This window comes from Triturus cristatus, chromosome 6 (genome assembly GCF_964204655.1).
Source record: "Triturus cristatus chromosome 6, aTriCri1.1, whole genome shotgun sequence".
NCBI lineage: Eukaryota > Metazoa > Chordata > Amphibia > Caudata > Salamandridae > Triturus > Triturus cristatus.
The window spans coordinates 1336272987-1336345075 of NC_140589.1; positions in this window are offsets into that span (position 1 = coordinate 1336272987).

Sequence of the window (72089 nt, forward strand, 5' to 3'; positions counted from 1 at the left end):
TCTACTATTCACTCTCTACTACTCACTCTATACTACTCACTCTCTACTACTCTCTACTACTCTCCCTCTACTACTCACACTCTACTACTCTCTAGTACTCACTCTCTACTACTCTCTCTCTACTACTCCCTCTCTACTACTCACTCTACTACTCACTCTCTACCACTCTCTCTCTACTACTCACTCTCTACTACTCACTCTCTACTATTCACTCTCTACTACTCACTCTCTACTACTCACTCTCTACTACTCTCTACTACTCACTCTCTACTACTCTACTACTCTCTACTACTCTCTCTACTACTCTCTATTACTCTTTACCACTCACTCTCTACTACTCTACTACTCACTCTCTACTACTCTCTCTCTACTACTCACTCTCTACTACTCACTCTACTACTCTCCACTACTCACTCTCTACTACTCTCTCTACTACTCACTCTCTAGTACTCACTCTCTACTACTCACTCTCTACTACTCGCTCTCTACTACTCTCTACTTCTCACTCTCCACTACTCACTCTCTACTACTCGCTCTCAACTACTCTCTACTACTCACTCTATTACTCACTCTCTACTACTCTACTACTCTCTCTACTTCTCACTCTCTACTACTCTCTCTATTACTCACTATCTACTACACACTCTCTACTACTTGCTCTCTACTACTCGCTCTCTACTACCCTCTACTACTCACTCTACTACTCTCTAATACTCACTCTACTACTCACTCTCTACTACTCTCTACTACTCACTCTCTACTACTCCGCTACTCTCTACTACTCACTCTCTGCTACTCACTCTCTACTACTCTACTACTCTCTACTACTCTCTCTCTACTACTCACTGTCTACTACTTACTCTCTACTACTTTCTACTACTCACTCTCTAGTACTCTCTCTACTACTACTCTCTACTATTCTCTACTACTCCCTCTCTACTACTCACTCTACTACTCACTCTACTACTCACTCTCTACTACTCCCTCTCTACTACTCTCTACTACTCACTCTCTACTACTCTCTCTCTACTACTCTCTACTACTCACTCTACTACTCACTCTCTACTATGCTCTACTACTCTCTCTCTGCTACTCGCTCTCTACTACTCACTCTCTCCTACTCTCTATTACTCTCTACTACTCACTAAACCACTCACACTCTACTATTCTCTACTACTCACTCTACTACTCTCTACTACTCACTCTCTGCTACTCTCTCTCAAACTCTCTACTACTCTCTACTACTCGCTCTCTACTCTCTATTACTCACTCTCCACTCTCTACCTTTCTACCTCACTCTACCTCTCTGTCTACTACTCTCTACCTCTCTACCTCTACCTCTCTACCTCTACCTCTCTACCTCTACACCTCTACCTCTACACCTCTACCTCTCTACCTCTCTCTACATGCACACATATGCACATATATATATGCATATATATGCATATGCATTTATATGTATGTGTGTGTATATATAACTACATACATATCTATAATCTACATATCTATATAAATACAAATATAAATGCATGCATACATATACATATACATATATGCATACATATGCATGTTATGTACATGAAAGTTTGAAAAACACTAATACAAGCAAAGCTAAAAAGCCACCTAATTACAAACAGAATTGCTTTAACTTAAACGAGGGCGAGACCTATTGCATTTTCAATGCTTGTCTACTTGATTCCATCAAGAAGGCATTCAGATGTATGACACATTTGCCATAAATTCTGAATGGTAGCACTCTAGTTGCTCATTAGATCACTGTAGTAAAGCTACTGCTCACCAGGGAAGTCTACTGCTGGTATTCAAATTGCATGTTTCAGTCTGCATGTCAGAATGTTTTAATGAAATAGAAGAGGATTTGAGAAGTCAAAATGTGCACTAATTTTTCTTTCTGCAGCATTATTCATAATTTCTATGGCAAAATGAACCTCCTCATTTTGTTCCTTTGCAAATTAAATGTTTTATGTGTTACCACTTTATTCCAATCAAGATGGCTTCAGGTGTGCCATACTTTTGTCAGAAGTAAGACTGTTAGAGCTCTAGTTGTTATTTAGAACCCTCTGGGACATTTTGTCATTGGGTTATACTTGGGCTACATCTGGGTGATATTTGTGCTACATTTGGGCTCTTTTGTCTCTGGTGGCCATCTTGGGAGACTTATTTGTTATGAAGTTTCCTAATTTCCTTATTTACTACAGTCTCCTCAGTAGGAAATACTTTCAGTTTTTTACTTTGATTCCATCAAGAAGGCATTCAGATGTGTCACACATTTGCCATAAATTCAGAATGTTAGCACTCTAGTTGCTTATTAGATCACTGTAGTAAAGCTACTGCTCACCAGGGAAGTCTGCTGCTGGTATTGAAAGTGCATGTTTCAGTCTGTATGTCAGAATTCTTTAATGAAATAGAAGAGGATCTGAGAAGTCAATCAAGATGTGCCCTAATTTATCTTTTTTCAGTTCTAATCATAATTTCCATGGCAAAATGAACCCCCTCATTGTGTTCCTTTTAAATTAAACTACTGACTCTCTACAACTCACTCACTACTACACTCTACTACTCACTCTCTACTTCTCACTCTCTACTACTCTCTACTACTCTCTACTACGACTCTCTACTACTCACTCTCTACTACTCACTCTATACTACTCTCTACTAATCACTCTACTACTCTCCACTACTCTCTACCACTCACTCTCTACTACTCTATTTCTCACTCTCTACTACTCTCTACTACTCTCTCTCTACTACTCCCTCTCTACTACTCACTCTAATACTCACTCTCTACTATTCTCTCTCTACTACTCACTCTCTACTATTCACTCTCTACTTCTCACTAGCTACTACTCACTCTCTACTACTCGCTCTCTACTATTCTCTACTACTCACTATCTACTTCTCACTCTCTACTACTCTACTACTCTCTTCTACTCTACTACTCACTCTCTACTACTCACTCTCTACTACTCTCTCTACTACTCACTCTCTACTACTGTCTACTACTCACTCTACTACTCTCTACTACTCTCTACCACTCACTCTCTACTACTCTACTACTCACTCTCTACTACTCTCTACTACTCTCTCCCTACTACTCACTCTCTACTACTCAGATGTGTCACACATTTGCCATAAATTCGGAATGTTAGCACTCTAGTTGCCTATTAGATCACTGTAGTAAAGCTACTGCTCACCAGGGAGGTCTGCTGCTGGTATTGAAAGTGCATGTTTCAGTCTGCATGTCAGAATTGTTTAATGAAATAGAAGAGGATCTGAGAAGTTGACACATCTGAATGCCTTCTTGATGGAATCAAAGTAAAAAACTGAAAGTATTTCCTACTGAGGAAACTGTAGTAAAGGAGGAAATTAGGAAACTTCATACCAAATAAGTCTCCCAAGATGGCCACCAGAGACAAAAGAGCCCAAATGTAGCATAAATATCATCCAGATGTAGCCCACGTACAGCCCAATGACAGAATGTCCCAGAGTGTTCTAAAGAACAACTAGAGCGCTAACAATCTTACTTATGACAAAAGTATGGCACACCTGAAGATATCTTGATTGGAATAAAGTAGTAACACTTAAAACATTTAATTTGCAAAGGAACAAAATGAGGGGGTTCATTTTGCCCAAGAAATTATGATTAGTGCTGCAGAGATAAAAATTAGGGCACAATTTGACTTCTCAAATCGTCTTCTATTTCTTTAAAAAATTCTGACATGCAGACTGAAACATGTACTCTGAATACCAGCAGCAGACTTCCCTTGTGAGCTTTACTACACTGATCTAATGAGCAACTAGAGTGCTAACATTCAGAATAAAAAATTTGCTAACATTCGTGACAAGAATTTTCAATTCTATTAAGGACACAGAGGCGAGGATTATGCTTCTCATTTCTTTGCTTTTATTACAGCCGCCAATAAAACACTTTATTCGTAAAAAACTACAAATCGCATGAGCACCAGGTGCCTATAACCATAGAGACTGTCTCTATATAAGGTATAACCGAGGTAACCACTTTCTCTTTCTTTTTTTTATAATTCTTTTTATTAACAAACATCGGCAAATCATACATTACAGAAGATCGGGCGAATCAGCTAGCACATTTCACATATTCAAAGGGTCAAGCATTCATTACAATATCAAGGAACGTTACGGGGAGTCAGGGTCTTCCTGATCATCATTACAGGGTGGTACACAAATCTCCCCTTTATAGTCATTCCACCGGCCACCGACTCGCGACCACTTCTTGGGACATCCCCTTGCCAGATACACCGTTTTTTCTCTGAACATGCACCAGTCAAGATTTCTTTCCCAGTCCTCTAAGGTGGGCGGGCGTGCTGCTCCCCATTGCTGAGCAATGTTACGTTTAGCTAACATAAATCCTAGAGTGGCCCACTGAGTCTGCAAGGTATTCAAATCTGTAGGCTCTGATATATTTAGAAGGCATCTCCGTGCCTCCGGTCGAAGAGTGATGTGTAACACCTTACTGATTATGTCGTGTATCTGAAGCCAATATGTGCTAATATATAAACATTCCCAGATATTGTGCATATAGGTGCCGATAAGTCCACATTGTCTCCTGCATTCTCCCATGTCAGCCCACCCCATGCTCACCAATCGGGGCCCCGATATATATATTCTGTGAAGGATTTTCAATTGAACTAGCCTTAAACGCGCTGGAATCGCCACTACTTTGGGAGAAGATATCGCCGATTGCCAGTCCTCATCATCCATTTCTATCCCATCTTGCACCCACTTTTCTCTCAGTGACTGAAGAGGATCCGCCATATGGTTGATCAACTTTTTGTATATTAGAGAAATCGTTCTCTCGGGGAGGAGACCATCCAGAACCCTGTCCTCTAGCGGAGAGGCCTCCGGGGGAACTGTCTTGTTAGGTAACGCGGACTGGAGTGAATGATGAACCTGCATATAGCGGAACCTTTCCGCGTCTGCCAGCTCGTATTCAGTTTGAAGTTCCCGGAAGGTCTTGATCTCACCCTTCCCCCACATATCTCTGATAGCAGAAATTCCAATAAGATCCCACCTGTCAAACCCTTTCATCTTCTCGAGATCGCCCAGCTTCTCTGAGTCCCACAGAGGGGTGGCTAAAGTTAACTTGTTTCTCCATCCCAGGGAGTTCGTGGCATCATGCCAAATTTGAACTGAATGTTTTGTTGGTCCTGATAATTGAAATCTCTTGGGACGGGAATAAAGAGCTCTATTGTAGTTCCCACCCGGTAGGATCCATTTATCCATGGCGTAACCCGGATCACCTATGCGGCCGAACATGCCATGGTTAATAGCTGCCAATTGGGAAGCCCAGTAGTACTTCCTGATATCCAGGAGACTAATGCCCCTATCATACCAGCTTAAAGTTAGCTTGTTTAGTGTGATTCGAGATCTTCCCCTCCACAGTAGGTCTCTTTGTAGGCCCTCGATTTCCCTGAAATAGGATGCTAGAACAACATCTAATGTATTTTGCGGGACGTATAGGAATCTGGGTAGGGCCATCCTTTTGAAAAAGACGGCCCTACCCAGGAGTGAGATGGGGAGCTTCCTCCAATTGGCAATGTCACTCTTGAGTTTTTGAAGGGTGGGGGAGCAGGTTGCGAGCATATCGAACTGAAGGGTCGAGGGAAACAAAGATCCCCAAATATTTAAACCCACTGTCATTAATTTGTATCTGACAACCTCGGGGAGGAGCAGGAGGGTTCCCACTAAGAGCAAAAAACAGGGATTTCCCCCAATTAATGGAGAGTCCCGAGAACCTCCCAAAGACTGCCAAAATATCAAGAACCACAATTAGAGATTTCTGCGGAGAGGCCAAATAGAGCAAGATGTCATCGGCATATAATGATATACGATCTTCCCACCCGGGGGACCACCTCAGTCCTCGTATCATTGGATCCCAATGAATCCACGCTGTGAAGGGTTCCAGGGCCAGAGCAAAAAGAAGGGGGGACAGCGGGCAGCCTCGACGCGTCCCATGACTAAGCAGGAATGAGGCTGACACCTTCTTGTTTACCACCACTTGTGCTAGAGGTGCGGAGTACAGCAGGCGTACCCACTGAATTAATTCCGGACCAAACCCAAACTTAGCCAGAACTGTCCACAGGTTGGGCCACTCCACTGGGGGTCAAACACCATAGTCGCGTCCAATGATACAATAACCGCTGGTTCTTGAATGGTGCGGGCACGATCAATTACCCCGTGAACTCTACGCAGGATAAGGGCGGTGTTTCTACGGGCATAAAGCCAGACTGATCAGGGTGTATTAGGGTTGTGATCACCTTTGTCAATTGATTAGCTAAAAGTTTAGACAAAATTTTGGGCTCTGCATTCAAAAGTGAAATGGGCATATATGAGGCACAATCCATCGCGACCTTTCCCTCTTTGTGGATGGTGACAATGGTGGCCAGCCTCTGTTCCCGGGGCAACACCCCTGCCTCTCTAGACTCCTCAAACATTGACTTTAAGTGGGGGGGCACATTTATCTGGCCGGAGTTTATAAAGTTCAATGGGGAGCCCATTTGGGCCTAGTGCTTTCCCAGAGTTTAAGGAGCGAATTGCCTGGGCGATCTCATCCTTTGTTAGGGGACTATCCATATATTTTCGGTTGTCAGGGGAGAGACAAGGGAGCCTGATATCACAAAGCAGTTCATGTGAGTCCACCTCCGAGTGGGGGGAAATGGTAGTGTATACTGTTTGAAAGTGTTCTGCAAATCTGTCCACTATCTCCTGCGGTTCCGTGAGTAGGACATCTCCCTCTAATCTAAGCACCGGCACCAGGTTGCTTGCCCATTCCTTCCTGTCTAGCCAGGCAATTAATTTCCCGGCTTTATCTCCCAAATCATAAAGCCTGCCCCGCTGCTTTCTGCCAGGAGCCTTGGCCCTATCCGTGACCAGCATTTTGTAATCATGTTGCCTTAATCTTTTTAGATGAAGCTTGTCCGGTGTCACCCCCGATTCCAGTTCACCCTCAAGACTATAAATTTCCGTCTCAAGTTCAATAATGTCTTTTTGTTTATCTTTCTTGGAGCCAGGTATAAGCGATAAAGCCTGCCCACGGATTACCGTTTTAAACGCTTCCCATAAAGACTGGGCAGAATTCACTGAACCCACATTATTGGTGAAGAATTCGTCTATAGTCTTGAGAAGGCCTTTACGGATCTTAGGGTTCCGCAGGTACCAGGGGTTAATTGGAGCCAGTCTCCCCGACGATCCCGGGGTCAGAAGGAGTTGGATCCAAAGTGGGGAGTGGTCAGAAATGCCTCTGGCTAAGTGGCTGATGGTATGTATGTAGGTGGCTTGTGCAGCAGGTACTAGACAGTAATCTAGCCTAGAGAGGCTGTGATGGGCTCCAGAATGAAAGGTGTATTGCAGCTGATCTGGGTGGCGAAGTCTCCAGTTATCCACTAGACCCATGGCCTCTAGGAAGTCAGGCAGCCAGCGGGTAGCCCGCCCCATTTCCCGGGGAGGAAACCTATCCAGCTCCCCAGAGACGACTGCGTTAAAGTCACCCCCCAGCATCAGAAGTCCCTCAGGCAGCGTGAGTAGGACCGTACCCAAACCGGTAAACGTGGTACTCTGAAGACCCGGAGGAACATAGACTGACATAAAAGTGATCAAGCGGACTTCCCACATCCCGGTGACACCAACATATCTGCCACGATCATCTGTCCATGTGGAATTCACTGCTAGGGGAAAAGTGTTTTTCATCATTATGCCCACACCCCTAGAACCTGACGTAAATCCCGCATGAGCAATCATTTTGTATCCTCCCCTGTGCATTGCTTTGCAGGTATTGCCAACTAAGTGCGTTTCCTGGAGTAGGACCACATCCAGGGAATGTTTCTTAATATGTTGGAGTACCATAATTCGCTTAATTTTATCCCCTAACCCGTTCTCATTCCAACTTAGAACTTTAACCTCTCTATCCCCCATCATGGTAGAGATACTCAATATATTGGAGCATAACATTGCTATTATCCCCTGACCCACTAACGCTCCAGTTCTGGATCCCTACACCCCTATCCCCCATCATCTCTGATATGACCACGGACCCGCTAACAATACCCTGCAGCAACCTTTGCATTAGGACTTTTGCCGAAATGCTCATATACTGTGCCGATCATAAACAAAAACACCAAACCATCCAACTCACAACCCCATCCCGACATCCCCCCTCCCTGCTGCCCTGCACTCTGGGCTCTGAACTGCCCATTAAAAACTTGCAGAGTGCTTGTCGCCCTAACTAAATTTAAAGGAAGAAAAACAGGGGGAAAAAGAGCGGCCTCCGTACCCCAGCCCCAGAGAAGCATTTTGTTACACCATCAATTGCCATCATGACTTGAAAACAGTAGAAATTTACCAGTCTCTTTGAGCGAAGCGCAGTTGCCATACCCCACCCCCCCAACTCGCCCCACTGTTTCATTGTATTCTATAGAAAGTTGCCTGCATGGAGAGTTCTTCATCAGGGCGGCCACGCGCCTGTCATGTCCCTGGCTCCACGATCTGATGGGCTCCCTGCACCCCTATACTCCATTCACTCCGCCACTGCTTCCGGTTGGTCAAAAAACCACACTTTTCCGTCGGCCTCGACCCGGAGGCGTGCTGGAAATAGCATTGAGTATTTTAGGCCTCTATCTCTCAGGTCTCGCTTCACCGATAGGAATGTCCTCCTTTGCCTCTGCACTTTTTGAGGAAAGTCCGGGAAGAAGGAGGTTTAAGACCCGAGCAAACATGGGCTGCGGGGAAGTGCCTGGCTTGGGTCGGCCGCCCGGGACCCTGTGGGCTCGCTCGATCACAAAGAGTTTACTGAGGCCTTTGGGTTTCAAATGGTTGAGAATTAGTTCCTCAACTAAGAGGTCTGGGGTTTGCCCTTCCGACTTCTCAGGAACTCCCAGGATGCGGAGGTTGTTTCGACGAAGACGGCCTTCATAGTCATCCAGCTTAAGGTCCGTAGAAGTGCGAGAGTCGTGGAGGTCTCTGTCCTCCTTTTGTAGTTGCGCTACGTCTCCCACCAGGCTGGCAGCTGTTATTTCCACCTGTTTGACTTTTTCATTTAGTTTCCCCATATCCGCCCTGATAAGGTTTATGTCAATGGCCTTAGTGTCCATTTTATGCTCCAAGGAGGTCTTAACACCAGAGATGGCTTCCATGATGTCTTTGAGGTAAAGTTCACGTTCCTCGATCCCTGGGCTACCACTTGTGGTTTCGTCTGACAATTGACCCCGCTGTGTCTCTTTAGAGACCGTGTATCAGTCCAACTAGTTGGATTGAACTGGTTTTGGCCCCCGGGACCCGGCTCCCTTCACGCGATCCATTGTTGCGTTCTAGGCGAATATTGGGCCGGTTTGAGGTGCGGTACGGGGGGAAGGGAGCACCCCAACAATACACCACCCCAGGCCCCAACCCAACTCCGACGCGCGACTCACTGCCGATCTGGAACTCAGGTCCTTGTCCTGCAGGTGTAGGGGTCCCTACGGTCGCTTCCAAAATGTCACCCCCCTAGGGCTGCGGTAGAAAGAACAAGTTGGAAAGCTATTGCCAAGGATGGCGAGGCACACTCTAACTCCGGATTGCTGAAACCAGTCACCCCGGCTCCAGGACCCCAACTGGCAAGACAATGCAGGGGGCACCAGGCATTCAGGGCAAGGGAACCGCTCCGCACAGATAGTGTAACCACCCACTGCTGATACTTGGTGTTGGGGTGCAGGCTGCTGCGAGGCACCACTGGAGGGCGAAACACTTGTGCAGGGTAGCAGGATCCCTAGAGCTACGTGGTGCCCGTTCTGCGCATGAAATCAGGTCACCACCAGCTGTCGGGTGATGGCAGGATTCCAGCCGATGGGAGACCCCACCCCCGAGGCCACGCTGCCGCTCACCCTTGATTCACGGCCAGTGCGCCTACCACCATGCAGTGCGTGTTAGTCTGCTCACCAGACCGACATACCTCCGGTCAGCGAAGAGAGAAAACTCACTTTTTACTTGCCATTTGTATCTGTAACAAAGAGAAAAAATCTGTAATAACGGTAACCCCTGAAAACCTCATAAACATCAAATCATTCAAATCCTTCAAAACAGGGGGGGAAATAGTAAAATAATACAGTCAGGAATGCAATATCATCAGCATAATTGTAAAAGTCACAACATATGATTCAGCACAATAGCAATACATAATTCTGGGTGGGATAATCCTCGCCTCCGTGTCTTTAATAGAACTGAAAATTCTTGTCACGAATTTTCGCAGATTTTTAATTCAATGTCAGGACCGGATGCTCCGATTATGCTTGTTCAGAGCTTAGCCACCACTACTGATGTTAACATCCAAAATTGGTTTATAATAGAAAGATTTAAAGGTGGACTTTGCCGACCAATCAGCCGCATTCATTATATCGGTTAGACTTACTCCCAGAGAAAAAGATTTTGACGCCATTGCTCCTCGAACAGAGTGAGCACCAAACCTGGAGACATCAATGCCTGCTTCGCTCATGAGCCAACGCACCCACCTAGATAAGGTGGCTGGGGTCACCGGGCAAAAAGGTTTTTGTAAAGCAATAAACAGTTGACCATGCATATTTGAACGAAATTCAGCTGTACTCACCTCATACGCTTTAACACATTGAACCACACATAATTTCGGGTTATCCGGAAAAGCTGGACAAGACACTGAAGTGGTATTACATTTGGTACTCTGGAGATAATAAAAGTGACCCCTTCAGGGGAGAAACAACCAAATCCAAAGTAAGGATATCAGAGACTCTCTTGCAAGAGACCAAGCATAACAGCATAGCTAGCTTGGCGGAAAGCTGTTTCCGTGAAAGGTACTTGTTAGCGGGCCAGTTTTACAGGAAACGTAACACAACTGCGACATCCCAGAGGAACGAATATTTTGGGTATGGTGGTTTGACCATCCGAATGCCCCTAAGCAATGTGCAAACCAAGGGATGTTCACCCACCGGTTTGCCATGCAGCTAAACATGCCCAGCCGAGATAGCAGACCGAGAGTTATTGACCACCCTGTTCGCAAGGCCAGATGTAGCCAGGAAGGCTAAGTAATACATGACCATCGAGACATCTGCTGTAGTCGGATTGCTTGCGGGTGTTAGCGGACCATGCTTCTTTAATGAAGTCATGAGTGTCTCTCGAAAGACCTGGGACTTCCTATCTATCCCTGAAACTCGCCATGCCACCAGAGGAAGTTGACCTGCCTCTACCAAGGGATGAGGAGCCTTCTGAGGGTCCAGCAATAGATTCCATCTCTGTGGAAGGAGAATTGGCGCAGCACAAGACATTTCCAGGATTATCGGGAACCACGCTTGTGCCCTCCATAATGGAGTGACTAGAATAAGTTCTGCTCGCTGACGTCTGGTTTGAACCAGAACTCTGGGTATCATCACAAATGGTGGGAAGGCATCGCACAGGACTGGAGGCCAGATCTGAAGAAACGCATCCGAGGCAATCACCTCTGGATCCGGATGCCAACTGTAAAGTTCCGGGAGTTGCTTATTCAGCTGTGACGCAAACAAATCTAACCGGCAAGGTCTCCATAATTGATTCAGAAAATGGAAAACTCAGGGGTAAAGTCTCGATTCGCTGAAATCCCGCAGGTAACAAGAATGCCAATCTGCTACCTCGTTGCTGCGTCCTGGGAGATACTCCGCCACAACTGATGTTCTGTGGCGCAGACAATAGTGCCAAAAGTGCTGGGTGATTTCTGCAAGAATTCGGGTCCTCGTTCTCCCCAGCTTGTTCACATATCGGACCACCGATACGTTGTCTATCCACAAGAGGATGCAGCAGTCCGTCTGCTGAGGGGAGAGACTGCGAATCGCGAACGAGCCTGCCAGCAATTCCAGGCAATTGATCTGTAGGGAGTGCTCCTCCTAAGACCACCGACCCCCCATCGAAATCGGACCGCAGCGGGATCCCCAGCCCCAGCAGCTGGCGTCCGATTCGATCACTACCTCGGGACTGGATCCGAATATGGCTCTGCCATTCCACGATTCCATGTGGTCTAATCACCACAACATTTCCAACCTCGCTTCCTCAGAAAGAGGAATCCATTCGGCATATCTGAGGCCTTTGCGGAGATGTTGAATCTTTAAGAGTTGGAGTGCACGGCAGTGAAGGGGCCCTGGGAAAATAGCTTGGATCGAAGAGGCTAGCAGACCCACTATCAACCTCAAGGATACAATCCGCCTGTTCACAATTAACCTCAAGTCTTTCTTGATTGCTCTGATCGTTTCTGAGGGAAGGAGAAGCTGGCAGCTCCGAGAATCGACCTGAAAACCCAGAAATGTGATAGATTGTGTGGGAGACAGAATGGACTTCTGAAGGTTAACCACAAAACCCAGGCTCATAAGCAAATTAATGGACCACTCCAGATGCATGGTCACCATTTGGGGGCAGCGAGCCATAGTAATGATGTCGTCCAGGTAGACGATCAAGGATTCCATTACCGGATGGAGAAGTTTCATGAAGCACCATGGTGCTGACGAAAGTCCAAAGGGAAGGACCTTGTATTTGTAGCAGACGCCCTGCCAGAGAAACTGAAGAAACCGCCGGTGTGCGGCGTAGATGGGCACGCATAGGTACGCATCTTTCAGGTCTAGACAGACCATCCAATCCCCTTCTTGCAGAAGGTCTCGTAATATATGGATGCCTTCCATCTTGAAGTGGTGGTAGATTATCCCCCCTTTGAACTCTTTCAAATTTAGGACTAACCTGGACCCGCCCCCTTTTTTCTGGACCAGGAAAACATTTCTGATAAAACCCCGAGGGTGGAGTTGAGTGGCAACGATAGCTTCTTTCTTCAGGAGAGATTGTATCTCGTCCATAATAAAACTCTGTTCTTGATGGCAAAAATATATGGGAGGTGGTTGAGAACTCTAAGCGGGAGTATCGTACAGTTCCAGTTTGTAACCCTGGACCGTCTCCAAGATCCCAGCATCTTGCGAGATCATTTGCTAGATGTAAGACCTGGGGTCTCCAGGCCCTAAGGGGGTAACGTGACACGAGCGGCTGGGCACCCAAAGGCCTGTGTGTTAAGCGACCATACAACACACGCATCCTCTGAAGCAGTAAACGCACACAATAATGGACGCCACACAATAAGGTGAATGCAAATTAATCATATTTTATCTAATCAAAGGAGCACACACGGTAATCTTGGAGGGCAATGTATCTTAACTTGTACACATTAACATTTGCATTACAGCTTCTCATTACCTGTACACTTTAACATGTGCATTACAGTATCTCATTACCTGTACACTTTATCATGTGCATTACAGCTTCTCATTACCTGTACACTTTAAAATTAGCATTACAGCATCTCATTACAGTTACCTCAGCAATCCCTGCAGTATGAACTTCCCTAGTGCTGCGGGCCGGGGCCTGCACACGTGGCGCTACTGGTGTCTACGAAGAAACAAAGGCACATGAGCATAACTTGCGGTCGTATAATGTTTGCCTAGCACCCTGAGCATAAGCGTTGTGGGTACAGGAAGTACCTTGCACTTGGGACCTCCACTGGCGCATGGAGCGCTTGAGACCACAAACTGAGGTTACCCACTAATTGGACTTAGCACGCTCTGAGCGCTTGTGAATGCAACACATGGGATCAGCGCTCCTAAGACTTAGAACGCATTGCGTACTGGTGAATACACAGGAATGATCAGCGCTACTGAGACATAGAACGCATTGAGCACTGGTAAATACAATTGGACGATCAGCGCTACTCCAACATAGAACGCATTGAGCACTGTTGAATACAAAGGAATGATCAGCGCTACTGAGACATAGAACGCATTGAGCACTGGTAAATACAATTGGACGATCAGCGCTACTCCCACATAGAACGCATTGAGCACTGTTGAGTCCTGCGAACGGCAGTCCCCAGGAGAGGGCAATCCCACGGAGGGGAGACTCACAATTACGGCGGGAAATCCCACGGAGGGGGGAAAGTCACAGTCTCTGCATGCGGTGTCGTTCCCACTTGGCAGGGGGCGCACCGGGCCTTCCCACGACTCCCGGGGAGCAGGGGGGATCGAGTCTCAGGCCGCCACACGGCTGCGCTACCTCCCAGCCCCCGGGGGTTACCTTGGTCTTGTCGCTCGGTTCCGCTCCGGGCCCTTCTTCCGATGCGCGCAACGGCGCGGGACACTCCCGGACACTTGCTCTTCCTTCTGACGCTGCGACGGCAGCGGCGGGGCCCCGGGCTTCTCCGCAGGCCCCGACTTGGCACTGACACTTCCCTGAGGCCTACGGGCCACGGCGGTGATCGCGTTGCGGGTCCTCGCACCAGGAGGGGTCAGAAATTAAGCGGGAGCTCGTCCAGCTCCGCGCTCGACAGCAGATCCACACAGGGGGTCACAGGTCAGGTCTGGCAGCGCAGGAAACACAGCGCCAGTACCTGGTCGATCCCCAGCAGTCAGGCAATCAGTCGTTTCATGAAGTTACAATATTCGCTTTGGCATGAAGTTTAAGGATGTCGCTTCTGCAGTTTCAATATTCAGTCTTTGTGGCGCAGATGATACTGGCGCCCTTGGGGTTCTGTTCCTTGGGGGGTAGGGGATGAGTTGGCGACTAGGTCCTTCCTAGTCAGGCTGGGCAGAGGTGCCCTGGGTCCTCCTACTGCTGGGCAAGATCAGTGGGTTTCACAGGATCCCTCACTCACTTAAGAGGCAGCACCTAAGCCCTGTCACTCTCAGAGGCATAAGTCCCTGGCTAGGACCTACCGCCTACACTCCGGCATGGATTCTCCAGCTCTGCTTCACCCCAACTGGCCAACTGACTGGAAAAAGTTCCCCTACCTCACTTATGTATCCCTAGGTCAGGTGACCTCTAGCCAAGGTGGCAAAAGTAAAAACTTCTAGAAGGTTCCAGCACATTCCAGGAGCTTCCCCATTCTACCTATGGGACAAAAAAAGGCGGGCTGGTGTCGCAACATTGTTGTGGGGTTCCAGCCAGCTCCTGGCAGCTAGGGTGCTACTATGAAAGACCACTCTGCAGTAGCAGGGGTCTGTGGCAGCCATCTTGGGAGAAGGGAGCACCTGCACCTTAACACTGGTTGGCAATGAAAAGGCGCCCGGAGACCTAAGTCCAACATCAAAAATGAGGGTGGAAAAAATGAGGCACGATCAAAAATAGATGGGGAGACTACCCTAGGGCTGACAGGTCCAACACTAGAACTCTAGGAAAGAGTGGATTTGTCCCCCCAACACCACTTCCGAACACAAGATGAGTCTCACCTGTATTTCCGGCGTCTTGGTGGTTATCCTGGTTGCCATCAAACCTGCCCCTCCGGAACCGGTTCTTTGCTCTCCGGGGTAGAAGGAGGAGTCTCCGGAGTTGGTGTCCTGATACCCTCCTCTTTGGTGATGTTGGCCATGTGGGGCGCATTGATTAGATCCTTGGCCGAACGACCGCCCTCAATATCGTCCGGCCCTGGTGAAAACAGGCCGGAAAGCGCGCTTAACTGACCACAAATTTGGTGACTTCCTTCAAGAATGGCTGGCCAAAAAGAAGACCGTCGGCCACAGGCCCCGCCTCCGAAGAGGACAATTCTGCTAATTTGGGATCCAGTTTGAGGGGGATAGACCGTCTCCTCTCACTGGACATGGCGCAGTTGGCGTTGCCCAGCTGACATTCTGCCCATTGTGCCCATCTGATGAGCTCATCTGGGTCTATTGGAGCCCCGGATTCTTTTGCGTGAAACCCCATCTCCAGAATTTTGGTCAGAGGCCCTGACAAATCTAGCAATTTATCCTGAACTGACCGCCAGGCACGGTCTATGCCCTTTTTGGGATCCTTTGAATATTTCTTTAAATAAGTGAGCTTAGTGGGATCCACCTCAGGGGTATCCTCAATCCCGCCGCTAAGTCCGGTATCGGGCATTCTGACCGAAGTCGTGCCCTGACGTCCTTATCAAAGGGACGTCGGAGGTGTAACTGAACATAATCCGCCACCTCCTGCGATGGGAGCCATGTGGTGGAATTAGAATGGAATAAGTCTGCAGGCTCAAATGTGAGGAGCTTAGGCTGTGAGGGGGTATCAATGTGGTGTTCCTTCCTGGATTTCTTCACTGGTATGGGAGCTTCCTCATGACGTGAATCCTTCTATGACCAGGAGTCTCCATTCTACCCCTGAATGGAGTCCGTAGACTCATCCGGCGCGGTGTAGGCATGGTTTTTCACCAAGGCCCTGGAGAGCCGAGCAAAATCCTCTGTATGAGGGTTGGAACCCTTCTTGCCACTGGTTTTGGGTTGGGCCCTTGCTGCCGGGAGCCAACCCTGCCGAAGCGCAAAATTATTTAAGTGGCGCTTTAGGGGTGCAATCGCTCTCACTAAGGCTGAATTAACTGAGCGTTGCACGCCTGCATCTAAGGCCTCCACAAGGTCCTGCTCCAATGAACCTGTTGGTTCAGACTCAAAATAACCATTGTCAAAAAAGAATTCAGCCATTGCGCAAAGCAACAGGTACAGGCCGCCAATAGAATGTCAATATGAGGGCAACTCAAGCTTAATGTGGAGTCACGGGGGAGAGGAACGACACGAGGCAAGCCAAACAGATTCAATAAATGTTATGTGTTTATGTGGTGGAGGGAGGGCTTGCCAAACCTCTCTAGCAAAGCCTATGCACTTATTGTACTGCCATCAGCGTCCTATAAGCGTCGGGCATCACAGGGGGCTTAAGACGGACCAATATATGTTTTGAGATTCTGAGCGTCTTCCCGCTCTGCCAAAATCACCAACTCCAACAGTAGAATGACCGAAAAAAGCTGCCAGGCATGCGCGGTATCAGCCGTCTGTCACACTAAAAAGAGTACTCAGCGCGATCGTGCGATGCACGATCCTCGCCCCTGCACTCAAACTCCATCTGAAAACTGCCTCGGGCACAACGTGCCCAGCAGCGGAGGCCACGCACTCCCAAACGGCGAGCGACCAACACCGGCAGAAGTCAATGTCAAAACCAAACAGACAAACACTTCCAACAAAGAACATGCGCTGAGGAGCGCAGAGTACGAAATTTTGTAAGTCACTTAAATGCAAAACGACAGCATATTACGTGCAGTAAGCATAAGCTCATGCGCTCAATCATAATCCAATGACCAAACCCATACGCTACCACACAAGATTAGTAAGGGAAAAGCACTTAACTGGCTGCGGAGCAGCAAAGAAAGAGGAAGTGTTTACCTTGGTTATTCTTTATATAGGGACAGTCTCTATGGTTGTAGGCACCTGGTGCTCATGGGATTTGTAGTTTTTTATGAATAACTTGTTTTACTGGCTGCTGTGATAAAAGCAAAGAAATGAGAAGCATAATCGGAGCCTCCGGTCCTGACATAGAATTTATGGCATATGTGTGACACATCTGAATGCCTTCTTGATGGAATCAAAGTAAAAAACCTGAAAGTATTTCCTACTGAGAAGACTGCAATAAATGAGGAAATTAGGAAACTTGATAACAAATAAGTCTCCCAAGGTGGCCACCAGAGACAAAAGAGCCTAAATATAGCTGTAGCCCACGTATAGCCCAATGACAGAATGTCCCAGAGTGTTCTAAAGAACAACTAGAGCGCTAACACTCTTACTTATGACAAAATTATGGCACACCTGAAGCCATCTTGATTGGAATAAACTGGTAACACCTAAAACATTTAATTTTAAAAGGAACACAATGAGGGGGTTCATTTTGACATAGAAATTATGATTAGTGCTGAAGAAAGAAAAATTAGGGCACATTTTGCGTGACTTCTCAAATCCTCTTCTATTTCATTAAAAAATGCTGACATGCAAACTGAAACTTGACTTTCAATACCAGCAGCAGACTTCCCTGGTGAGCAGTAGCTTTACTACAGTGATCTAATCAGCAACTAGAGTGCTAACATTCAGAATTTATGGCAAATGTGTAACAATCTGAATGCCTTCTTGATGGAATCAAAATAAAAAACTGAAAGCATTTCCTACTGAGGAGACTGCAGTAAATGAGGAAATTAGGAAACTTCATAACAAATAAATCTCCCAAGATGGCCACCAGAGACAAAAGAGCCCAAATGTAGCACAAATATCACCCAGATGTAGCCCACGTGTAGCCCAATGACAGAAGTGTGCAAAACATTTTTTATTTTTGGTGTTTTTGCAGTTTTATATAGTGCAGACTGGTCAGGTATTGGAGTGCTTTACATGAGCATTGGTTACATCACACAAGAACAAATTCATTTTGGTTGTAGACATGGAGAGATTAAGTTATTTGACTAGAATCACAGATTGTCGAGCTGAAGCAGAAACTCCAATCTGGTTCCCCAGTTGCAAAGTCTGCAGCTCTGGAAGTAACACCACATCCTCTCCCCTAAATGCAGGATTTAATCAAGTGGTCAACTGGATAAACAAAAACATAAAGATAGCTAATAATTTAAAAGTGATTTGTCGCTATTTGAAAACTCAGAACAAATGTCTTCATTTTAGTTTTTTAGAGCACTAACCATTATTTCGATGCAAATAAGATGCTCTCATCTCTGTAATTTCTAAAGGGCATGCTCTTGGTATCACAGTTTTGATTACATCAAGATGACGTCAGGCGTGCCACACTTTTGTAATAAATATAGAATGTTAGCAATCTAGTTGTTCATTAGGATACTGTTGAGCGGCAGAGGCCAGTGGCACGGACTCAGAAAATTGAAGGCAGGTAGGAGGGTGCCGAGGCAACAATTTGAACACACTGGGCAGACAGGAAGGGCAGTGGCAGCACAACAGACTATGGATGGCAGTGGAAAGGGGGGCAGGGCAACAAACCAACAATACAGGACAGGCAAGAGAGGCTGCAGCACTATAATAGACCATTGTGGGCAGAAGGATGAGGCAGTGGTAGTTCAACCATACATGCCAACAGACCCGATTCAGCCAGGAAACTCCCAATGTTTTAAGCCCAAATGGGCTTTATTTGATCTGTCTCCTGTCTACAATCTCCTCTTTTTCAATGTAAGTCAATAGGGAAAATCAATACCCCAGTTTTTTTTCAAAATCTCTCTCTTACCAAGTTCAAAATGTTAGCAAGTATAGTAAATTGGATCATGGAAGGCAGGAGGAATTGAGGTAGGGACATGGACTCGGATAACAGAGGACAGGAGGGACATGGAGAGGTGCACCAAACTGACCTTACAGGACAGGCATCAGGGTTTGCAGCAGCACAATACACCACACAGGGCATGCGGGATGGGAGTGCAGCACAACAATCCATAGAAAGCAATAGGGAGGGGACAGGACCATGGCATGGACAGCAGAGAACAGAGGGGAAAGAGGCAATGACAGCTAGCTGACAATAATGGAGAGAAAGCTGCAGCATAACGGACCATAAAGGGCAGGAGGGAGGGGTCAGGGGCATTACAATAGAAAAGACAAGCCAGGAGGAAGGGAATAGGGGTCTGCACATGGAAAACAAAGGGCAGGGGGGAAGGGGGGCAGGGCAGGAGCAGCAAGCTGACCATGGAGGTTGGGCAGGATGGGCACTAGAAGCAAGACACACCATGGAGAGCAACAGTGAGACTATAATGGCATACACACAATCCATGGAGGGAAGGTGGGAGGGGGTCTGGGGCAGCTACATGACCACACAGGGAAGGTGGGAGGGGCCGTGGCAGCACAGAAGTCCATTCATGGCAAGCAGGAGGGTTAGTGGCAGCACAATGGCCATGATGGGCAAGAAGGCGGGGCAGGAGCATGCACAAAGCACCATGGAGGCTAGAAGGGAGGGGTAGGAGCTGGGCACAGACAAGAGAGTTCAGGGGAAGGGGCCTCACAACAGACCACACGGGGCAGGCAGGAGGAGCAGTTGCAGCACAACAGACCAGGGAGGGCAGAAGGGTGTGGCAGTAAAATGGACCATGGAGGACAGGAGGAAGGGGATAGGGGCATGGACGGTGGACAGGCAGGGTAGAGGTGGCAGGGACAGGTTACAGTCATCTGACAATGATAGGCAGGTGGGAGGGGAGTGGCAGCTCAACAGAACAATAGGAGGGGCAGGTCCATGAAACATGGTGGGCAAAAATGATGGAGCAGGGGCATGCACACAGACATCAGAAGGCAGGGGGAAGGAGAGTAGGGGCAGCAAGCTAAGCACAGAGGCTAAGCAGGAGGCATAGAATTGGGCAATGGAGGGCAGGGGGAGTGTACAGGGACATCATGCTAAATCATGCTAAATGGAGGGCAGTGACAGCACATCAGACCATGCATGGTAGGAAGGAGGAGGCTAGTGCATGGATTCAGGCAACGGAGGATAGGGAGGAGGTGTATGGGGCAGAAAGCTAACTGTTCAGAGAAGGCGGGAAGGCCAGTGGCAGAACAACAGCCACACAGGGCTGTAATAAGGAAGCAGGCAAATGGACTTGGACAATGGATGGCTAGGAGGAGGGGAGGCAGGAGCAGCAAGCTTGGGTGGGGGCAGCACAATGCCAGGCCAGGCCCTGCTTCCAACCCCCTACCATCCATTGCAATATGCATCTTACTTAGTGTGGGAGCCGGCCTCGTGGCGTGGCCCCGTTTCCCCGCGCTAAGCCGCACGAGGTCCCATGCACATCGGGACTCCTCCATTTTGGATTGCACATCACTCCACGTGACCACCTGTATGACCCTGCTCTACCCGGCCTCGGTCCCAGCGAGGCCCGACATCGAGACGCCAACCCCTGGCCCGGGGGATACCACGTGAGCCCTTCCCACTCCCGGCGGAGGGCAGTATCGATGGGACCCCCAACCGTTTCCCCACACCTAGGTGTGATCGCCCCACAGCTCTCTGGGGCCTGGCGCCTCTCCTGCTGGGCGTCTGGCCGCTCCCTACCCGGCCTCTCCGCCCCCTCCGGGCGCAATGGTCCGGACATCAAAGGGCTCCCGTCCTCTATCTGGGGCGACCCGACAACAGGGCAGTAGTTGTATCCTGGAGTCAAGAGCCCTGCTGATCGGATCGCGGCTGACCCTACGGAAGAAGACTCACCCTGAACCCACCACTTGAGCCCTGCTGACGACGTCACGGCTCCCTCGTGCTTAGAAGACCTTCACGAACTTTGGGGCCCTGCTGACGCTGTCGCGGCCCGACCTTGTTGAACCTTACCACCAGAGCCCAGCTGACCTCGTCGCGGCTCGACCGAAGCGGACCTACCACCAGAGCCCTGCTGACTGTGTCGCGGCTCGACCTAAGCGGAACTACCACCCGAGCCCTGCAGACGCCGTCGCGGCTCTCCACCTCCGAGCCGCTCTGAGACCAGCATCCAAGGTCTGGCGCAGAGCCCTCCCGTACCTGGCTGGTACTAAGACTGTCCCGCTACCCTACCCTTCTAACAGACATTGAGACTCTGAAGGATCCCTCAAACCCCCTGTAAATATTGAACGTATTACTGCTGATAAAGAATCCAATCTCGCAACAGCTATTGAGTCCTGTGTGGTGGTGTTACTGGGCCTAGTACGATCATAGGAGAAAGACCTCCCTGAGGGGGCTTCTCAGAGGCGCTCGGCTATAACTTTGCGGTCGGAAGGTGCCCGGAATAGTCTCCCTGACTACCCGGTGGGCCTCCCTCCAACATTTGGTGGCCAGCGACGGGATCCGAGCCAGACGCAATCGTACAAGCAAGTAACGCAACCACTACCTGACCAGACGGGAAAAGAAAAAGGGAACCATGGATGGCCAAGAAGCAACCGTGGCCGCAACCTTCCAGTTGGAGAAACTGGAGGAATACACCCACAAAGAACTCAAACAATTCTGCAAGGACAAAGGGATCCCAACCACAGGATTGGGCACCAAGGAAGAAATGCAGAGAGCCCTGAAATCCTGGGCAGAACTCGAGACCCCTCCACCCCGAGCCGAAGGGACCTCGGCCCGGAACGGAAACCTGCCGACCACGACCCCGACAAACGGGGAGCGAACCGTCCCAGACACCAGCCTTTCCCACGAAGAGATACGAGAACGGGAAAGGGCCCGGACACACGAAATGGACCTTGCCCGACTCCGGCTGGACGGTGAGCTGCTACTGGCGGAGAAGAAGATAGCCCTGGAGCAACTATGGCTGCAAGAGGAAATCGAGGAGAAGAAAAGGCATCGGGAGCTAGAAGAGAGACGGCTAACCCTCGAGCACGAGAGGAGCCTTAAAGAACTTGAACTAAAAGCTAAAACTGGGGAGACCAGCAACCCCGGAGCCCGGGACGCTCTGCCCCTGACTGAGCCAAAGGTCCACATCCCCAAGGATGTCGTCAAGGAGTATTATAAAAATGACGACATCCAGCAATGGTTCCGAGCGTACGAGGTAGCCATGACCTCCCATCGGGTACCCCGGAAGGATTGGGGTGCCGGCCTATGGGGGAGGTTCCTCAGCGAGGGACGGGGCACCCTGCTGCAACTCCCTGACGCAGTGATGACCTCGTACGACCACATGAAAGAAGCCCTACTCACACGCTACGGACTATCAGCCGAGATGTACCGGCAGCGGTTCCGGGACTGCAAGAAGCTCCCCGGTACCACATGGGTCGAATACGTGGACTTCTTCAGCCGAGCGTTGGAAGGATGGATAAAAGGAAGCAAGGTCACCTCATATAATGAACTGTTCGACCTCATTGTCTGGGAGCACCTCGCCAACAACTGCTTTGTGGAACTAAGGCAACACCTCCTGGACAGTAAACTGACCGAGCCCCGGAAGCTCGCCGCCGAAGCGGACCGATGGGTCAACACCCGGGTCCCCCGGAACCCCGTGGGGGACTACACAAGGAGTACCACGGGACCTCCCCGCCAGCGAGGCGGAGGAGGGGGGTCCCACCGCAGTCGAGAATTCCCAGCCGGGCCGCCCCGAAGTCCGCCGCGAGGGCAAGCAACCAACCCCGCTTCCCCGAGCCAGGGCCGAAGGGGGACCCCTATCGCCCGGTCGGGACCACGACCGACAGTGACCTGCTTCGGATGTCAGCAGACCGGCCATTATGCAAGTGACCCGGCTTGCCCCGTGAACCGACGGAACGGGACCACGGGGCCACCTCCCCGACAAATAGCCGCCGCAGCCCTGGGGGAGGGAGAGGACGAGGAGGAAAACCACGACGACGGGTCCCCCGAGTGGGAACCAGCCGCCATGTCGCTTGTATGCCTAGGCTCCCAAGAAATGGTGCCCCGAGCCACCATCCCAAGCAACACCCAGAAGTACCAACAGTGAGTCACCATCAATGGGCGACGGGCCGAGGCCCTCCGGGACACTGGGGCCAGTGTGACCGCTGTCTGCTGCCATCTGGTGACCCCCGAACAGATCCTGCTGCATGTCCTTTGCCCTGTCCGGACCGCAGACAACACCGAGAGCATGTGCCGGATGGCCAGAATCCCCTTCGAGTGGGGAGGAGTGTCCGGCACCCTAAAAGTAACTGTCCGCGACGACGCCCCGGTGGACTGCCTCCTGGGGAACGACCTAGAGAGCTCCCCCTGGGCCCAGGTGGAGCGCCGAGAGCATCTGGGGATGCTAGGACTACCCGAGTGGGCCTGCGCCACCACTCGGTCCATGACCACCCAGCCAGCCGCGGCCCCGGCCCCCGACAAGCCGGCGGGCCCCGAACCATCCACCTCCTCCGGCCCGGAGGAACCTGACGAGGAGGCCGGGCCCTCCGAACTTTCTTCCAACAAGGCCGCTCCCCTCAGCGAGATCCCCGAGCTGGCCCAGTGGCGCCACGACGGGGGCCCCACCCGCGAACAATTCCAGCAAGAACAGAAGGGCTGCCCGTCCCTCGAGGGGGCCCGACAGCAGGCGGCCGCCCAGGCTGCGGGGGACCCCACGGGAACCCACTGGGTCTATTGAGACAATGACTTATTGTATAGCGAGCAGAAAGTCGCCGAACTAGGGGCCAGCCGGGTGCTGGTGGTCCCCCTCCGATTTCGAGAGTTCCTCCTGAACATGGCCCATGACGTGCCCCTCGCCGGACATCTCGGGCGGGACAAGACTTACAGCCGCCTCGTGACCCATTTCTATTGGCCCCGAATGAGACGAGACGTGGACCAACACTGCCGGTCCTGCCCGACCTGCCAAGCCAGCGGGAAGACTGGGGGACGAGTGAAAGCCCCCCTACAACCATTTCCAGCCGTCCACACCCTGTTCGAACGAGTGGGGATCGACATCGTGGGGCCTCTCGACCCCCGAACCGCCCTGGGCCACCGCTTCATCCTGGTACTGGTTGACCACGCCACCCGGTACCCGGAAGCTGTCCCCCTCCGAACTGTGACAGCCCCAGTGGTAGGCCGGGCCCTGATGGGCATCTTCTCCAGGGTGGGGTTCCCCCGAGAAGTGGTGAGCGACAGGGGGACGAACTTTATCTCGAAGTACATGAGATCCCTCTGGCAACAATGTGGGGTCACCTATAAATTCACCACCCCTTACCACCCCCAGGGGAACGGGCTGGTCGAGCGGTTCAACCGAACCCTGAAGGGGATGATCAAGGGCCTGGAAGAGCCCCTCAGGAGGAGATGGGATGTCCTGTTGCCCTGCCTCCTGTTCGCCTACCGGGAGGTACCACAGAAGTCCCTGGGCTTCAGCCCCTTCGAACTGTTGTATGGGCACCCCTTCCGAGGGTCCCTCAGCCTGGTCAAGGAGGGTTGGGAGGCGAACGTCCAAAATGCCCCTCCCGATGTCTACCGGTACCTCCTGACCCTGCGGAACCAGACTCGCAAGTTCCGGGCCCTGGCAGAAGCCAACCTTGAAGCCAGCCAAGAAGACATGAAACGCTGGTATGACGAAAATGCCTCAGCCGTCGAGTTTGAGCCGGGCCAGCAAGTCTGGGTCATGTCACCCGTGGACCCCTGCACCCTGCAGGACAAGTGGACCGGGCCCTTCAAGATAGTTGAAAGGAAGAGCCCCGTCACGTACCTGGTCGACATGGAGTCTCCGAGGAACCCCCTCCGGGTCCTGCACGCCAACCGGCTCAAGCCCCACTTTGCCCGAACTGAACTAAGCTTACTGCTGGCTACCGACGATGGGGGTGAAAGTGACTCCGAGCCCTTACCAGACCTCCTGGGGTCCTCGAGCCAAGACGGCTCCTTGGATGGCGTCCGCCTTTCCGCCACCCTGACACCGGAACAGCGCCATGATTGCCAGAAGCTACTGCAACCCTTCGCAGCCCTCTTCTCTCTCACGCCCGGGGTGACCCCCTGGTGCGTCCACGACGTGGACACGGGGGATAGCCCCCCGGTACGACACCGCGCTTATAGAGTGCCTGACCGAGTCCGAGCCTGCATAAAGACCGAGGTCGCCAAGATGCTCGCCCTCGGAGTCATCGAGCCTTCCGACAGCCCGTGGGCCAGCCCGGTAGTCTTGGTGCCGAAGGCCGCCGCCCCCGGCACGGCCCCCGAACTCAGATTTTGTGTCGACTACCGGGGCCTGAACGCAGTCACCAAGACCGATGCCCACCCCTTGCCACGAGCCGATGAGCTGATTGACCGCTTAGGGGCCGCCCGCTACCTAAGCACCTTTGATCTCACCGCTGGGTACTGGCAGATCAGGCTCACTCCCGGCGCCCAAGAACGATCAGCTTTCTCTACCCCCGATGGCCACTACCACTTCCGGGTGATGCCCTTCGGCATGAAGAACGCCCCAGCGACCTTTCAGAGGCTAGTAAACAAGGTCCTGGCCGGTCTAGAAGCCTTCAGCGCGGCCTACCTCGATGACATTGCTATCTTCAGCGACCACTGGGCCGCGCACCTAGGACACCTTGGGGAAGTCCTGGCCGCTCTCCAAAGAGCCGGGCTCACCATTAAAGCCAGTAAATGCCAGATCGGTCAAGGATCTGTGACCTATCTGGGCCACCAGGTGGGGAGTGGCCAGGTGGCACCCCTCCAGTTAAAAGTCGACGCCATCCAGGCGTGGGAGCCTCCCGCCACCCAAACCGCTGTCCGGGCCTTCTTAGGCCTCACAGGTTACTACCGACGCTTCATAAAGGATTATGGCAGCATTGTGGGCCCCCTTACGGAACTCACTTCAAAGAAACAGCCCAAGACGGTGCACTGGACGCCCCGCTGTCAGACCGCGTTTGATGCTCTCAAGGCGGCCATGTGCGCTGCCCCTGTGCTACAGGCCCCCGACTACAGCAAGGAATTTGTAGTCCAGACCGATGCATCGGAGTACGGGGTCGGGGCAGTCCTCTCCCAGCTGGACGCCAAGGGCCTCGACCGACCGGTGGCCTTTATCAGCCGCCGACTGCTGCCGCGAGAACAGAGGTGGAGCACCATCGAGCGGGAGGCCTTCGCTGTGGTATGGGCTCTCAAGAAGCTCCGGCCCTACCTTTTCGGTACCCACTTCAGGGTCCAGACTGACCACCGGCCCTTGCGGTGGCTCATGCAAATGCGGGGCGAGAACCCCAAGCTGTTACGCTGGTCCATCTCGCTGCAAGGGATGGACTTCACTGTAGAACACGGCCCGGCAACGACCACGCCAATGCTGACGGCCTGTCCCGGTTCTTCCGCCTCGGCGAGGAGAACCCCCAAGAAGATGGGTGACTCTCCCTGCCTTCAGCTGGGGGGGATGCGTGTGGGAGCCGGCCTCGTGGCCTGGCCCCGTTTCCCCGCGCTAAGCCGCACGAGGTCCCATGCACATCGGGACTCCTCCATTTTGGATTGCACGTCACTCCACGTGACCACCTGTATGACCCTGCTCTACCCGACCTCGGTCCCAGCGAGGCCCGACATCGAGACGCCAACCCCTGGCCCGGGGGATACCACGTGAGCCCTTCCCACTCCCGGCGGAGGGCAGTATCGATGGGACCCCCAACCGTCTCCCCACACCTAGGTGTGATCGCCCCACAGCTCTCTGGGGCCTGGCGCCTCTCCTGCTGGGCGTCTGGCCGCTCCCTACCCGGCCTCTCCGCCCCCTCCGGGCGCAAGGGTCCGGACATCAAAGGGCTCCCGTCCTATATCTGGGGCGACCCGACAACAGGGCAGTAGTTTTATCCTGGAGTCAAGAGCCCTGCTGATCGGATCGCGGATGACCCTACGGAAGAAGACTCACCCTGAACCCACCACTTGAGCCCTGCTGACGACGTCGCGGCTCCCTCGTGCTTAGAAGACCTTCACGAACTTTGGGGCCCTGCTGACGCTGTCGCGGCCCGACCTTGTTGAACCTTACCACCAGAGCCCAGCTGACCTCGTCGCGGCTCGACCGAAGCGGACCTACCACCAGAGCCCTGCTGACTGTGTCGCGGCTCGACCTAAGCGGAACTACCACCCGAGCCCTGCAGACGCCGTCGCGGCTCTCCACCTCCGAGCCGCTCTGAGACCAGCATCCAAGGTCTGGCGCAGAGCCCTCCCATACCTGGCTGGTACTAAGACTGTCCCGCTACCCTACCCTTCTAACAGACACTGAGACTCTGAAGGATCCCTCGATCCCCCTGTAAATATTGAACGTATTGCTGCTGATAAAGAATCCAATCTCGCAACAGCTATTGAGTCCTGTGTGGTGGTGTTACTGGGCCTAGTACGATCATAGGAGAAAGACCTCCCTGAGGGGGCTTCTCAGAGGCGCTCGGCTATAACTTTGCGGTCGGAAGGTGCCCGGAATAGTCTCCCTGACTACCAAGTGGGCCTCCCTCCAACACTTAGAATTTAAAAAAACTAGATATTTGCTAAAAAAAACAAAGATTACAGGGACGTTGCAGTTAAACTCAGATTTCACTCATACACAACCAGTGACATTCAGCAGTTATAGCTACTGGTTCTAACTATAACTTACGCCCCCACAATGTACTGCTAATGACCTCAGACATTACATCTTTTATGACAGGGTCAGTTACATCACTCATGACATCACTCATGACATCTCAAATGAGCTGTGAATGGAATGGAACTATAATCGCTAGAACTTTATTTAGGGATAGTGTGTGTATATTAACACCCCTTTTTTCTTTTCTATCTTTTAAGAACCATTATAATACGCAACGTGCCCAGATAAATATGGGTGATAGCCTTTCACTTTAAAGTAATGTGTAGTCCATTGTTTATGTTGACTTTTGCAATCCTAAGTGTGTTTATTATGAATAAGTCACGTTGATAAACATACAGGTATGGCGGTCACGTGGCAAGAAATACTGAAATGATATGGTGTGCCTATTAACACTTGATTTCTTTTCTTTAGTATATCAATTCCTGAATTTTCACATCGTGACCAGGCCAATATGGCCGCCAGCTTTTTGGATTAAAGTAATATGTTGACATTAGTTAATGTTGGCAACTGGAGGCATTTGTACATTTAAATAAGGAAGCTACAATGACGTCTTGTATCGTTATCAAGGTTCGAACGAGCCGAAACTCGTGGATCACATCCTTTGCAGATTAAATACTTCCAAACTACAACCAGAGTCTTGATTTCTTCCTTGAAAGAGTGAGAGGAGATTAAATACATAGATGTAAAACTCACTGGAAAAAACACAAGTTTCAGGGATGTTATAGTTAGAAATTAGCATTTAAAAAAACGTATATATTCACAGAAAAAACCACAGGTTTCAGGGACATTATAGTTAGTCTGACATTTCACTCGTAAAAAACCAGAGAAATTCAGCTGTTATAGTTAGCGGAGCTAACTGTAACTCACGCCCCCGCAATGCACTTCTGATGACATCACATATTACATCACTCATGACATGGTCAGTGACATCACTGATGACATCTCAAATGAAATCAGTGATGATATTAGTGATGACATCATCCAGTGACTGTGAGTGTTTCGAAAATGTTTAAGAATGTGATATATATATGATGATTCAGTCAGTGTGTGACTGACTGAATAAGTGAGTGATTATACGTGTCTGGGTGAACGTATGGGTGAGCGACTAATCTGTGTGAATGTCTGTATCAGTCTGTCAGTTGGTGTGTAAGTGGCTGCATGGGTTGGTGGATAGGTACATGAGTGTCTATATGGGTTATTGATTGATTGTCTGAGTACCTGTATGGGTGCCTGAGAATATGTGTGTTGTGTGATTACCTGCATGGATGTGTGAGTGGGTGATTCACTGGCTGTATGGGTTGATGAGTGTGTAAGCAAGGGGCTGTATGGGTGAGTGAGTATGCATATGGCTGTGTTGGTGAGTGAATGGATGTCTCAGTGGTATATGTGTGAGTAACTGCATATGTGAATGGCAGTATATGTGAGTGTTGGAGAATATAAGTGACTGTATGTGAAAGTGAGTAATTGTGTGAGTGGATGTATGGATGAGTGTGTGCTTGTGTCAGTGATTGTATAAGAGAGTAAGTATGTGTTAGTATCTGTGAATAAGTGAGTGGTGTGTGTATAACTGTATAGGTGAGTAAATGGCATTGTGATTGACTCTTTGGGTGACTGACTAGGTGTAAATGTAAATGTAAATGTAGTTGAGCTTATATAGCGCACAGCTACCCGCAGTGGGTTTCCCGGCGCTTGCTTAGGGAACCCGTCCTGGTATTCCGCTGTGAGATAGCAGGGTATCCACAAGGTGAAAGTCAGGCATCCCGCTGCGAGGGGCCGCGAGGTGTGTGAGTAACTCTATGGGTGAGTGGTGATGTGTGAGTGTCTGTATGGGTATATGAGTGCATATAATAGTGGCTGTATTTATGAGTGACTGCATGTATGAGTGAATCAGTGAGTGGGTATGTACTAACTGGTATTGGTGTGTCTATGGTTTCGAGAATGCTAGTCTGTATTTTAGAGTGGGTGTATAAAAGGTTATATTAGGGTGTGAGTAGGTGCATCAGAGATTAAGTGCATGATGCCATCAGTGATGTCATCAGTGATGTCATTTGAGATTTCATCAGTGATGTCACTGACCATGTCCTGAGTGATGTAATATGTGAAGATGTGACGTCATAAGCAGTGCATTGCGGGGGCCTGAGTTATATATATATATATGTATGTATACATTACCTACTGGCTGTCGCCAGTAGGTAGTTATAGTTACAACCTACTTTCCATAGGAAAAGCATTTTTTGATTTGCTAGTAACTTTGGCGTCATTTGACGAATCTTTGCGAAATTCTCCCCCAACAAAGTCTATCCAGGTCAGCTTCCATCCTGGAAGTTTGGGGGTGATTCGTCAAGCAGGGGCTGAGAAAAAAGGAGGGTCCCAAAACACGAAAAACAAGTTTTCCCATCTTAATTTCCATAGGACATTTTGCAACGAGCTACAGCCCGAACTGCTGAACGGAATTACCCCAAATTTAGCAGAAAGGTAGAACTTGGTTCAGAAAGCGACCTTTTTTTAAATGGTGTAAATCGGTTCACTAGTTTTTGAGAAATTCAAAGAATAAGAACCAAAAAATAAATTTCCCATAGGAAACTTTGTGCAAGGCTAGAGCCGAAACTACAGAAAGGAATTACACCAAATTTGGCACAAAGGTAGTACGTGGATCAGAAAGCGAACTTTTTTTTAAATGGTGTAAATCCGTTCAGTAGTTGCTGAGAAATCAGAAAAATAAATGTTTCGATATCTGGGTCCCAAGCACGAGCTTCACTGTTATTGGCTATCAACACTCCAAACCAGGAAGTGTTGGCAGCCATCTTGTGACTCGGTGGAAGCGAGTCACCAGAAAACAGAGAAACAAAGGTATAAAACAAGAGAAGGGGGCAGGGTAGAAACACCCTGACCCCCTAGGCCTGCTCAGGGGGTCCCAGAAGGACCCTCAGGGCCAAAGAAAGCATTTATTTAAAAAAAACCAATATCGGCGTAATTCGCGCTGGGGTCGCGGGTTCCCGTGTTTTATTTTAATGAGACCCCGGGGTGGTCTAGGTCCCGGGGCATTTCTTAAAAAATAATAGCAGGGGCTCACTGGGGCTGCGAGGGCCTGCTGGGGTCCCCGCAGACCCGGGGCTACACTCATGTTGTGAGGGGGGTTGCAAGGCCCCCCTCCTGGAGTCCTCCATGTGCTTATAACTTTGGTGTTGTTTGACGAATCTTTACTATATTTTCCCAAAAGTGTCTCTTTTTTGATCAGCTCCTATCTTGAAAGTTTAGGGGTGTATTGAGGATGTACAAGGTTGGTTGTTGATTGAAAGCAAGTTTATTGCGAGATATTTGCACCCACGACTGGAGCAATCCAGCTGCGAAGACATATTACAGGGTGATTGGTCAAGGGGGGGGCTGAGAAAAAAGGGGGTCCGAAAAAGTGTTTTCTCAATGCATTTTCCCTAGGAAACTTTCGACAAGGCTACAGGTCAAACCGCTGAACGGAATTACGCCATATTTGGCAGGGAGAAAGGTCTTGGTCCAGAAAGCACACTTTTGTTGAAATGGTGTAAATCCGTTCAGTAGTTTTTTAAATATTAAAGGAAAAAAATATATATATATATCTGGACAGTGCCTAACTCCCGAGCATGAGCTTGCCTCTGATTGGCTGTTAACACTTCAAACCAGGAAGTGTTCTTTGATTGGCTGCTAACACTTCAAACCAGGAAGTGTTAGCAGCCATCTTGTGCCTCGCATTGAGAGAAAATATGAAAGAAAGGTCCCGGGGGCAATTTAATATACCGGAGCTCGGTCTGTGTGAGATACCCCTTTCACGCTGCATCTCCCTACATCACCAGGTAACGCACCCTTTTCTCCCATCAACAGCATATCTCCAACAACATTCTTGAGACCGCAAGTCTCCCTCTGCGAACCACTTGTCGGCTCGCAGCTCTTCGGGTGCGAATTCTCGGGCCCGCAGTTGTATCTGTGAAGCCAAGACTGGAAATATATCGCAGGTCTCTTCTGCGAGTTACGCTCTTCACGGTCCCTCTCCCCACATCACTGTTCCACAGCTATCCCTTTGGAAGCCGATGGCCTGCACCTTTCCCTATACCAGTTGACCCGCAGGTGTTCCTCTGCGAGCTGGCCTGCAGTTCTCCCTCTGCGAAATGACAGGCCACGGTTCTCCCTCTATGAGCCTGCTAGTCGGCTCGCAGCTCTTCATCTACGAGCCAGCCCGCCGGCTCGTAAGTCTCTGAGAACAGATGCAATGGAGGCAACGATCGTGCAGGTTGGGCATCCAACACTGCTCCGACATCCCCTAGCAGGAGCTCCTTGTCCCCCATCCCCCCTCACCCCCACCCCCCACAAACAAATGTGACAGTCACATTAGGGAATCTGGAACGTAAACAATTGGGTAATGTTGTACAATTATTAATGCTTGTGAGGTTGGACAAATAAGGATCTTAGTCATGTATGGATTTACATATAAAACATTTTATTAAACAAAACAACAACAAATAAAACTATGTACAGCCATGTTGTGTCAACGCAGGAGCATTTGTGAATCACAGCCTGCAAGACAAAAAGAAAGAAAAGATAGTGCATCATGCGTCCAGCAAAGGAGAAAAAGAAAGAGAGAAAGAGGGAGAGAGAGAGAAACAAAGAAAGAGTGAGAGAGACAGGAAGACAAATAAAGAGAGAAAGAGTGAGAGAGAGAAAGAGTGAAATACAAGGAAGAGAGAAAGAGAGAAACAGTGTGAGAGAGAGGAAGAGAGAGAGAGAAGGATTGAGAGAGAGGAAGACAGAGAAAGATAGAGAGAGAGGAAGACAGAGAAAGAGAGAAAGAGTGAGAGAGAAAGAGAGAAAGAGTAAAATACAAGGAAAGAGAGAGAAACAGTGTGACAGAGAGGAAGAGAGAGAGAGTGAGAGAGAGGAATAGAGAGAAAGAAAGAATGAGAGAGAGAGAGAAAGAGTGAGAGAAAGGAAGAGAGAGAGAGAAAGCGTGAGAGTGATTGAGAGAGAGAGAAAGAGTGAGAGAGAGGAAGACAGAGAAAGAGAGAAAGAGTGAGATACAAGGAAGGGAGAAAGAGAGAATCAGTGTAATAGAGGAAGAGAGAAAACAGTGTGAGAGAGAGGAAGAGAGAGAGAGAGAAAGAGTGAGAGAGAGGAAGAGAGAGAAAGAAAGAATGAGAGAGAGAGGAAGAGACATAGAAAGAGAGAAAGTGTGAGAAAGAGAAAGGAAGAGATGGAGAGGGAGAGGGAATGTTGACACTGGAAAAAATCTTCGCAGCTCACCTTTCTACCACCGGTGTGTCTCCAACCACGTACCGGGACAAAGTGCACCCTCAAGTTTAGTCATCTAAAAGATAGTATAGAATTAGTAATTGCAGAGTACATACATCTGCACACGCGTAATTCTCTGTTTCGGTGCTGCACACTCAGGCTGCTGCACCCCATCCACTTCCACTGGTCGGAGGTGTCCGTGCGCTCTTATGCGCCCAGGCTGCTGCACACTATCCACTCCCATCACCCAGAGGTGACTGCCCGTTACTGCGGAAAGAAGCCTCTCTGCTCACCTTCCGCCACCGGTGTGTGTGTAAGAGGGTCCACCACATGCCAAAACAACCTTCTCAGCCGTTGCATACTCGCGGTGAGGCAGAGCACACAATTCAAAGTGGGTGTTGATTGTCAGGATGGCCAGTCATCATCGCAGGTTCCACACAAGTTCATCTCTGGTGGCACTGAGTGGCAGGAGTTCTGTGTTGGGGGGGACCTCAATTTGTGAATCACAGCCTGTAAGATAAAAAGCAAGATAAGATTGTGCATCATGCGTCCATCAAAGGAGATAGAATGAGAGATAGAGAGAGAAAGAAAGAGTGTGAGAAAGAGGAAGAGAGAGAGAAAGAGAGAAACAATGTGAGAGGAAGAGAGAAAGAAAGAGTGTGAAGGAGAGAAAGGAAGAGATGAAGAGGGAGAGTGAGTGCCCATAATGTGGACAAAACCCTCACAGCTCACCTTTATGCCACCGCTGTGCCTCCAACCACGTGCCGGGACCCAGTGGAGCCCTCAAGCTCCCACATCTAAGACATAGTACAGAAATAATAATGGCAGAGTATATACAACTGCGCAAGCCTAAATCGCTGTCCTGCTGCTGCACACCCAGGCTGCTGCACCCCATCCACTCACGCCGCTCACAGGTGTCTGCCCGTCCCTGCGCACCCATGTCTCACTGCTCACCTTTTCGCGGACAGGACACCCTCCACATCATGCAGCCCCGCTTCACAGGCCAACAGGTCTCACATTTGGTGCTGCGTCTTGATTTTGTCATGGCAGAGGACATACCAGTGCACCCATCATCATTGCAGGTTCTACACCCGCTCAGCACTTGCGGTGCCTCTAACTCAGTGACCAGTGAAGCCACGCTGTTCGATGGCTCAGGCCTCCACTGAAATGGAAATGGCGTCGAGCATGTGCGCCCAGTCTTTTTTATTGGGAGGGTCACGTGTCCTGTGATGCAGGATGGGTGTGGTGTGGGTGTATACTAGCCACGAGGGAGTGGCTGTGGTGTACTTACAACTAGGATGTGACCAGCAGATCAATGCATTAAAATCTTGGCCATGTAGCGTTGTTGTCCTTCCCTGTAAGCGTAAGTAGAGTGGGTTGGCCTGGCGTATGCCAGACCTGCGTGAGGCTGTGAAGAATGACTCCGGAGCTATGGGCGTGGCTCCATCGTGAGCTGTATGAGGAGTCAACTGATGCCCGCCGCCCGGCCCGCCATCATGCCATGCAGGTGTTCTTGTTGTAGTGCTGCCGTCACCCGGGCCGCAAGCTTCAATGTGTCACTCTGTGAGCCAAGTCCCACAACATGGCCAACATGGAAGGTACAGAGAAACACTGACCCTACATTCATCCATAGATCCACACAAGAAAGATGGTGGACATGACACATCTGTGTGGATTTGAATGTTTATTGCACATTCAGTGGAGTATTGCAGCTGTAGCAATACAGGGCCATGCAAAGCCCAAATTTTAGTTTTTGGGACATGGAGGGCAGCCAATTAGAGACAAGCTCGTTGTCGGAGTTAGGCTGTGCCAACATATGTACTTATACAATCACTCCGCCAATCCCTACGCACTTATAAATTCACTATACGCTCTCCTTGTAGTACTCTAATCATCCAGTCTCTACATACGTACTTGTACAATGACCGAGACAAAGTTACATAACCAAAGTTTTCTCCCACTGTCAAAGGTAAGTTGGTTGCATATGCTGTCCAGAGCACAATGTAATGTGGTAGGGCCCAGGGGCAGCATGTTGCATACATAATGAACACATGGACACAGATAGATAGTGGAACTTGGTACGGGCACGTGTGCTCGACTCCTTTTTATTACCAGGGTCACATGTCCAGTGATGTCTGTGCTGGATGCGTGTGGGGTGAGTGTAAGCCAGCCTTCCGGGAATGGTTGGTGCTGCTACAAGTACAACAGTGATCCTTGGATCAGACACACAGATTCAATCATAAAGGGTCAATGATTTGTGCTGCATTAAGGTAGGGGCAATAGATGTGAAATAATACATAAAAGATTTTATCATAAAGGGTCCATGACTTTTGGTACACTGAGGTAGGGGCACCAGATGTGAAATTAAACACAAAATATTGTATCATAAAGGGTCCATGAGTTGTGCTGCATTGAGATAGGGGTATTAGAAGCATTCAGCGTGTGCGCAGCCAGCGATGATGCGTGGTCCGGGCGGGCCGCACTGGGAGCAATTTCTCTTGCCTACTGGACTGCGTCATCTGCAACTGCGACTCGATCTGAATTGTGAGCCCTGCAGTCCTCAATGTAGCATGGAAGGCAGTAGTCAGCATAGACATCGAGGAATGCTTTTTGTCTCTTCCTCTCGACAAAATCTGGGGACATAGAGTACAATTCTGTCTGCAATTAATAAATCATGTCTCAATGTAAATTGTGAGCTCTGCTGACCGCAGTGTAGGTAACAAAAGATGAAATATGTATGGAATACATTGTCGAAATGTGTAAGTTTTGGGGACGTTATAGTTAGTTGCCTACTGGACTCTGAAATTAATCAATCAAAACTGAATTCGAACTGTGAGCTCTGCTGGCCACAGTGTAGACTGCCATTCAGTGTTCCTTTGGACTTGCAAGATGAATTTGGTGATTGTACTAAAGCTATAATCGATAAATTTATAGCCAAAGGTGGAAGGTGCACTCCTTGTGTTCGGACACATTAAATCAAATAGTCCAAACAGTATAGGTTCTCTCTTCTTTTAATTCTTGAGATTTTTTCACGATCATTCAAACACGAACAAAGTACAGCCAACGCATTTCGTTCCGTACAGGAACTTCATCAGGGCTTGTGTTTAGTCATCCCATGTATAAATTAATGCAATTGGACCCTCATACGGTTTCAATAATGGGACGCATTCGGAGTAGTGAGATTCCTATAGGGAGTGCCATAAGAACCTTGTCTCCAGCATTCCGAACAAGCAGGGTAGCTGTCGAGTAACTCGTATGAGGGTCCAATTGTATTAATTTATACATGGGATGACTAAAACAAGCCCTGATGAAGTTCCTGTACGGTACGGAACGAAACGCGTTGGCTGTACTTTGTTCGTGTTTGAATGATCGTGAAAAAATCTCAAGAATTAAAAGAAGAGAGAACTTATACTGTTTGGACTACTTGATTTAATGTGTCCGAACACAAGGAGTGCACCTTCCACCTTTGGCTATATGTTTTGACTCATGTTACATCTCTGGATGACAGATGTAGGAAGTAGCTTTGCACCAATTTAACGGACTATCTTCACTTATTGTGTATTGGTTGAGCTGGACCTTGGTCGGTCATTCTTGTTGCTTCTGTTTTATAATCGATAAATTGTTGAAGCAAGGATACTAAAAGGATATTGTGCAGGTTTCAGGGACGTTGTAGTTAGTTGCCTACTGGACTCTGTAATTAATGAATCAAGACTCAATTTTAAATGTGAGCCGGGCTGACCACAGTGTAGGCCGGAGGCAGCGGTCAGCAAGGGTCCATAGCCACATGGCGTTGAGTTGAGCTGCACAGTTAGTGGCATCAGAAGCATTCAGCGTGTGTGGAGCCTGCAATGATGTGCGGTCTGGGTGGGCTGCACTGGTAGCAATGTCTTTTGTCTAATGAATTCTGCCTAAATAAGGCTAGGTGGCGGTGACTTGTGGTGCAGTAAGTTAGTGGCACCTGAAGCAACCAGTGTATGTGCACTCTGCGATGATGCGTGGTCCGTGCGGGCCGCACTGGTACCAATGTCTTTTGTCTAATGAATTCTGCCACGTGGCGTTGATTTGTGGTGCACTGAGCTAGTGGTACCTCTGGCGCTCAGCGTGTACGCAGCCTGCGATGATGTGTGGTCCGGGCGGGCCGCACTGGGAGCAATGTCTTGTGTCTAATGATTTCCGCCACGTGGCGTTGATTTGTGGTGCACTGAGCTAGTGGTACCTCTGGCGCTCAGCGTGTACGCAGCCTGCGATGATGTGTGGTCCGGGCGGGCCGCACTGGGAGCATTGTGTCTGGCCTACTGGACTGCATCGTCTGCAATCGCGATTCCATCTGAATTGTGAGCCCAGCTGGCCGCAGTGTAGATCGAAGGCAGTAGTGTGTACAGATGTAACTCTGCGGTGCTGTGCCGCTGTGTTCGCAGGGAGCCTGTGTCGAGGAGGCCTGTGGTCATGGCGGCAGCCACGTGGCAGGGTGAGGGCCGCCACTCTGGCAGACGCGTTGGCCTTCACACAAGTGAACCACGCCCAGAGCCCCAGCCTATTTATTCACACTTCTACACTGGAGTGACATACATTGGACCAGCCCACTGCGCTTCCACTTACAGGGAAGGACGACACAGGTACATGACCGAGATCTTCCCCACTGCCTGAGGTAACATGGTTGCGTCCACTGTCCACAACACTACAAGCACCAGCAGTATATGTACACATGGAGAGGTTTGTGCTCTGCATAGTGAGGTCTGTCCAGCACATCACCACTACAATTGGTATTGTGTGCATTATTATTGGTGGGTGACTTGCGTCCTTCACACATGTTTTGTTGCCACATCTCGCAAATTTCAGCTATTGTATGGCTGAGGGACCATGCCATTTTTGAAAGTTTTGCTGTCCTGTTGTGCGCTGCCTCGGTGGTAGTAGGGGGTGGTCCGGCAGGTAGGTCCTGAGGGTGGTGGCAGTGGGTTTTGTGGCCTTCTTGGGTGTGGGAGGTGCATGATCAGTAGCTCTATGACATGAGTTGGTCTTCAGATGTGATTCTGGGCTGGGCTCCCTTGCAGATGTTACATTCCTACTGCTAACACAGCTTATCGCCTGTTTAATTAGTATTATTACCGTTAGTTGTTGCTCTCATTTATGGCGATTTTTTTTTTGCGGAAGCTATTGCTGGAAAACTGGCGATATCGGCTGTTTTCACTAGGTTGAGAATGGAATGATAATTTAAAATCACTGAAAAAAACATAGGTTTAATGATTATGAACATTATAAATTATAATGTTCATAATCATTAAACCTAAACCTAGAAATTAGCATTTAAAAACCTTTGAAATTCACGAAAAAAAAATAGGTTACAGGGATGTTATAGCTACAAATTATCATTTTAAAAACCTTTGAAATTCACTGAAAAAACCATAGGTTTCAGGGACGTTGTAGTTATAAATTAGCATTTAAAAGACCTTTGAAATTCACTGAAAAAAAATAGGTTTCAGGGACGCTATAGTTAGTTGCACATTTTACTCGTACAAAACCATAGAAATTCGGCTGTTTTAGTTAGTTGAGCTAACTATAACTCACGCCCCCACAATGCACTGCTGATGATGTCACATATTACATCATCCATGAAATGGTCAGTGACAGCACTGATGACATCACCGATGACATCTCAAATGATATCACTCCAGACATCACTGTTGACATCATCCACGTGAAAATCTGATGCACCTTCTCATACCTTAATAAAACCTTTGATACACCCACTCTAAAATACAGACTACCATTTTCGAAACAATAGAGACGCCAATACCAGTTACTACGTACACACGCACTGATTCCTAGGGCTACACACACATCCACCCATTCACCCATACAGTCACTCATACATGCAGTGACTCATCAATACAACACTATTATAGGCCCTCATACACCTATACAAATATTCACACACCGCCACTCATCCAGAGTTACTCACACATCTAGTCAGTCATGCAAATAATCAATCACACTTCTATTTACTCAGCTATACAGTTATACACACACAACCTCACTTATTCATAGTGATACTAACATATACTTACTCTCTTATACAATCCCTGATGCAAGTACAAATTCATCCATACAGCACTCTCACAATCACTGACTCTCACGTATAGTCATTTATATACTCCAACTTTCTCATTCACTGCGTTTTACATATGTAGTTACTTGGACATGTAGCACTGAGATATCCTTTCACTCACCAACACACCCATATACACACTCACCCACCCATACAGCTGTTTCCACATGCAGCCTTGAACCCATACATCTATGCACAAAGTCACACACCTCCCACCCACCCACACACACACTCAGGCACCCATACAAATACTCGGGCAACCAATCAATAACCCATATAGACACCCATGTACCTACTCATGTAGCTACTCATCAACCAATGCAGCAGCTTACACAGCAATAGACAGACTGGTACAGACATTCACACAGTTCAGTCACTAACCCATTAATTCAGTAAGACATATTTAATCACTCACTTATAAAGTCAGTCACGCACCTACTAAATCCTCCATCCACACACTTATACACCCACTCATTCTTCAATATACCTTGGCCAATATATTTATAAAACATATTTAAACTTTACAGAAACACAGTCACTGGATGATGTCATAGCAAACAGCAGTGTCCTGGGGTGGGCACCCCGGGACACTGCAGGAGCCGGCTCTGGGGGGTGGCGGTCCCCAGGGCCCCCAAGGGCTCTAGGAGGGGGGCAGCGCGGCCCCCCTCCCAGTGTGATAGAAGCCCTGGGGTGGTGGTCCCTGGGGCTCGGGGATCTGTAACGGACCCCCGCATTTCAATATTAGAGCCCCTGGGAGGTGGCGGTACCCAGACCGTGTGGGGGGGCTTGAGCCCCTCCAGAGGGATATTTTAAATTTGAAGCCCGGGGGGGGGGCGGTCACCGGGGCTGCGAGGGGTATGTGTTCCCCCACCAATATTTTTTCAAAAGCCCTGGGGGGTGGCGGTCCCCGGGGCTTGGGGGAGCCCCCGAATTAAATAGGGCCTGGGGGGTGGCGGTCCACGGAGCTGCAGGAGGGTCAAGTGCCCTCCTGCATATTATTTAAAGCAAGCCCCGGGTAGTGGCAGTCCCTGGGGCTGCAGGGCCCCCGCAGGCCCTCCGCATATATATTTTTTGGCAATGCCCCCAGGACTTGACCCGCGCTTCATTTAAATAAAAAAAAATTGGTGGGATTTGCCACCACAGCGCGAATTTCGCTTACATTTTTTCAAAAAATGTTTTTTTGGCCCTGAGCAGGCCTGGCGGGGTCAGGGTGTTTCTACCCTGTCCACTTTTCTTTTTTTTTCATTCTTTGTATTGTCCTTGCACTTAATAGGGAGACCCAAATGTCATCATATTTTAAAGTCTTTAAGAGTTAGACTCTAAACACAGAATTCAGAACAATGGAGTGTAAGACACTCCATTCACTGCATTCTATTAAGTTGCAAGGTTCCAATTTTAAGATCCGATAAGCAAAGTTGACAAGACTCTGAATAGTGAGGTCTAGAATTACATAAGGGAGTTCGAAAATCACGTAGGGATAGCACAAATCAAATGCGCGATATTGCATACACAAGAAAATGTCAAGTGCAATATAACACCCCAAAATGAGGCATAGATATTGCCACACTACATGTTGATATTATGACGTTTGGGAGAAGAGAAAATACAAAGTCATCCTGCCCTGTTTTGAAGACAAGGGACAGATTCTGCTGCCAGGGTAAGTGCTAATCATGAGCACACAATACAGGAAGTGGTCCATTTGTATACTCTGCGGCGTCCGTGACAACGCCCAAAATGGTGGCTTTGATTTGTGTGGTCTTGAAGGACTTGAACAACGCAACATGTAGAATGAAAACAGAGAAGGGAGCGGGTAACAACACCCCTGCATGCGCACATAGTGCAATCAGTCATAATGTAGGAGCTCTCCTCAGAAAAATGTTCAGCACATATAATGCACAGTGTTGCATATATGGGAGCAGGCACGCTGGTGCTTTGTAAGTAGGTGTCTTCAGCCTGTGCACATTCATGTCATGTAGCCATTCTATCCCACATGAACATATAGATAAGTCTGTTGTCCCAATCACCTATTCTGTCCCATATGAGCATAAGCAGAACTTGCAGAGAACAGTCATAGTCTAAGTGTGACACTGCCCAGAACGCTCATAGCCTGAGCCTGACTCCATCATGACAGTATCCCCCCTCAAGGACCAGTCAGAGAGTGGACCGGGGGTACAGGATGTCTGGCATGAAAATGCCATAAAAGAAGCAGAGCACGTCTGACTGACAACGGCTCCCATCACTCTTCCTCAGGTCCGTAATCTTTCAATAGAATGAGATACCATAATTTACCTTTGCGGCATTGTACTCCTTTGATTGCCTGCATGTCATATTCTAACTGGTGGAGGGTGAAAGTGGGCTTTGTTAGACGCAGGCTTCAACAGTGAGGAATAAAACACTGGGTGTATTTTTATATTATGAGGTAACACTAATTTTACGGTGAGTGGATGATTTCTTTGATTGACAAAGGTCCAATATATTTAGGTTGAAACCTGTTATAGTGTTTGAACAGTAAATGTTTATGAGAGCCATACTTTGTCTCCAGGATGGAAAGAAGGAGCAGGTTGTCTTTTTCTGTCTGCAAAACGTTTATGCTGTTCAGCTGCTTTCTGTACATTAGTTCACAATGTGTTTGCTAGAGTTAAAATTTTCTGTAAGGTTTGAGACAGCGTTGGCAGATATTTCTGGCTTTGAGGTAGCAAAAATGGTAAATAATGAGGATGCTGACCATAGTTATAAAGAATGGTGACATGTGAGTTGACGAGCATTGCAAATTATTGTGCGCAAATTGTGCTACTCAGAGAACGGACACCCATGAACCTGGCGGGTCTGAGAGATAAGAGGGTAAGTATTATTATAAATCTTGGTTGACTCTTTCGGTTTGTCCTTCGGTTTCTGGATGGAAGCTTGTAGATAAGTGACTCCGAATCTGTAATGCAGCACACCATACCTTCCAGTATCTGGATGTAAACTGTGTGCCTCTATCGGACACTGTAGTTACAGTACAGGATGTTTGACATGAAAATATCATAAAAGAAGTGAAGCATGTAGCTCCCATGAATCCTCCTCAGGTCCATAACCTTTCCATGAAATGAGGTACCATAGTTTACCTTTGCAGTGTTGTACCCCTTTGATTGCCTGTATCTCATATTCTGTTAGTTAGAGTCTGAGTCTAACTCTGACACTGCCCAGGATGCTCATAGCCTGAGCCTGAGCCTGAGCCTGAGCCTGACTCCATCATGACACTTGGTTTCAAAAGTTTCTCAGGGGAAGAGTTCCCCAAAATCCTCTTTGGGACAGTTGAGATCGCTCATTTCATGTCACACTCACTGAAATTTAGGTCAGGAAGTATGCCTTTACCACTTTCAAAGCTCACTGGCTACCACTGGTGTTCAGAGATTTCCACATCACTGTACGTTTGTATTGTGTATACTAGGGAGGAATCGGTGCAGACTGGTCCCACTATACCTAATCATTAATTACTCTCTGGCTGAAGGTTCTTTAATTATCCATCTCTACTCATATTACCTATCAATGTACACTCATTTCTAAACTAGAAAGTTAGAAAGAATTGCTTTTTTGAAAGTTCTGTGCATGTACTCAGATTTTAGGTAATAGCAGCAGGGACATAATTGAGAAATCACCGTCTTCTGCCAACGTCTTATCTTTGTTAGCACTATTTTCGGCTAGGCAAAATCAGTCAAACACAAGTGGGCATATTCACAAGAAAATGTCAGAGTGCTGAGCTGTGCCAAATTTGGCAATGCCGGGCTCTGACATTTTCAAAACACAAGGATGCGCCATATTCACAATAATATGGCGCACCCCTGTATTTTCCCTAGCGCTGGCACTAAATTTAGATGCTTAACGCCAACGCAGGCACCCTTGTACCATAGTGCAAGATTGTCTGTGTTGCTAGGAATGATTATTTATGTGCAGGAAGGTTTCCCTTTCTGCACATAAACAATCCATGATGGCAGAGGAAAAAAACACCTGCACCAGGGAGAGGGGAGGAGTGTGCCATTTCTTTGTGAACATGGCACTCTCCTGCTCTCTCCTTGTCACACAGATCAGCTTCTTAGGAGGCTGCGGGGTGTTGCCTGACAGTTGACAGTGTGCAGAATCTGGGCCACACAGTGCAGCGAGTCACCTTGCTGCGCTGCATGACAGGGAAAGGGCAGGAATGCTCTGTATTTAAATGAATACAGAGCCTTCCGGCCTTTGTCCCTGCTCTGGTGCCATTTTGGCAGCCTAGCACCAACTCAGGCACCCTTGCACCATGGTGTGAGGGTGCCTGAGTTGTAAGGAGGATTGTTTTTGTGCAGGAAGGCTCACCTTGATGCACAAAAACAATCCCCTGAGGCGTTTTCCTCTTTCTATGTGTGCTTCAGAATGCAACACACATAGAAAGAGGTAGTAACGAGGAGAAATAAAGATATTTCTCTTCGTTAAGCACCACCTGAGAAGCTGTAGCATTTTGGCGCATTCGCAGGTCTCAAAGCAATGGTAAATCTGGGAACGCGTCAAAATCCATGATAGTTGTGTGGGAATACCCACACAATGCCTTCAGAGGGCAGTGATTTGCACTACGTTGCATTACTCTGGATTTGCGAAGTCACTCAGGGTCGTGCAAGGTGGCCTTGTGTGGCTTCATGAATAGCATTTTGGGCTTGTGTCGCGCATGCACAACGCAACCCCTCTCATAAATATGTCCCTCATAGACTAGGCAAATGTGTAGATCTCTTCTAAAACTGTTTATTGGTTGGTAAGAATCTTTCACTTCATATGAGTACAAATATAACATCCCATTCCCATGTCTTAACTATAGCAAGCAGATTGTTCTCATCCTAAATTGCGCACTTGTCAAAATGATTATTTTGTCTTTTGTTTTCAGAAGGTATATTAAAGTAATCTGTATTCTGGGAATGTGAGACAGCCTAATTACAACAAATGTAGGACGTGCTCATGATCTTGATATTTATTTAATTGCGCCCAGGTGCATGTCTATTTTTAACTACAAGGAATATGCTGCTACATGATAAACTATTTATCTAATGAATTGTGCATAAAATGTAGATGAGAAACTTGCTATGTGGATATAACCCCCTGTACTGTGCTTATTGCATGGCCATCCTGGCCTTTTTCAATGTTTTTCGCCATGGCTGTGTTTCCCATGCGGCCTTGAAACGCTTTCAGGATTCTCCACATGTTTTCTCCAGAGTTGTGAACTCTAGCCTTCATTGCGAAAGTTACGTGATTCCTGAATGGGATAGTAATGCGATTACTGGCCCAATTGGAAATTATTATCGCCATGGTGTTGCCGTGAACCTCTCATAAATCTCCGGAGATTTCAGCAGAGGCGGCTCCTCCGCTAAGGCCCCACTGCTGCAAATCATCGCAAGAAAGAACAAATACAATGATAATAACTCGAGGTTTTTATCATTGTATTTGTTCCTGCCGCGCAGCTTTGCAGGGCGGGTAGGGCTGCTCTGCTCTCAAAGCAGGGGAGGAGTGGTTTGCCCAAGAGCGCAATGGCTGTTTAGCCGGCTGTGTGGGGCCGTCCAAAACAGTCATGCGCACCTTGCCTATTCTCCATGAAGGCTGCAATACAGCCTGCGTGGGGAACATGCCCAGGCCCCCATTCCCTGGCTGAGTGCTGATCCATGGTGCCTAGACCAATCACAACGCTGCATTGCAGCTTTGTTATTGATTAAGGCGTGGGAGCCTGGTTGCTTCTTGTTCTGGCCCCAGAGAGGAGAGACTGAGACGACGTGAGGGAAAGCGGCAAGAAGGTACGTTTTTTTACTTTTTCTTTTTTTTAACTTCACTCCCCACCCCACCCGCCCGCCACTCCCAATCTGTTCCAGCTGCTGCTGGATTTCAGTGGCTGAAAACAACTGGAATATCTGGGGGAATCCTCAGCATAATGATGATGCCAGAGGAATTGGACCACAAATTACTTTACCCCTCGAGATTTTGATTGTGGAATTACTGAAATATCGTGAAGAAAGTGTGGTTCAAAATGAGACTTTTTGTTGATAATTATCAAGATGGTGTACTTTTAATTATTAGTAATGTGTGTTGTGTGGATGATGTACTTCATACATACATGGTAGAGGGGGGGACGGGGTCCCTGAATAGCATGCAATATATCCCATAGGAAAAATTTTGTATTTACTACATTGACTTACCATTTCTTTGAAAGGTAGGCATATAAAAACTATTTATAATCCCACTTTCACTTACCTTCAAAGATAAGAATAGGCAGAGTTAAGAATAGAAAATATATTTACCTGACAATATCATGGTAGGTTGATGTAGTCAATATGATATTATTGTATCGTGATTATTTTTACTTCAATGCAGTGACAAACAATCCATGGGTGTTATAGCATGTAACGTTATCCTTATGTTGTTGTTGATCCCCAAACTACATGGTAAACATCTCCCCCATCCCAAAATGATATGTTCTGCCCAGCACCATCAGTTCTGATTTAAATGTCTGGATTATGATGTGCAATCCACATCCTAACAGGCATCTGTTGTTCTTCATCTTTAATGGGTTGAGTTTTTAAGCACTCACAAAAATAGAGGGTGTCCTGTATCTTTTTGAGGCTACAAACATAAATTCTGATTTTAAGGGCTTATTGACAAGCCCCATGCACTGCTGAAGCATCACTTTTTGTGACGCTGAAGCAGTGCAGATTACAAAATCTTAACTATGAGGCCACGCAAAGCCAGTATGCGTGGCTTTGATTGTCCTCATTTATATGGAGTAAGGTAAGGCAGAGCAAAATCACTGTGTTGCCTTACTCTACATTTGGGAGGTGTTCCATGGGCATTGCGGTGGGTTTTCCCATGCAACACCCATGGATTTTTACGCTGCCCCAGATTTAGAAGATCATGTAAACCTGGAAAAGCGCCAAATCCTTACGCCTCCCGAGGTGAGGTGTAATGAGAAGAAATATCTTTATTTGTCCTGTTTTATTCCTCTTTCTAATTGTGCTGTGCTTTGCGGCACACAGAAGGAGCAATGAAGATGGCAGTCCGACCACTCCCAATGCCGTGCTCCTTTGAGAACAGTAAATTGCTCCCCAAGAAGCACGTAAAGGGGAATGGGGGTTGGAACAAAATAATAAAAGACATCTTGCGCAGTAGCGGACCTCCCTCACCGATTATTTTTACTGGAGCTGGTGAATGCAGGGACTGGAAGACCCAGGGAGGGTCTCAAGAAAAAGAGCCACACGCTGGATGTGTTGTTATCCAAATGTCGATAAACGGGAAACACTGTGAAACTTAAGCTCATAGGGATTAAAGCCTCTCTATTGAAAGTTCCCTCCTGCTCTCCTGGCGCTGTGTCACAAGTAGGTTTATAAAATGTGTTTTATGGTTTGCAATGCCTTCTCAAGGTTTGCAAAGGGTTACTAGTTCATAAACAAGTTGCGTAACATGCGAGTATAAATGTGTTAGTAGATCTTTAAACATATGCTGGCACAGAAGTGAATAACATTTAATACCCATTTCATATCTTTTTCAATATTACATTAGCCCGTAGTGCCCAGTACACTTGGTTTAGGAGTTAGTTTAACAATGCAATCAGTCACGCGCGACCAAGGCCTCGGCTGCGCTGACTTACCTGGCTGGGGAATCCTCCCCGTTGTTCAGGACAGTTTCTGAAGCTTGAAGCAGATCAGATGCAGGAAGCGGAGATTCGATGGGCGTCCCTTGTCGGCAGAAGCGTAGGTCCGATGGACGTCCCTCGATGACAGGAGTCCGGTCGCTGAAGTCTTCTGGCAGGAACTGGATTCGGACGACAGGAGCAGAAGCAGTCTCATGCTGATAGGCGGATTGCCTAGCACAGGGCGTGATCGGTGGGAGTGATTTATACCCTCAACAGACCAACGCCAAGAACATAACAGTGACTCATAAACAGTGGCTCATAGCCTGATGGGAGATAAAATGTGTAATCAGAAGTGACAGGGCCTAAACAGTGACTCATAAACAGTGACTCATATCCTGATGGAAGATGAAGTGTGTAATCAGAAGTGTCAAGTCTTTGTGGCAGAATATGTGGCAATGAACAGTGCTGCTTTATTCCAATGCCTGACTACGAGTTTTGTTCATTCCAATGTGTCAAATGGTTGCTAATCACATACAAGTATACTCTTGCCTTTAAGACACATTCCAATTCAGCTACTAAGAATAACAGCAGTACAGTCCTGATTTTATGCTGATCCTTCCATATCCTCCCAATCATGCTCCAGCAGGGATACCCTAAAGGACTTGGTATAATATCTCCCGTACCTGCGCTGGGAGTGAACACCCTAATGAAACCCTGTGGGCAGAAGGTTCCTTTTCCGTCCATGAGTTCTTGGAGGCAGAAGTTGAGTACCCATGGCACATGCACAGGGGAAAGGACTGGAATGCACCGTATTGCATAAATACAGTGCTTGATTGCCCTTTCACTTTGACATAGGGTAGCGCAGCAGGGTGACTGGCAGCACTTACCTATGCTAAATCGCGGTAAATGAGGGGCTTAGTGTGTAAAAGTCAATGAAATTTACTGAGGTAGTACTGAAAATACAGTTTTCAAATTAGACGTGCTAAAGATGAATATGGATCTCTCATAGAACCATTTTGACATGCTTTACTGGTTGTTGTATAATGTGTACATATACAAGTAAATTTGGTACTTGTATTCTGTATCACCATGGAAAATTATATTGATAAAATGCTCTGGGGAAAAAAAGCATTGACTAATATTCAAACAACCTGTATCTAGTGCAGAATACTAATTTCCGCTCATCACCTTCTCCTAAATATTAGATGCCTGTCTGATCCAGCCTGGTACACAGAGTAGAAAAATGTATCTGATCTACTCCAGTAAGAAATTAGGGACAATTATTTTTTGATAGTCATGTCATTTATAGATAATTAATTTATGAAGGTGCATAATTTAACATTTTCTTAGTTACAGAAAATACCTTGATATCTTTTCACCTTTTCCACTCTATCATTGCAAGTGCATTTTGAAATAAGGATTATTGCAAGGAGGAATGGGGTCTATTTTTCAGTGATACTGTTCACAAATGAGATATGATTGATCATATTTCTATCACATTTTCCATCTACCATATTTATTTCTAGACCAATCAGATTATGTAGCAAGAATGCAGAATGAAGAATGCAGAATCTGCCAGCCAATCACCAAATCTCTGACACTACCCTGGTGAATTTACAGCAGGATTTGCACCTCTGACAGGGTAACGAAACATTCATCAACGTACAGTGCCTCTCACATTTGGAATGGCCTTTTTGACACATCGTATGCAGATGTACAGTGTACGAAAAATGTTTTTTTTTACATTAGTTAAAATACATTGACAGTCCTCAGAGACTCACTAGACCATTTTTGTGATACCTAAATCTGCCTTATTCTAAAATATGTGTCTATTAGATACACATTAGAACCTGAAACAAAATCTGCTTTCTGAAAGTTCTAGTCTTTTAATTATAGACTATAATTCACTGAAAAACTTGCAACAGTACTATGTGTTGGATGTGCCAAAAGTCTTATAATCAAATGTGCAATGCTCAACTCTGCAGGTCCATCTATACAACACACACACATTTCCTGATTACTGACAAGGTTTTGTGCGACATTTGTAATAAAAGTGTATGGCTTTTTTCACTGTTCGTTGTCCCTAATCTCCTTAATGCCATCTTTTTGTTTTTCATAAGACCTCAACACTCAACATTTTGCATTGAGTAAGGGCACAGATGAGGCACATCCTACCATAGGATGTAATTTTCAACTCTTTTGTGTAAAATAAGAAGAGATATTCCTTCAAAGTGTCACTGTGGCCTAGTGGTTAAGGTCTCTGACTCTTACCTTAAAGGTTATGTGTTTAAATCCACATGTTACAATGGTTGTGGTTTCTGAGTTAGAAATGTTAGGCAATAACACTTTCTTAAAATAAGTATTGGAAAATATTTTTCTTTTCTCCTTGTTTGAATATCTCTCTGTATAAGTATGTCTTACCCCAAAGAATGCATATCTTCTTTCTCCCTTTGTTGGGCTTTCTTTTTCTCTCCCTCTCTCCCTCTTTCCTTCCATTCAACTCTATCAATGATGTCAAGATAGGTGAACTCTAACCTATGAAACTGCATACACTGGAGTGTTTGATTTGAATGTCATATATGCGTTTTCGTGCCGATTACTCATGAGACACTGTGACCTAGTAGTTAACGTGTCTGACTTTTATTCTAGATCATATGTGTTTAAATCCTGTTGTTTCAATTGCTGTGTTATCTAAATTAAAAGTTATAGACACTGGCATTTTCTTGAATCAAAATGTTTTTCTTTTCTCCTTGTTTTATTATATTGCTTCATAAGTATGTCTTACTCCAAAGAATGCATATCTTTTATCTCCCCCTGTCTCGCTTACTTTTTTTCTCTCTCTCCCTCTTTCCTTCCATTCAACACTGTCAATGATGTCAAAATAAGTGAACTCTAACATATGGCGCTGCATACACTTGACGGTTTGATTTGAATGTCATATATAAGTTTTTGTGCAGGTTACTCATGAGTCACTGTGGCCTAGTGGTTAAGGTCTCTTACTTTTATTCTAAAGCTTATGTGTTCAAATCCAGGTGTTTTAATGGTTGTGGTCTCTGAGTTAAAAACTATAGGCATTGCATGTTCTTTGATGAATACTGGAAAATGTTTTTTTCTTCTCCTTGTTTGATTATCTCTCTTTATAAGTATGTCTTACTCCATAGAATGCATATCTTCTCTCTCCCTCTGTCTCACATTCTTTTTCTCTCTCTCTCTCCCTCCCTCTTTCCTTCCATTCAACACTGTCAATGATGTCAACATAGGTGAACTCTAACCAATGGCACTGAATACACTAGAGTGTTTGATTCGAATGACATATATACGTTTTCATGCATATAACTCATGAGTCACTGTGACCTAGTGATTCAGTTTGCTGACTCCTACTCAAAGGCTTATGTGCTCAAATCAGGGTGTTTCAACGGTTGCTTTCTCGGAGTTAAAAATCATAAGCAATGACACTTTCTTTGATAAATAATTGATTTTTTTTTCTTTTCTCCTTGTTTGATTATCTCTCTTTATAAGTATGTCTTACTCCAAACAATGCATTTGCTCTCTCTCCCCGTCTCGATTTCGTTTTCTCTCTCTCTCCATCTTTCCTTCCATTCAACACTGTCAATGATGTCAACATAGCTGAACTCTAACCAATGGCACTGCATACAGTGGACTGATTTTTTCGAATGTCATATATACGTTTTCGTGGAAATCACACATGAGTCAAAGTGGCATAGTAGTTAAGGTCTCTTTCTCTTACTCTAAAGGTTATGTGTTAAAATCCAGGTGTTTCAACAGTTGAGGTCTCTGTGTTAGAAACATTAGACAACGGCACTTTCTTAAATGAATATTGGAATCTTTTTTCTTTTCTCCTTGTTTGAATATCTCTCTGTATAAGTATGTCTTACCCCAAAGAATGCATATCTTCTTACTCCCCCTATCTCTCTTTCTTTTTCTCTCTCCCTCTTTCCTTCCATTCAACACTGTCAATGATGTCAACATAAGTGAACTCTAAACAATGGCACTGCATACACTGGAGTGTTTGATTCGAATGTCATATTTAAGTTTTCAAGCAGACTACTCATGAGTCACTGTGCCCTAGTGGTTAAGGTATATAAGAACTAGATCAGAGTTGCACCACTTCGAAAAACACAAGTCCATACACAAAGTTATAGTACAATCATGCATGACTTGAGACAATTTCTTCTTTATTATTTCCTTCCTTATAATGCAAAACAGCCAACGCGTTCCATCCTGTAACACAGAACTTCTTCAGGTCTGAAAATTAAAAACATATGAAAGCGACATTTACAGTACAAAAACAATACAATACATAAAACATTGATTTTCACAAAGACGTGGGTCCTGTGCTCTCCATGCCACTGGAATCAAGCAATCCTGGCTGAAGAGGGGTGAAACCCCGAAACCGGCCCTAGGATGCTTGTTTCCAGTCCAGGGAGGACCTGGCTTGGCAGCTCGGGCTGGACTGTTCCCATGAGGTACAGGGTCAAGACTGATTTGCATATGGCTAGGTTCAAACTGGAAAGACATGGTGAGAAAAAAACTATGGATTTAGGCCCAGATCTCTGTTCTCGGGTGCATGTATGACATTGTTCTGCATTCTGTCCATCAACTGTTGCTTTCGCATTTGTCACCCGAGTGGGACGGGTATGCCCCGACGTGGGTCTCGTGCTCTCCATGCCACTGGAATCAAGCTATCCTGGCTGAAGAGGGGTGAAACCCCGAAACCGGTCCTAGGATGCTTGTTTCCAGTCCAGGGAGGACCTGGCTTGGCAGTTCGGACTGGACTGTTCCCATGAGGCACAGGGTCAAGACTGATTTGCATATGGCTAGGTTCAAACTGGATATGCATGGTGAGCAAAAAAACGATGGATTTAGGTCCAGATCTCTCTACTGGGGTGAATGTATGACATTGTTCTGCATTCTGTCCATCAACTGTTGTTTTTGTGGTTGTATTCAGATACCTGCTGTATGACAGGGTGTGGTGTGAATTTGCTAGGACCTCTTTAATTGATGGCACTTTGATTGGACCCTTGTTGGGGAGTTATCTGGGTTTATATCTGGGGAACCCGGATATGAAAACACACCTCGGCACGTCATGTTATTACCGCTGTTATATCACAGATTGGTATAAGTAGATTATAGACTGCTATTGCTTTGTTTTGGAATGATTGAGGGATACGAAACTACAGTGTGGTATCAGTTTATATGAACTCCGGTTGGTGACTTTTTTGTGATCCTGATGCCTTCCACTCTCTATGTCTATCATAGGTGGAGCTTCTCATATTAGGAGCGGTTCCGAAGAAGAGATGCTGATTCTAATTTTGCGACATTGCAACAAATTCCCTGTGTGTGCCACGTGTGCCTATTTTGATGAGTAGTTAAGTTTAAAGTTGTCATGTGTGGAATTGAAGCCCTTATACGGCCCTCGAAGAAGTTGAAGGACCTACAGAGTAACAACCTGAGATCCCACCAGAAGCCACTTGTGAGGTCAAATGAAGAGCTGGTGCGCCAGAGCATAACACAGAGCCTTTCGCAGCAAAACTTTAAAGGCAGCTGCAACCAGGTACAATGTAATAAGCTGAAAGCAGTAAAAAACTAATTCAAGAAATGAAACCATCACTTACCGTCAAAAAAGAAGATGCCGCCTTATGACCTCCAATCGGGCTTGCCTATCCCAGTACAAGCACAAGACCAGTGCTTGCAGGATGTACCGGCCCAGAAGGACATCTGCTGTCACCCAAACAGTAGTAGAGAACAGCGCGAAGTATGATGCCGCTGTTTTTCTGAAACCACCACCACCATTCAACACAACAAAGAAGTAGAATATTGGCACCAATTAGACTGCATGGATCAAGACGTTTGATGATTTCATAGAGGCCCTAGAAGAGGTAGATGATAGGAAAATAATTAAGTACCTAAAGAACCTTAATGGAATAAAATTAGTGCTAAAAAAAATCACAAACTGACGTAGTATCATACCGTCAAATCAAGGAAGTGTTGCAAGCCACGTTCAATCCAATGCCGAATGTCAACTATGAAAGGTACATTTTTAATCAAGCATGACCACAAGCTGGGGAAACAATGAATGAGTTTCTTGAAAGACTTGATGTGCTTATCAAACATTGCAAATTTAGTGAATTTAATGATTAAAAAGCTATACATGTTCAAGTTATCAATAGCTATGTTTCATACTCCTTCAGAAGGTGCATGTTGAGAGAGTCGCTCAGCTTAAACATTGTGCTAGTGGCTGCCAGAGCTGAAGAAAGAGAGGATTGACAAGTCGCTGGCATGGAAGCTGGAACAGCGAAGAGTGAATCAGCATTGGTCATGAAGAGTAAGAGCAAACCCTGAGTACAGACATGTAGGTTGCCATCTACAAAGAAGAAAAAGTTGTGCTTTCGATGTGGATTTTCATATCCGACAAATGTCCAACCAAAAGCCAAACGTGCAAAGGCTGCGGTAAGGAGAACCACTTCATAATGGTTTGCAAAGCAAAAGAGAAATTAATTACTTCACAGCGAGAAGAGAAAATGGATGCCAGAAAGTTCCAGAAGCCGTCTCGCTATGCCCACAAAACAAAAAGGCAGCATCAGTTATGGCAAGTCGAAATCAGACAAAGTCTCTCATCGTAACGTTCATCTACAGAAGCTTGTCAATGTCAACTTCGAGTGCCAGTGAGGAAAATGGATGTGTGATGATGGCATCGACCAATGAGCAATGGGCACATGTAGGTCTGGCTGCATGCAAGGAAGAATTAGTGACGAAAGCAAACCACCAAACGAAACAACAAAACTCATTTGGACATTGCCCAAGATTAGATAAAAAGCGAACAGTTCACTGACACAACATCAATGTAAAAAATATTGATGTTAAAAATATCGGCTAAAAAATATAGACAGCAAAAATATTGACTGCTATACTTAAACAGGTCAGTACAAAAATATTGACTCAAAAATATCGATGTAAAAAATATAGATGCATAAAATATTGACTTTTAAATAAACAGTTAATACAATAATATGTATTAAATACATTAAATATTAAATATAATATTACCAAAATAAAATAAATTGAATATACATTTCAATAAAATATAACAAATAAACTTACTAAAAACACACACACATAAATATTTATGCATATATATTTACTTTAAAACAATTAAGAAACTATTATTTTTAATTTATATTAAAAGTTTAAAATAATATAAAAATAGAAATATCTATTAATGATTTATAATATAAAAAAACAAAAATCTATAACAAATAAAAAAAAATAACTATTAAAAATATATTTAAACTTACATTTCACAATACAATCAGTGCAACAGTAGGGAAAGTGTTGGATAGCAAAGGGGTCAAAATAATTATTCCCATTCGATTGAGTGCAAAAGTAGGGTAAGTGTTGGATAGCGGAGAAATAAAATTTACTATTCCAACTCCACTGAATGCAACAGTAGGATAAGTGTTGGATAGCGTAGGGGTAACAATTACTATTCCCACTCCAGTGAGTGCAAAAGTAGGGAAAGTGCTGGATAGTGGAGGGGTAAAAATTACTATTCCCACTCCAGTGAATGCAAAAGTAGGGAAAGTGCTGGATAGCGGAGAGATAAAAATTACTATTCCCACTCCAGTGAGTTTAACATTAGGGAAAGTGTTGGATAGTGGAGAACCAAAAATTACTATTCCCACCCAAACATTTAAAAAACAAATATTTAAAAAATAATAAATCAAATATATTGAACATATAAAGAGAACACCTATTATAATATTAATGGCATAAAACAAAAACCTACAAATATTATATAAAATATAATAGCAAATACATTTATAAAAAAGGTTAAAATATTAACAAACAACACAATTAATGAAAACTTAAATGTATTTATTTTATTTCCTACACTAAACACCACATCAATACAAAACACTTCAACATTTTTAATACATTTATTTCATAATTAACATAATAAATAATCAATTAAACATTAGTATTAATTAAAAAACTAATAAACATTAATTGACTATACACATTTTAACACTATAATATCCACAACACGCACCTAAATTAAACTATAAAATAATAAAACACAATTAAAACTTATTTTTTAATTTAAAACTATTACTATTTACAACTAATTTTTAAATAAATAAAATGTATTTAATACCCACACTTAACCCCTTTAAAAGTAAAAACACACACAAAAAAAACAATTACCCAAAATAAATATCAAATAATTAACATTAACACCTATATAAAAATTAATTAAACACAAATTACTTCCCACCCATTACACCACAACACACACCTACAATTAATTGCAATCACAATAATTAAATAAAATTAATTAAAACCAACTATTAATTCATCAATTAAAATTAATTACTTCCCACCCTTTATACCTATAAACACCACAACACACACCTATAATTAATTACAATCAATCAATCGATCATAGCATTTGTAAAGCGCACTACTTACCCATGAGGGTCTCAAGGTGCAGGGGTGGGGGGGTAATGCTGCTACTGCTCAAAAAGCCAGGTCTTGAGGAGTCTTCTGAGGGTCAGCAGGTCTTGGGTCTGCCGTAGGTGGATGGGGAGGGTGTTCCAGGTCTTGGCGGCGAGGTTGGAGAACGATCTGCCGCCGGAGGTCACTTTTCGGATGCGGGGGACAGTGGCGAGGGTGAGGTCGGTGGAGCGAAGCTGGCGGGTGGGGGTGTAGAAGCTGAGTCGTCTGTTGAGGTATGCTGGTCCGGTGTTGTGGAGTGCCTTGTGTGCGTGGGTGAGGAGCTTGAAGGTTATCCTCTTGTTGACGGGGAGCCAGTGCAGGTCTCTCAGGTGGGGTGTGATATGGCTGCGGTGAGGGATGTCAAGGATCAGGCTAGCCGAGGCGTTCTGAACGCGTTTAAGTCGTTTCAGGTGTTTGGCTGAGGCTCCTGTGTAGAGGGCGTTTCCATAGTCTAACCTGCTGCTAGTACTAATGAGGGCCTGGGTGACCGTTCTTCTTGTTTCGGTGGGGATCCACTTGTAGATCTTGCGGAGCATGCGGAGGGTGTTGAAGCAGGAGGAAGAGACGACGTTGACCTGCTTTGTCATGGAGAGGGTGGAGTCGAGGATGACCCCTAGGTTGCGTGCGTGGTCGGTGGGTGTTGGAGCTGTTCCTAGTGCGGTCGGCCACCAGGAGTCGTCCCAGGCCGAGGGGGTGGATCCGAGGATGAGGACGGCGGTGTCGGGGTCGTGGGGTTGGCGGGTGGGCTCTGGGCGAGGGTGTTGGTTAGCTGGTCTTCGGTGACTTTGCTCCAGCAGCGGCGAGGGATCTGTTGGGTGCGGTGCGCTGGTGCGTGGTGGGTTTCCGGAAGGTGAAGTGGATACAGTGATGGTCGGTCCAGTGGAGTTCGGTGGTGTGGTTGAAGGAGACGTGGTGGCTTGTGGAGAAGATGGGGTCAAGCCTGTGGCCGGTGGAGTGGGTGGGTGTTGTGACGAGTTGTCTGAGTCTGAGGTTAGCAAGGTTGTCGATCAGGGTGGTGGAGTTGGTGTCGTTGTTGTTCTCGAGGTGGAAGTTCAGGTCCCCGAGGAGGATCTATTCGAGGGCGTGTGTTCTGACGAAGTCGGCAATGGAGTCGCTGAACTGTGGTCAGGGTCCGGGGGGTCTGTAGACGAGGGTCCTCTGAGGGTGGTGTTGGGGTCAGTGTAGATCTGGAAGAGCAGGTGTTTGGCAGTGCTGAGGGTGTCGTCGGTGTTGGTCGAGACTCTGAGGATTTTCCTGTGGACAATGGTGATTCCTCCTCCTACTCCGTTGGTGCGGTCCCTGCGGGTGATCTTGTAGCCTTCCGGGATGGGTATGGCGATGTCAGGTGCTGAGGAGGGGTTCAGCCAGGTTTCCGTCAGGAAGCCGACGTCTGAGGAGGTTGAGTCGAGTTGGTCCCAGAGATCGACGGCGTGTTTGTGGGCGGAGCGGGTGTTGAGAAGGATGCATCTGAGGTAGTTGGTTTCTTTCCTGGTCGGTGGATTGGCGGGCCGGAAGCTGGTGAAGCTGCAGTTCCGGCAGGAAAAGGGTCCTTGGGTGCGCTTTGGGGCGGCCAGGCAGCAGGTGCGTGATCGTCCGGCATTGAGTGCGTGGAGGGTGCTGGAGTCGTAGCAGAGACAGACATCGTAGCGTTCATGGGGGTCTGGGGTTATGGCGCTGGGTGCGGTCCAGGTGCAGACGGGCTTGCCTTAGGCGCGCCTACACAATTACCAAAATTAATTACCAATTAATTAAAATTAATTAACAACCAATTATAAAGTCATAAATTAAAAATACATGACTTATTAATTTATAAATTAAAAAGAAATTATTTCCCACCCTTTACAACTATAAACACCACAACACACTCCTAAAATTATTTACACAACTACCATCATTAATTACCAATTAATTAATCAAAATTCATTAACAACCAATTATTAATTAATTAATAGTAAATAACTTTACACATTTAAAACTATAACTTCCCAACCAAACAAGTATTAATAAATTAAAAATAAGCAATAGATTTAATATAAGTAAATTACTTCCCACCCTATGCCACTATAAACCCACAACCTGCTACGGAACTAAAAATGCAAAATGAAAATTAAAAAAGTAATAACTAATAAAAATGTAACACATATATTAAAAATATGGTCCGCGCCGGAAGTGACTAGTCGCTCACTTTCAAAGAATTCACTGCGGGAGGCACTACAATTGTATCGGAGGGAGATTTTACTGCATTCCTCTCTGGGCAGGCTTACCGACACCTTTTTGGACATTAAGTTTTGCCCTCAGTTTGAAGTCTTTTTGGATGTTATCCAACCCCCTTTGGCGAAGAAACTCTACATACAGTTTAGACACGGTTCGTTACCATTGAGGGCTCTTACCTGCAGATGGTCTAATGTATCTGATCCCTTAAACACGTGTCCATTATGCATTGATATTTGTGAAACAGAGCTCCATGCTGTTCTTTTTTGCCCTCTATATAACAAGGCAAGGAAGAAGTGGATTATTCAGCTCTGCAAGTCCAAGGGTTTTAGGTACTATCAGGAGGTGTTTAGAATACTGAAGTATGACACTACCCCTTTAATAGTGTTTGCGACGGCCAAATACCTTCATTCTATGTGGTTTACCCGGTCTAAAAAACTGCAATCTGTCACATAACCCTCCCGATCCTAGTGTTGCTACTTCCAAGAAGCTGTGGTGTAGCGAGAACCCCGTGGGCCTTGGATCTAGTTTTAACAATTTGTTTTTATGAAATTTTTATCTTTTGTTGGATTATACTCTATGCATTGTTAATTTAATCATGTTTTATTGTATATAATTATTTATGTCTTTTTATGGTATTTTACCGAAATAAAAGCTTGACTGACTAAATTAAAAATACAAATAATCCTTATACAAAAACAACCATTCATCACATAAATATAAAATGTAAACTCAAATACATAACATTAATAAAAAAACTATATTTTTAACAACAATATTTTTGCAAACGATATTAAACACTTCAATATTTTTTACATCGATATTACTTACCTTAAGTTGATATTCTTTACCACAATATTCTTGCTGTCGATATTTATTACCCATGATATTAATGACTCGATATTTGTGCAACTCGATTTTTTTACTTGATATTCTGTCTCTACACCAAAGTTAACGGTTGCCCTATAATAATATAGACAGTTGTACATTGTTTAACATCATGATAGTTGAAAAGTTCAACCGCTTATCTCATGTGCCACATCTTCACCCGTCAAACACAAAAGTATACACATGGGCCACTTCTAAACCATTTCAGAGCCAAGGGTCATCTTCAGTGACTTTGAACATCAAGCACTATCAGTGCAAATGCCAATTCATGTTCTACAAGGAGCTTTACCCAGTGCTTGCCTACTCAGTAGTGCCACCGGTACTGACATGGGACTGAAATCTATCAATTACAACCTCCACACTCAATCTGAACTTGTGAGTCAGTTCCCACCATTATTTCATGACCTGGGCAGGATGAAGACAATTAAAGTGCGACTTCAAATCAGTGAGGACGTTCGCCCTGTTACCCAGTGACACAGCAGAGTTACTTTTCACTTGTAACAAGCTGGTGAGAAAGAACAAGAAACACTATTGAAGCATGAAATCATTAAGCGCTCCAATGGTCCTATGCAATGGATGTTGTCCATGGTGGTGCCAAAAAAAGACAGTGTGGGTACGGTGTGCATCTGTGTTGATCTGCCCCAGGCCAACAAAGCAATCAATAGAGAAAGACATCCAGGTCCACTTATAGCAGACGTGATCATGCAAATGAACGGTGCCAACGTTTTCTCCCATCTTGACCTGAACAAGGGATATCATCATCTCGAGTTGGAGGAGAATTGCAGGTACTTCACTACTTTTTCAACTCATGTTGGTTTGTTAAGATACGAAAGGTTGAGTTTTGGAGTGTCATCAGCTGCAGAAATATTTCTGAATGTTATATGTTGAATAATTCAACCTGTAGCAAATACTTTTACTACAGTAATGACATACTGTTGTTTGGAGTGGCACGAAGGCTTTTACACATGTGAGCCAATTACGTACTGATGCAGGTCTCACTCTGAATGCAGAAAAGTGTGCGTTTCACAAGACAAAACTCAAATTCTTTGGAAATGTATGTTCTAATGATGAAATGCTTCCTGGCCCTGATAAAGTAAAAGTGCTGTCAGCTACTTATCCCCCCCCCCCCCCCCCGCAAGATGCCACCATGCTCTGATCTTTCTTAGGCATGACAAGTTATTGCTCAATTTACATTCATGATTTGGCCACTGTAAGTGCCCCATTAAAAGAGATGACAAAACAGAATCTCCAGTTTCATTGGACTGTTGAAAGTGATCATAGCAGTCGGTGCTTGTCTGCCACAAAACATGCCTATTTCCAACCAGAGAAGAAGAGTCTGGCTGTGGTGTGGTGTGGGCCTGTAAAAATGTTCATGTGTTTCTGTACGGAAAATGTTTCACCTTTATAACAGACCACCAAGTGCTGCTCACCATCTCCGGAAATTTAAAAGCCAAGATGGCCCTTCGCATTGAGAGGAGAGGTATGAGGCTATGAGAGTATGATTATGTAATTATACACAAACTTTGTAAAGACCAGAACCCTGCTGATTATTTTTCATGAGTACCTCTACATCATTACAGGTCGACATCCAAGACAGCTGAGGAGTTCCTTAACTTCACTGTGAAGTCTAGTATGCTAGAGGCCATATCAATCGAATAGCTTATTGAAGCCATGAATGCTGACAAGAACATGCATATCCTCAAAGACATCATTCTGACTCAATCCTGGAAAAGGAGTGTTTGACCTGTTGCTGATGATGTCAAATTAAAATAATTCAAAAATGTACAGGATGAACTGATGTACAGGGTGACTAAAGAAGATGTTGTATTGAGAGGCTCAAGAATTATCATACCAGATAGCCTAAGACAACAGATCATTGGGCTGTTTCATGAAGGATCTCATGGTATTGTAGCTACCAAAAGAGCCCTAAGAGACCTTGTGTGGTTCCCGCCCTTAGACAAGCGAGTTGAGAGGGAATCGAAGTAGTGTTATATCTGCAACTGCCTTTCACCAAAGTGACACAACATCCTCTAGTATTACAGATCAATAAACAACATTTTTCTTTAGAACTACTAGAAAATGTAAGGCCACGTCTGAGATACCCCTTAATCAAAAAAGCATTTCAATTAAGTACACTGTCAATCTTGATGAAACAAAAAACTTTATTAAATTGGATAACAAAACTAAGGGCCCGATTCACAGAACTAACTTAAGACAAGATCCTAAACTTACTACCATTTTGGTATTCACAGAAGGCACTTACTCATTTCGGTATTTACAGAAGTTAGGAGTCCTAACTTTAGGACTGCTAAATGCCTTCTGTGAATACCGAAAGTCTTAAAATTAAGATTTTTCGCAGTTTAGTAGTAGTATAGTTAGGACTCCTAACTTTAGGACTCCTAAATGCCTTCTGTGAATACCGAAAGTCTCAAAATTAGGATTTTTCTCAATTTAGTAGTAGTAAAGTTAGGAGTCCTAACTATAGGACTCCTAAATGCCTTCTGTGAATACCGAAAGTCTTAAAATTAGGATGTTTCTCCGTTTTGTAGTAGTATAGTTAGGACTCCTAACTTTAGGACTCCTAAATGCCTTCTGTGAATACCGAAAGCCTTAAAATTAGGATTTTTCTCAATTTAGTAGTAGTAAACTTAGGACTCCTAACTTTAGGACTCCTAAATGCCTTCTGTGAATACCTAAATTCGTAAAGATAGGATTTTTCTCAGTTCAGGAGTAGTAAAGTTAGGAGTCCTAACTTTACTACTCCTAAACTGAGAAAAATCCTAATTTTAAGACTTTCAGTATTCACAGAAGGCATTTAGGAGTCCTAAAGTTAGGAGTCCTAACTTCTGTGAATACTGAAATGAGTAAGTGCCTTCTTTGAATACCAAAATGGTAATAAGTTTAGGATTTTGTCTTAAGTTAGTTCTGTGAATCGGGCCCATAGAGTGCAAGTGATTCTTGCTACCACAGGCCGTGCTAGTAAAATGCTTGTATAATGTACTGTTGTTGCAATCAACACGAATCATGAATTAAGGACAAAATGTATTAACCAGTAAGAGTCATAACTCCTAGGTGTCACTTAAATACAACTCGAAATCTAAAATAACCCTGAGCACAAAAATGGGATATAAAATGGATTGCCATTCCCTAATGACAGCTCTATACTAATATAAAATGAATGACATGCAAATCAGCTGTGCAAATGAGCTATAAAACAGTGATTTTTACTGTATACTTTTCTATTTAGCATTGCTGTCTCCTTGTTAAGTAACCTGTTCTGGCACCACTGTGGGAGGCATGAAAACACCACTATAGTGGAAGACTCCAACTAGCCCGGAGGCCACAAACGCTGAATACAAGTGAGCTCTTTAGAGGCATGCCATATGGTTTCCCATCCAGAGAAGCTTGTCTGCTGCTCGCAATCACGACCCCCCTGGCAGAGTCGCTGATTCTGCGATCAGGGTGTACCACCTATACCTGTGCCGTACCACATCCAGGAACACAGGTCACATGAGACCTGAACTTGAAACTGAGAGATTATGGGGCATATTTACAACGGCTTACTAGAACATCACTTTTGTGACGTTCTGGTGGCTATAACCCCTTTGCCTTATTTCCAAGGCAGCGTTAAGCCACTTAACATGGCTTAACGCTGCCTTATAAATAATGCCCCTTTCACTCTTAGCATGAAAGGGGCAGGCAATGGGTTTTGTAGTGGGTGTTCCACTGCAACACCCATTGCTTTTTGATGCTGCCCCCTATTTATAAGAGTGGTGTAAATATGGGGCAGAGCCCGAAATAAGACCAGGAAAAACCTGGTCTTAACCTGGCACAACGGGGAGAAATTATGACTTTCTTGTTGTTTTTGCTGTTTCAATGTGTGCTGCAAAAGTTACAAATCACCAATATTGATTGTTTTTGTGTATGAAAGAACACCTTCCTGCACATGAACAATCATTCCCTGCAATACAGGCAGCATTGCACTATGGTGCAAATGTGCCTGCGTTGGGGATAGGCAGCTAAATTTAACGCTAGGGGAAATGAAGGGGTGCACAGTATTATTGTAAATTCGGCGCATCTCAGCTTTTCCAGAAAGTAAAAGCGCGGCATTACCAATTGTGGCGTAACACCGCGTTCCGCCATTCTGTTGTACGTATGGCCCTATATCTTAAACTCAGAAAGATAATTTTGCACAGTAGAGAGATGAAATATTGATGCTGCAAAATATTTGTAATCAAGATATGATATGAAATGATTGGCTTATCGAACTGAGTAGTTACACAGTTCAATTGTTTACTCTCAAATTTGCCTGATTCATGCCTATGATCTTTTTCATTCCTGCTAGAACTCTGCAGTCTGGAATGAGATTCGTGTAGATATTTGCGACACCTCTAAGCTGTGTTTTGTAGAACCCTGTAGCTAAACGCTCATTGATGTGTGAAATAATATCTTTTGCTGCTCGATTAAAGTACTTCTGTTTTTAACAAGAGAAGCCCTGATCTGGATAGTCAATTCATATTTCTGATGTGTGGCTCCTTGAGTTTTAAGTCTTCAGCCCTCAAACCCTCTCAGAGAAGCCTTTGACTTTCCTCACTACCCTAAGAGTAGACTGAAGAAGGGGTTATTTCACCCACTTTGCAGGGGCAATTTAGGAGGGAAGCCAGGACATCTGAGGAAAAGGAACCCCGCGATCATGGGTGTAGAGTAGTAACACTGCTCTGAAGTCTGCAAAGACAGTGGGGCTTTTTACGATGGCAGTCGCAAAGCCTCCAACCTTTGGTCTGAGACTATCCAACCGCCATCATCGGTTTCAATTCCAACCGAATCAGCAAGTCGGAATTGAATCTGTCGGTCATTCCGGCTGGCTGCCGACGGGCTCAAGGAGGCCGGCCCGTAATCCCAAAGGGCGGCCTTTATGCCCTTTGGATTACGATGCCCGGTTTCCGGCAGGGTTTCCATGCGCGCCTTTATGACATCGAAGCCCTGTTGGAAAGCGTGTTTGGGGGTCCCTAGCAGGGCCCCTTTTTGTGCGCAGCCTCTGGTTAATGGCCGAGGGGGCATCTATGGTGCCCCACTGTTAATCCCGGCACCTTGAGGTGTCTGCCACGGGTTGCAGGGATTAACACCACCTCCCATTTCTCTATGGACATTTATGCCCATAACACAGGCTTCCATGATGAAATGTTGGAATGTGACCAAACTGTGGGGCATATTTACAAGCCCCTATTGCCACAACATTGACGATAGGGGCTTTGCCTTATTTACAAGGAAGAGTTAAGCCATTTAACGTGGATTAACGCTGCCTTGTAAATAGGGCCCCCTTTCATGCTACACTTAAAGTGAAAGGGGCAGGCAATGGGTGTTTTGGTGGGCATTCTACTGCAACACCCATTGATTTTGATGCTGCCTCCTATTTACAAGAGCTGCGTAAATAGGAGGCAGCCTCAAAATTAAGACCAGGGCAAACCAGGTCTTACTCTTAACCCCTTCGCTGCCAGGCCTTTTCCCCCTCCTGTGCCAAGCCTTTTTTTGGCTATTTGGGGTAGGGCGCGCTTAGGCCCTTGTAACTTTTTGACCACATTAGGTATCCACGCCAAATTTGCGTCCTTTTCTTCCAACATCATGGGGATTCTAAAGGTACTCAGGGTTTGTGGATTCCCCTGGAGGGGTCACAGAAATGAGCCAAAATACAGCAATTTTTTTTTTTCGGAAAAATTGGAAAAACGGGCTGCAAATGAAAGCATCTGGACTTTTCCCTGCAAATGTTATCAAAAAAGGGTTTGTGGGGTTGAAATCACCATTTTCCCAGCTTTTTGGGGATACCAGACTTTTGTCACAAACCCAACATTTTTTAAACAGTTTTGGCATTTTTCCTGTTAATGGCAGAAATGGGTACAAAAGCAATAATGGATCCTGGAATGCTATACATTTTCGAGAAGAAGACAGAATTCTGAATTAAGCAAGGGGTCATTTGTGTAGATCCATCAAGGTTTTTTTTATAGAAACAAACAGTTAAATAAAGGATAAATTGAAAATTAGTTGAAAAAAACAGCCTTTTGTGTCAACGTTTTCACCTGTAACTTCTTCTAATTAGGACAGCTCTTTGAAAGCAATATACCGTTGCATCCGCTGGACATTACTGGTTGTGTGGATATATAGGACTTGTAGGTTCACCAAGAACCCGTCGAGCCCAGAGCCAAAAACTGAGCAGCAACTTGAAATGGTTTTTTATTATGTACCGGGTATATAGTAATTATTCTGTAAAAATGTGTACATGGAAAAATCGGTATGAAAGACACCTATGTATTTCTGAAATGGGAACAGTTTAGAAACAGTAGATATTTGCACATTTCGGAAATTGGGAATACTCATACTAGCATGAGAATTATCAGTCATTTTTTAGAATGACTTATTTTTTACGCAATGTCTTTCATTTGGAAGGCAGAAATGCATCGAAAGTCACAGTTCCTTTACAAATCTGAATTACCCTAAGTCTCCCGAAAAAAATGGTACCTCACTTGTATGGGTAGGCATAGTGCCCGCGACAGGAAACGGCGCAAAACGCAACGTGGTCACAACTCAAGATCGCAGTGAAAATGTACCCTTTTTTGGCAAAATGACCAGCTGTAGTTTTTGAACCCTAGCTTTGCGGGCACCTTGGGAAACCTAGCAAACCTATATATTTTTGAAAACTAGACACCCAGGGGAATCCAAGATGGGGTAACTTGACTGCCTCCTACCAGGGTCTGTTACCCAGAATCCCTTGCAAACCTAAAAAATTGTCAAAAAAACCACATTTTCCCCACATTTCTGTCGTGGAAAGTTCCGTAATCTGCGTGGATCGACAAATTTCCACACACCCCGCGTTCCCCAAAGTCTTACGAGAAAAACGGTACCTCACTTGTGTGGGTCGGCCTAGTGCCCGCGACAGGACACGGCGCAAAACGCAACGTGGTCACACCTCAATTTCGCAGTGAAAAATGATCCTTTTTTGGCAAAATGTCTAGCTGTAGTTTTTGAACCCTAGCTCTGCGGGCACCTTGGGAAACCTAGCAAACCTATACATTTTTGAAAACTAGACACCCAGGGAAGCCCAGGATGGGGTGACTTGATTGCCTCCCACCAGGGTCTGTTACCCAGAATCCCTTGCAAACCTAAAAAATTGTCCAAAAAAACACATTTTCCCTACATTTCTGTCGTGGAAAGTTCCGGAATCAGCGTGGATCCACAAATTCACACCCACCCCGCGTTCCCCAAAGTCTTACGAGAAAAACGGTACCTCACTTGTGTGGGTCGGTCTAGTGCCCGCGACAGGAAACGGCGCAAAACGCAACGTGATCACACCTCAATTTCGCAGTGAAAAATGACACTTTTTTGGCAAAATGACTAGGTGTAGTTTTTGAACCCTAGCTCTGCGGGCACCTTGGGAAACCTAGCAAACCTATACATTTTTCAAAACTAGACACCCAGGGGAATCCAGGATGGGGTGACATGACTGCCTCCCACCAGGGTCTGTTACCCAGAATCCCTTGCAAACCTAAAAAATTGTCAAAAAAACACATTTTCCCCACATTTCTGTCGTGGAAAGTTCCGGAATCTGCGTGGATCCACAAATTTCCACCCACCCCGCGTTCCTCAAAGTCTTACGAGAAAAACGGTAACTCACTTGTGTGGGTCGGCCTAGTGCCCGCGACAGGAAACGGCGCAAAACGCATCGTGGTCACACCTCAATTTCGCAGTGAAAAAGGACCCTTTTTTGGCAAAACGACTAGCTGTAGTTTTTGAACCCTAGCTCTGTGGGCACCTTGGGAAACCTAGCAAACCTATACATTTTTGAAAACTAGACACCCAGGGAAACCCAGGATGGGGTGACTTGACTGCCTCCCACCAGGGTCTGTTACCCAGAATCCCTTGCAAACCTAAAAAATTGTCCAAAAAAACACATTTTCCCCACATTTCTGTCGTGGAAAGTTCCGGAATCTGCGTGGATCCACAAATTTCCACCCACCCCGCGTTCCCCAAAGTCTTACGAGAAAAACGGTACCTCACTTGTGTGGGTCGGTCTAGTGCCCGCAACAGGAAACAGCGCAAAACGCAACGTGGTCACACCTCAATTTCGCAGTGAAAAATGACCCTTTTTTGGCAAAATGACTAGGTGTAGTCTTTGAACCCTAGCTCTGCGGGCACCTTGGGAAACCTAGCAAACCTATACATTTTTTAAAACTAGACACCCAGGGGAATCCAGGATGGGGTGACTTGACTGCCTCCCACCAGGGTCTGTTACCCAGAATCCCTTGCAAACCTAAAAAATTGTCAAAAAAAACACATTTTCCCCACATTTCCGTAGTGGAAAGTTCCGGAATCTGCGTGGATCCACAAATTTCCACCCACCCCGCGTTCCTCAAAGTCTTACGAAAAAAACGGTACCTCACTTGTGTGGGTCGGCCTAGTGCCCGCGACAGGAAACGGCACAAAACGCAACGTGGTCACAGCTCAATTTCGCAGTGAAAAATTACCCTTTTTTGGCAAAATGACTAGCTGTAGTTTTTGAACCCTAGCTCTGCGGGCACCTTGGGAAACCTAGCAAACCGATACATTTTTGAAAACTAGACACCCAGGGGAATCCAGGATGGGGTGACTTGACTGCCTCCCATCAGTGTCTGTTACCCAGAATCCCTTGCAAACCTAAAAACTTTTTTTAAAAAACACATTTTCCCCACATTTCTGTGGTGGAAAGTTCCGGAATCTGCGTGGATCCACAAATTTCCACCCACCCCGCGTTCCCCAAAGTCTTACGAGGAAAATGGTACCTCACTTGTGTGGTTCGGCCTAGTGCCCGTGACAGGAAACATCGCAAAACGCATCGTGGTCACACCTCAATTTCGCAGTGAAAAATGACCCTTTTTTGGCAAAATGACTAGCTGTAGTTTTTGAACCCTAGCTCTGCGGGCACCTTGGGAAACCTAGCGAACCTATACATTTTTGAAAACTAGACACCCAGGGGAATCCAGGATGGGGTAACTTGACTGCCTCCCACCAGGGTCTGTTACCCAGAATCCCTTGCAAACCTAAAAATTTTTTTAAAAAAACACATTTTCCCCACATTTCTGTGGTGGAAAGTTCCGGAATCTGCGTGGATCCACACATTTCCACCCACCCCACGTTCCCCAAAGTCTTACAAGAAAACCGGTACCTCACTTGTGTGGGTCGGCTTAGTGCCCGCGACAGGAAACGGCGCAAAACGCAACGTGGTCACACCTCAATTTCGCAGCGAAAAATGACCCTTTTTTGGCAAAATGTCTAGCTGTAGTTTTTGAACCTTAGCTCTGTGGGCACCTTGGGAAACCTAGCAAACCTATGCATTTTTGAAAACTAGACACCCAGGGGAATCCAGGATGGGGTGATTTGACTGCCTCCCACCAGGGTCTGTTACCCAGAATCCCTTGCAAACCTAAAAAATTGTCAAAAACAACACATTTTCCCCACATTTCTGTCGTGGAAAGTTCCGGAAACAGCGTGGATCCACAAATTTGCACCCACCCTGCGTTCCCCAAAGTCTTACGAGACAAACGGTACCTCACTTGTGTGGGTCGGCCTAGTGCCCGCGACAGGAAACGGCACAAAACGCAACGTGGTCACACCTCAATTTCGCAGTGAAAAATGACCCTTTTTTGGCAAAATGTCTAGCTGTAGTTTTTGAACCCTAGCTCTGCGGGCACCTTGGGAAACCTAGCAAACCTATACATTTTTTAAAACTAGACACCCAGGGAAACCCAGGATGGGGTGACTTGACTGCCTCCCACCAGGGTCTGTTACCCAGAATCCCTTGCAAACCTAAAAAATTGTCAAAAAAAACACATTTTCCCCACATTTCTGTCGTGGAAAGTTCCGGAATCAGCGTGGATCCACAAATTTCCACCCACCCCACATTCCTCAAAGTCTTACGAGAAAACTAGACACCCAGGGGAATCCAGGATGGGGTGACTTGACTGCCTCCCACCTGGCAGGCAACACCGGCTGGGATCAACCCAAAGTCCAGCACTTGCAGTAGGAAGCCTAGCAGCCTCAGACTGCAATCCAGATGCCTCTTGCACCATCGGCACAGCAGTTTCCTCCTCTACGACAGGCACTTCATCCGCACTGAGAGTTGCTTCATCCACACCAAGAGTACCTTCATCTGCACTGAGAGTACCTTCATCATCTGATGATTCCATGTTGAGAGAAAACTCACTGCCAGAATCTTCCCCTCCCTCCTCTCCCTCAGACGCACTGCCAGTCTCATAATCATGCTCAGAGGAAGGTTCAAGAAGCATACCAACCACCTGTTGAGCAGTCATTCTACGGCTAGCCATATTGCTTACTAATAAAGGTAACTTGTCAAACAAGTCAACAACAACAAACATTTTGTAAAATAAGTAATAAACAAAAAGCACCTTTATCAAAAACTCATATATACTCCAAAACAATACCACTCACTTGCCAGAGGCAGCTAAACTACTCACCACCACCTACTCGGTACAGACACAGTATGGATCAACAATATCCCACTAAAAAAGAAAGAAAAAAGCAAATTACACATAAGACTATGCAAAACACATTGCAAAGAATTTCATGCTCAAACCACTAACTAAGGATGCCGCCATTATGACATCACTTACAAAAAAATTAATTCAGACATTACAATATTACTCATTTGGAGTAAATACAAAAAAAAAATTCTTACCAAAACAATGCAACTACACAAAACTGCAGAACAACCACTGTCGAAACGAATCAGGAATCAAAGGCTTTAGACTAGAATAAAAAGGAGAAAAAAATGTTATTGTCACATATGCATATAATGCTCTAGACCATCACGTACTGCGCAAAATGTATTACTTGAACCTCCCACTTTCAAGAAGGAAAGTTCGATGGCCCAATCCTTTACAAGCAACGCAGCGAGAATCTGGAACTCAGCCTCAGCTCCAGACCACCCCCTCCCTCTTCCCAGTCCTTCAAAACTGACCTCAAAGTTCTCCTCCTGCAAAGACACTTCCAAACTTAATTCACACCCTCTCTATTGTCTGAAGGAAGTCTTTACATTATAGGAAATTCTGTTCTCCAGGCTCGTAGAAGTGCCTTCCCAGTGTGTTCCTGTGTTTTGAGTGTCTGCCATTTATTGCACTTTTATACCTCTACTTGTACTTTGTACTCTTTTGTAACTTGCACACATGTCACTTTTCCTCTTGTAACGTATTGTTTGCTACCTCTTGTATTTTGTTTGCTTTTGATACATGCACAATTACCACCATTGCCTCATGTAACATAACGTTTGCTCTTGTTTTCAGAGTGTCTGCCATTTATTGCAGTATTTTACCTCATGTGACATCCATCAGAGAGCTGCGTGAATAATTACCTGGTAATCCCCTCAGCACAATGCAAACACCCACCCGAAATAAGTACCCGGTGAGGTCACACCGTTCGCATCGCCCTAACCTGCTCAAGGTTCATGTGACCTCAGTGACAGTCACAGTGACTGGATCACTGTTGCTCTAGGGCGTGCTGCTTCGTAGGCCTGCCCGCAAGACTGGAGATGAACATCAATATGGATTGTGGTGGACAGGCCTTCAAGGTTAACCCACAATTGACACCACTAGGGTACACCTGCTTGTGCTAAGACATCAAGCCTTCTAAGGTCTAGTGGGGCCTTCTACGGTCTAGAATGGGAATGTGCTCCCTCAGTACAGTGGTGTGGTGGACTGGTCATGAATGCGGAACCCGGTTCCCCAGTTCCAAATTCCACGGCTCTGGCCATAGTGCCACATCCCCACTGAACACCATACTTGCCCACTGAGAAAAACTCGCACTGCCTTCAGCTATAACCTAATTGTTCCCGCTATAAACACTTGGATGTGGCTCAATTCAAATTATGCACTTGATAAGAGTAATATGCTGCTTAAAAAAAAAGAAAAAAAGCAACCACTCATAGGGAATGCAAAGCATGTGAAATGTAAGCAGAAACAACATGGTTACCTAAACGATCTCTCACTAACTATTCAGAAATCAGCGAGTGGTTTCACCTGAAAAGTTATGGACATGACTAGAGGGCCCTGAAGGGAACCGTTTCACTGTCCATTGCTTACATCCTTTCAAAACGTAAGCAGTATGGTATAAAAAGACCACATCCATAAACACAGAGCCATGGTACACATTGTGTTTTCCAATCCACCCATCAACCAGGTATTACAGTACCTCCAGAAATGGTACACTCTCCCAACCTGGAAACAGCAATGCTCTTCAAAGAAAGACGAGAAAATGAAAGTAGCACTTCAATGGCAAACTCAGTAAAGTGATGCTGGTGTATTTGGATGTAAAAAAAAACAATCTGGCCACTTTGCAGCCCCTCTGTCTTGCTATTAGTTAGATATTTAATTCTCATATAAGAAATTCTATTTCTCTACATGCTGCTGCACTTTGTATTTGAAAAATTAAAAAGAAGGGCATTTCTCGGCATTTTTGGATCCATTTTACAGGGAAGCAACTAGAAAGACGAGCGTTTTTCAAATTTGGATCCATTTCACAGGGAAGCAACAACAGGCACACACGAACGAAGCCGAGCCTCGTGGCATGCTTGGGCATACCAAAGTGCCCCCACCCTAACCCAAACCCACCGATGCAAAAATCATGCTGCTGCACTTTGGATTTGAAAAATTTAAAAGAAGGGCATTTCTCTGCATTTTTGGATCCATTTCACAGGGAAGCAACTAGAAAGACGAGCGTTTTTCAAATTTGAATCCATTTCACAGGGAAGGAACAACAGGCACACACGAACGAAGCCGAGCCTCTGGCATGCCTGGGCCTTCCATAGTGCCACGACCCTAACACAAACCCACCGATGCAAAAATACCCCCTCCCCAGCCCCAAAACTCACCTTTACTCTCCGACGCGCAGGAAGCAAATGGCTTCCTGCGCCTCGGAGAGCAAAGGGGAAACCTCCAATGACATCAGCGCGGCTCGCGCGCTGACGTCATTGATGACGCGGGGGGGCGGGGGGAGGCAGGGGAAGGTCTTCCCCTGCCTTCCCAGTAAAAAAAAAAAGATCGACCACTCACGGGGGGAGCGCCAGCGCTTCCCCCGTGGGTGGGTGCAGCACAGCGCGACTGTGCTCCATGACGAATCCAGCTCGTCATGGGCACAGAAGGGGTTAAACAGGCGAAATGAGGAGAAATTCTTTATTTCTCCTCCTATTTGCTTTGGCAGCACACATAGAAACAGCAACACACCAATGATTGTTTATGTGCATGAAGGTCCCCATTCTGCACATAAGCAATCATTTAAAAAAAATACTGTTTTGCAACTTCTACGTGCGCTGCATTAAGCAGCACACTATAAGTTACAAAACAGCATTTAAAGATTGTTTATGCACAGGAAAGGGGACCTTCCTGCACATAAACAATCTTCCCCTCAACACAGGCACCCTTGCACCATGGTGCAAGAGTGCCTGCGCAGGCGCTAGCCAGCAAAATGTTGCTCAGCGTAGGGGGAAACGCAGAGCTGCACCATATTCTAGTAAATATGGTGCATCCCTGTGTTTCTAAAGTGACGTTGTGTGTCGTTAGCCTTCTTGGCTTAAGGACATGCTTCCCCACTTTCTTGTAAATATGCCCCAGTGTTCGGTCGTATCCTAATCAGGCAGTTCGTCCCGTTACGAGTCCGCCTGACATCATAATCGCCCCCAGTGTGTCATATGCTATTTCCATCATTCCTTTTTT